We start from the raw sequence: 61,498 nt of genomic DNA on the forward strand, positions 1-61,498 counted from the left end.
ATAAGAGCTGCTGTTTTTGAATTACCCACTGTATTCCGGGCCTTGGGCCCTGCATTTTCCTGTTGTTTCGGTGAATCCTCATACCCCTCCGTAACGATAACCACCACCGCTGTGAGGGCACTAGGCAACATTTGTGTTGAGCTGCGAGGCCCTGGCCCCCTGCTCAGCCTTTTATATGTATTAGCTCACTTTGGATTGTCACACGGTTCTGTGAGGTATGCACTACCACCCCCAACTTGCAGGTGAGGAAACCGAGGCACAGAAAAGTTATAGAACTCGCCAGACGGGGCGGTGCTAGGAGTAAGGAGGCGATGGAGCCTGGCTGCCGATGGATGGGGACCCGGACTGAGATCTCACGCCTGCCTCCCGCAGGTGTGTGCCAGCTTAGGGAGGGACGTCCAGGCTCGGAGCAGGGGCAGTTGGGAGAAGAGGGAGGGTGGGAGTGGGGGGGGTCCTGCATCAGTAGCGTTTCCTGAGGGGGCCACTGTGGGGTGACAGTCCTGCTAGAGCAGCGGCAGGTCCTTGGGGCTGAGTGTGGCTGGGGGTCTCAGGGCCCTGAATGGGGTGGGGGCTGGGTGACTGGAGCTCCATAAAGGGAGGCAGAGTCTGACTCGGTGTCAAGGAAGTGACGAAACTCTGTCCTCCCCGACAGCACCCCGTACCCCACACAGCTTCCTACCTCCTGTGGCCCGACAAAATTCAGTGGCCTCTTTGTGGACCTTTACTTCCAGCCCCTGTTGGCCACTCCCTTCTGGAAGCATTCGCGTGCTCTGGCTGCTGTGGACCTACCTTCTGCCCCTCCGGGAGTCCTGTCCTCTGCTCTTGCCCCCGTGCTACATCCCACCCCCTTGGCCAGCCTGCAGCCTTCGCTAGACTCCATACGTGGAGGATACCCCCCCCACCGTCTTCACCCAGACCTCTGTCCTAAGCCAGGGTGCCCCTGTGGCTCCCCATTGGGTTAAGAATGAAGTTGGAGCTTGGACCCATGGCCCCCACTGTCCCCACAGATCAGGTTCTAGCTCTGGCCTGTCCCTCTGGGTTCATTTTAGGTCACTCTATGCATCCCTCTAGCCAAACCCACCTGCCCTGTGCCTGAATGGGCTTCACTTTCCTAAGTGCCTTTGAACATGATGTTCCCCCGACCTGGAACACGTTCTCTGCTCTCTTAGCATAGCTAGTTCCTGCTCAGCTCCAGCACCCCCTCCTCTAAGAAGCCTCTCCTGACCTCTCAGGCCAGGTCTGCTGCATCCTCTGTGCTAATTGCAGCTCCCTGTAACTAACCGAAGAACAGCAGGTGGGAGGGAAGACGAAGCCTTGACAGTGGCCTTGAGACTGAGGCTGCTCAGGTCTGGAGTTCCTGAGTAAGGTCTGGGCTGGAGACAGACAAAAGCCAAGGATGAGCGGTCAAGGTTGTCACAGAACAGGTAGAAGGCGGCACAACTGGGGACAGACCCCGGGGACCTCCAAAATTATAGGGCTGCGTGGAAGAACAGGGCTCTACGGAGACGAAGTAGGAGCTGGAGAGGGAGGGCGAGAAGCAGGAGTGGGGAGGAAAGATGGCGCCCAGTGAACCACTTCCAGCATTCAGCCCTGGTGCTGTCCTCTCCCCTTGAATCTGGGCTGGCCCTGTGACTTTTTTTTTTTTTTTAAGATTTTATTTATTTATTTGACAGAGAGAAAGAGAGCACAAGCAGGGGGAACGGCAGAGGGAGAGGGAGAAGCAGACTCCCCGCTGAGCAGGACCCCAGGATCATGACCTGAGCCGAAGGCAGATGCTTAACTGAGCCACCCAGGTGTCCCCCTGTGACTTGTCTTTGGCTAATGTGATAGAATGTGGTAGACGTGATACCACAACACCTCCAAGCCTCAGTCATAAGTTTGTAGATTGCTCCTGGGTCTCTTGAAACTCTCTCTTAGGGAAGACAACTACCATGTAAGTCAGACTACAGACTGCCCTGAGGCCGCCATGTTGTGGGGAAGCCCAAGCTAGGCACATGAGGTGGCCATGTGGAGAAAGGGAGACGGCTGTCCAGTGCCCCCCTCCCCCCACCAGCTGTCACAGCCACCCAGCTGTGGCCGCAGACCTATGAGTGAAGAGGCCATCTTGGATGTCCAACCCAACGGAGCCTTCAGATGACTCCGGTGCAGCCACCACTTGACAGCAACTGCAAAAAAGACACCATGAGAACTGCCCAGTTGAGCCCAGGCCATCCACAGGACCATGAGTGATCATAAAAAAGCTTGTTCTAAGCCATGAGGTTTGTGGTAATTGGTTAAACCCCAACAGATCATTGAAACAGTTGGTAATCTAGTACCTGAACAGCCCTCTGGGATAGACATTATTGTCCCCATTTAACAGATGGGGAAATAAAGCCCGGAGAGGGATGTGACTCAGTGAGGTTCATGTAGCCAGCTGGAGGCAGCAGCTGGGGTTCGAACCAGGGCAGGTTTTTCTGGTACCTCAGCCTCTGCTCTTTCCACAGCACATGCCTGGCTTCCTGAGAGCACACCTTGCGGCCCCAGCACATGGTTTGGCCCAAATGCCCTGTGTGACAGGTCACTGGGTTTTCCCCAGGGCAGCCCACCTGGGCACCCGCTGGAACCCCAGCTTTTCCAGCACAGACATGATTCACACACAGCCAAATGCACAGATTGTACAGTGTACAGCAGGGGACATTTTACATGCGTGTACACCCCTGTGACCACTACCCAGCACCCCAGAAACTTCCCCTGTGCTCACTGCTAGCCCGTGTCTGCCCCTGCCCTGGCCCAGAGGTCCCCACTGTTCTGATGCCCACCACCACAGTGACAGATTGGCCTGTTCTTGAACTACACATAAATGCAATCGTATAGCGTGCTCTTGTGTGTCTGACTTCTTTTACTCAACATTATCTGGAGGATTTATCCGTGTTTTTTGTGTGGAGCTGTTGTTCTTTCCTATTACCGTGTAGTATGCTGAGGTGTGACTATCCCACAATCTACTCATTCATTCGGACATTTGCAGCCCCCCACCCCCACTCAAGACGTCCCCCCCGCATCTGACTGGAACTGCCTCCCAGGCCCATTCCTAAACCCATCACTGGCCAGGGAAGGGGTACATTTTCCCCACAAGCCTACAAAGTTGCTCCCCTGCGGGCCTTTCCCTGAACACACTGGGGATGTTTATAGGGCATTTGCTCATGTTACTCCCTCACTTGAAATGCCCTTCCTGATTTTTCTATCTGGAAAAGACCTATTTCAAAGTCACCTCCAAAGGCCCTCTTCTACCCGCAGGCTGGATGGGGTCTCCTCTGGGTGCCTCCGGCCTCTGGGACCCCACAGCATCCGGGACCCCACCTGTTTTCGTGGCCTCGGTGGGGGCAGGGCCAGTCAGTCCCTGATCAGCTCCCCCAGTACCCAGGCTGGACTGATGGGAAAGGCTGTGGGGGGCGAGGCTGGCTCACTCTGTCACCCCATCTTGGACACAGCCCTGCAGATTGGACCGCCCGCGCTGGGCTTGCAGTCGCTCATGGCCAGGACCAGGGTTCAGCAGCAGCACAACCGGCCAATTGGGGGATGAAGCCTCCAGCCTGGTGGGCCTGGGGTAGCCACGTCCACCAGGGCTGGACGTGACCTGTGAGCACAGCCTCAATGTAGGACTGGGGCCGAAAGGCACCCATTTGACGGGGAAGCAAATGAAGGCTTAGAAAGGGGTCGTGGCTTGCCCAAGGTCATCAGGGGCAGAGCCTCAGCTCCTGTCCTTTCTCCAAGGCCTGGGCCTAGGGCCCACTCCAGGCCTTCTCAGACTTGGAGAAGACATGAATCACTGGGGGGGTCTGGACTTGTATTTCTAACCAGCTCCCTGGTGACCCTGCTGGGGCTGCTGGTCGGCAAACCCCACGTGGTGCTGCAAAGCTGTCGCCGGCCGGACTAGATTCTCGCCTCCCTTTCCCTTCAGGAAGGGTGCAGTGCTGGGGGGGGGCGTGGGTGATGAGGCCCCAACCTCCATAACCCGCCCTGCTCCAGCCATCCTGGACACCAGAGCTGCGGGAACATTTTATTAAGTTAAGAAGGCTCATGGAGCAGGAGAGAAGCCTTCATGGGGCGGCTCCAGCGTTTCCATGTCCAGCACCCCCTCGGAGGAGGAGGAGGCGAGGCCTTAGGGACAGCTGCTGGCTCCCTCTGCCCGTCTGTCCCTCTGTCCAGAGTCCCAAGGTGTGGGTCGCCTCAGGGCAGGAAGTAGGTAGTGGGAGGTACGGAAGGAAGAGAGTGGCTGGCTCCCCGCCTCTCCCACCGGAGTCTGCTCTGCGCCGGCTGCTGCTGGGCCTCGGCTAGACCCCTGGGGCAGGGCCACGGGCCCAGAAGCCCGAGCAGGGGGCTAGAGCCAGAGGAGGAGCCCGTGATGGAGGCACATGGCCACCAGGAATTGCTTTCTTCAAAGTATAAAGTGTTTTTGGGGGGAAAAAAAAAGGGAAAAAAATCTATATAAAAATCTCTTCACATATAAAATCCTGAAGAAGGTGCAAGGTAAGACCCAGTGCGAAGGGCGCGCTCAGATACGCAGAGTGTGTGTGTGTGTGTGTGTGTGTGTGTGCGCGCGCGCACGCGCGTGTGTGCGTGTGTCTGTGTGTGGTGGGTATGAGTGCACGTGCGGCCCACAGAGGGTGGGGAGAAAGCTTGGCTTCTGACTTCCATCCAGCAGGAAGGAGGGCGACTGACTGGCCCCCTCAGGCCGGGGGACGGTCTGCCGCGGGGCTGGGCCACCAGGACCTGGAAGACAAGAGTCGGGGAGCTGCGCGCTTAGGCCAGGCAAGGGTGGCCTGGAAGGCTGGGCCAGACCTGTGCCTGCTCCTCTGGGCTTCTCCTCACATAGCCTGGCCCCCAGGGTGGCCTCTCCCGACTGCCTCAGGCAGTCCCCAAGGATCGGTCTGAATGAAGCAGCCCCCAGCAGATGGGGCATTAGGAGAGGCAGCATCGGAACGCTCTGAAGCCTGGGAAATCAAAGACGGCCGTGAGACTAAGTCAGGGGGCAAGCTCCATCCGGGATGCTGGAGGCGTGGAACTCGGGGGAAGGAATGCTGTCACTGATCAGTGACCTGCGCCATGCCTCCAGCTCGAAGGTGGGGCAGGCACGCCAGACTTGCAGGGGCACTGGGGGTCCTGACGAGGGGTGTGGGTTCATCAGGCTGCGGGTGGGGTGCGGCGTTAAGTGCCTGCTGTCACGGGGGGGCACATGGCAATAATTGGGCCCTGAACTGCACCTCCCCACCTCTGAAGACACACGCTCAGGTTTACAAAGCAGCCTCTGGCTGAGCCTGACCCACTGACAGCCCCCCACCCCCCATGTGGCTAGAATCACTGTCCCCGTTTACAGAAAGGGAAACAGAAGCCATGAGAAGGGAGCGTCCCAGGTGAGGTGGCACCATGGGTCGGGTGTGGGCGAGCCTTGAGCTCACCTCTCCAGGCCCAGTGCCCCACCAGGCCTCACCCCTGCACGGCCCTGCCCACCCCTTGGCACTCACCTCTACTCGGCCAGGCTGTTGCGCATGGATTCCTTCTCCTGCAGGGCAGCCATGGCGAGGCGCAGGTGCTCCTTCAGCTGCTCGATCTCCCGCTCCGACCGGGTCTTGATGTGGTTCAGCTCCACATACACATCCTGGTACTTCCCCGAGGTGAAGCGCTTGTCCTGGGAGGGCGCAGAAGAGCCGTGAGGGCATGGAGCCCCCCCTTCCTGGCCTTGCCTACCCGGCCCATGCCCACCATGCTCCCTGCCGGCCAGCACAAAGCCGCCAAGCCCCTCCATTGCCTGGTGGCCTGTCCTTCCTGGTGGCCCCTCGGCACCCCCGGGCCTGGGTGCACCCTCCCAGCATGGCCCAGTGACGGCTTCCAGCATCGTTTTCGTCCCTCGAGACGGGAGCTGAGGCTCCGGGAGGGGAAGCCTTTGTCTAAGACCACTTGGCAGTGAGGGGCCAGGGCACGGACCAGGTCAGCCTGGCCCGGGGCTGGGGCTCCTTCTGTGAGTCTGACTCACATCTTCACGGAGCCACCAACACATGCGGGTGCCAAACACATGGGGACATGGCACGGGGCAGGCCACAGACGCACAACCCTGGGCCCAAATCTTGGCCCATCCCGCTGCCGGCCACACGGCTCACTCCTCACTGGAACGCGGGCGCCCCTTCACGGGGCCTCGGGCCTTTGTCGTTCACAGCTGTCTCCCCCGCACCAAGCACAGGGCCTGGCACACAGCAGGTGCTCAATAAGTATTTACTGACTAAATAAAGCAAGTGTAGCTGTGGGCAAGTCACTCACCCTCTCTCAGCCTCAGTGTCTTTGTCTGTAAATAGGGACAAGGACACCTACGAGGGAGAGATGCGAGGAGAGCCGTGAATGAGGGGGTGAGGAGGGTGGCTGGCACAGCGTGGGTGCTCATGGGATGGGGCACGGAGGCGCGTCCAGAGGCTCCCTGCCCACAAGCTCCGAGTCGGGCCCTACCTTCTGTAGCATCTGCAGCTCATCCCGGAGACACTGCACCTCCTTCTTCAGGTACTGGAGCTCATTCTCCTTCACTCGAAGCAACACCTAGGGTCACGGTGCCGGGCTGACCCAGGGCCACAGCACCCTGCAGGCTGGCTTCTCTCTGCTTCAGGCCCCTAGACTGGAACTCCCAACCTGCACCAAGACCCACCACAGCCCAGGGCCAGGCTCCTCCAGGAAACCCTGATTTCTTCTTGCTCTCTCACCTCTGTCCACACAGTGAGTGCGTGTCTCATGATCACCTCTGCTGTTGTCCCAACACAGTACCCGGCCCTCAACTTGAGGGCAAGGAGGATGACCTCCAGGGAGCTGGAGAGGGCGGGCCTCCCTACAAAATACCTCATTAACCCGTCCCCAGTCTGAGCAGCACGGCTTGCTATTGCTATTCTGACTTGACCAAATCAGAGACAGGTTCGGCCAGGACTGGAGAGGCTTAAAAGCTTCAACTCTGGAGCCAGACTGCCAGGTTTAAACCCCAACACCTGCGCTGACCAGCCGTGAGACCTCGGGCAAGGTACCTGACCTCCCTGCATCTGTGTTCTCATCTGTAAACAGGGACAGTAAACAGTATCTACCTCGTAGGATTGTCACGAAGATTCAATGAGTTAACTTACGGACATTCCAGACACAGAGTAAAGCCACATACAAATTTTCATAAATTAAAATCAAGTAAAATAAAATAAAATAAAATAAATAAAATATAAAATAAAATAAAACACTAGGGGATCTGGGGATCACACATATTTTCTCATTCCAACTTTCCCCAGTAAGGGGGATGCTAGCCTCCTTTTACAGAGGAGCTCCTGGGGCTCAGAATGGTGGGGTGACTTGCCCTGGTCACCCAGCAGCTAGGTGGTAGGCCCCTGATGGGAGGGCTGGACTCTGGCGGTAGGGCTTTGTCCCAGGAGCCCATCCCAGCTGCGCTGGCTTCTTCCCCCCTGGGGCCCGGCCCTGCGGAGCCATACCATTCCCTGCGCAGGGCACACCCAGCCCATGGGGGTGCGGAGAAGCTGCCAGGCTGCCTGGCACCGGGGAGTGGGGGGGGGCGGGGGGCGCTCACCTCCAGCTCACAGGAGCTCCGCTCGCTGCCGCGCCCACAGCCATCTCCCGTGCCCTGTGAGGCAATGAAGCCACGCAGCCGGTCGATCTCCTCTGACAGGCGGGCGTGCAGCTCCTGGGAGGCCCGGGACGGTCAGCGCGGGGACGACGGACCACTGCGCCCGGGGCCCCCGCCCCCACCCGGGGCCGGGCTCACCTGGTTGTGGCGCAGCAGCTCCTGGCCCTCCTGCTGGCAGCGCCGCAGCGTGTGTTCCCGCTCCTCGGCCTGCCGCGTCAGGGCCCCGATCTCCAGGCACTTTTGCGAGTACTGCTCCGACAGCACCTGCAGCTCCCGCTTCAGCGCCGCCACGTCTGACCTGTCCGGGGCAGGGGCGGGCGGGGATGGCGGGGGGGGGGGGGGGGGGGGGGGCGGGGGGGGTGCTCAGCTCGGGGGAGGCTCAAAGCAGCTCAGGGACTCCAGGTTCCTGCTCTGGTTCTGCCTTCAGCCCACTGGGGAGCTGTGAACTGGTGACAGCCTCTTTGGCCTGCGGGTGCCGCCTCGATGAGGTGGGGGTTAAGCCTTGGAAGGCCTCTAGGGCCCAACAATCCGGAACTGTCCTCTGCGGTGGGGAGGGACACCTACTGGCCAAGGGTGGTAATGCAGCCCAGCTCTAGGGGACACGAACCAGGGGAGGCCACGGAGGCTGAGACCAGCTGGACAAGAAGGGGCCTAAAGGACTATCTATGTGGACTGGCATGGGGGTCTGGCCGAGGGCCCCCTGCCTCTGTCCCCTGTGCCCGGTGACTGGGTCGGGAGTCTCAGCCGGTGGCAAAGTGTTGCATCCTCTGCCAAGGGACCTCAGCACAGGTTCCTGCCTCACGAACACCAGGGTGGGCAGCCGCTCGCTCAGAACGAGGCCCAGCCAACAGACCCCAGGGTCCGGGTGCAATCTTACTGGTGCTGCTTGCGAAGGCCATCGGGGCCCTGTGGGAGACTCCGTGTCTTGCTCAGTTCCCGGCTCAGCTCCTCCTGGTAGGCCTTCTTCATGGCTTCAATGGCTAGAAGCAGGGCAGAGGCATGAGGGGAGCTGGGGGAGGGGTCAGCAGCAGTAGGCTCCACCTCCCCCAAGACCCCACATGTACCACTCAGACAGAAGCTAAGAGCACCGGACCTGGCTGTCTCAGGAACTGAGTGGCTTTAGGGAAGTTGCTCGACCTCTCTGAGCCTATTAAGGGAGGATACCAATCCCTGTCTGCTGGGGTGGGACAGTGCTGGGCAGACACTTCAGTATCTGACCTGTCAGTGACGTCCAGGTGGGACCCCACTCAGTCCACCACCCCTGCAGAGCCTGGAGGGTTCTTTCACAAGGCCAAGTTCCCTGGCCCAGCCCGCTGATCGTACCCAGTGCAGGGACTGCAGCTGGTACAAATCTGTGACTTTTCACAGGGGACTTAACCCCCTGTGCCTCGGGTCCCTTGTTGGAAAGCGGGGAAAACAACAGCACCTTCTCTTGTGCGTTATTGGAAGACGTGCATAGAGCATTTAGAGCAATGCCTGGCCCAGAGTAGATGTGCAGAGAGCTCCCGCTGGCTTATTTTCCAGACTGTAAGCAACCAAGGACCAAGTGTTTTCACACTCACACAGGGTGGTTGGGAGGATTAAACAAGCCGTCGTCCACAATCTTATCCATAATTCTAAAATCCAAAGGCTCAGAACACTGGAAGTTTTTCCTAACTCTTTCAGTGGCAATCCCTGACCTGAACAGATGCAAGGCTATCTGTGGTCAGTTGTAGCCCACTTGGGCGTAACTCTGAGAAGTTTCACCGTGAAAATCTTAGCGCTAGATTTCAGGGAAGAGCCCAGACTCTGCTGGGAAGGATATCTAATAGGTGTACTAGGTTACCTTCCTAAAATGCAGAACACACCGGCTCCAGGGTTCGGGATGAGGGGCCGTAGGCTTGCGTGCATGAAGCATGTGACACAGCACTGGCAGGTGGTAAGTTCTAGATCAAGTGACTTCTCTCATCATTACTATGATTCTGCAAACCCCACGGGAGTGCCTAGGATGTGCCAGGCCCACACGGGGGGTGTGCAGGGAACACAGGAAGGGAGGGAGATGTCGAACATCTCGGGCGTTCCTGTTTCTGGCTTGGGAGAGCAGAGGGTGGGGTTCAGGGACCAGCTCTGCAGTCAGGATGCTCTGAGCTCCAACTCCGGCTCTGCCATCTCCAAGCTGTGCCATATGGGACAAGTTACTAACCTCTCTGAGCCCCAGTTCCTCATCTGTGAAATGGGGTATCGGGCACTGCAAAGAGCTAAGGGTGCTTGCGTGGGGAACGGGGCTTAGCAATAGCTCACAAATTTGCTCCGGCCCTCCCCAGGGTCTGGCCCTTCCCTCCCCCAACCCCCGGTCCGCAGCTGAGCAGTCTCTACCCCGGCAAACAGCGCACACGTGGGCATGGAGTTGGAGCTCAGTGCGTGCGTGCGCGTGCCTTGGGGTGAGATCCCCAGAGGCTGCAGGCCTCTGAGGGAGAGTCACAACCCAGGAGGACATGGGGGTGGGTGGGGCTTTTATTGCCTCGGTTTCCCCTTATCATGTAGGAACAGAGGCCAGTTCTGGGGGCTCCACCCCTTCCTAGACCCCTTTCCCAAGTCTGGCACAGAGACCCCCCCTTATTTAAAGTCCTCCCCGATTTCAGCGAGGAGCTGCAGCCTGGGGTCCTCACCTGAGGCCGTGGCCGCCGTCTCCTCGGCGAGGAGCCACTCCTTCTCCTGCTGCAGCCGCTGCAGCTCACGCTCGTGGTGCCTCTGCAGCCCCTCCATCACCTGCTGGTGTGAGGACTCCATCTCGGCCAGGCTGCGCTCGCACGCTTCCTGCGGGTGGGAAGCCAGCTTCGTCCCAGGGCCGCCCCCGCTGCCCAGACGGTGGCCCTTCTCCAGCCCCAGGTGGTGAGCCTCAGGGGCAGGCCCATCCTGGGCCGGCCATCTCCACCTCTCCTCCCTGGGGCCCCATACCACCGACCACACCTGCCCCTGCTCCCCCAGTCCACAGACCTCACCCTGTCACTCTCCTGCTCCCAACCCTTCAGAGGCTCCTATCCAGTGGGGTCAAGTCCCTGCTCCTGTGTCTGACCCTCGTGGCCTCGGGCTGAGCCTTTCCCCACCAGGGAACTCCAGTTAGAAGAAATAATTCATAGCATGGTCACAGCTCTGAGCTGTAACTAAGGCTAAGCCCTCTGCCTGGAACGTTCTTCTGCAACTTTCTCTTCCAGGGTAACGGACTTGGCCTGCAGTCCAGCTTAATGTCCTCCCCGCTCTATCTCTGGACAGCCTCTCCCCTGCCTCCAAAGGCTCTGGCTCTGCCAGACTGTAAGTTCTCCAAAGACAGGGAAGACCTGATCCAGCTCAGAGCCCCCCAGGGTCCAGACCAGAGCCTAACACGCGTCAGGTGCTGAGAAAGTGAGCTGAAATTGCGGAGATCACAAAATAGGGCCTGTAGGCAAGACTGGCAAGTGTTTCAAAGACTGATAATACTCGTGCTTGGGAGAGTCAGCTGCGACAGATGCATGGGGGGGGGCACCTGAGTATTGTCATCACATTTTTAGTAACTCCCCGTTGACCCCACAGAAAGTCACATGTGTACAAAGACTCTGGGACAGGGGTATTCCCTACAGTAAGGTTGGTAAGACATGAAAACCAGAAACAACACCTAACAGGGGAGCCCTTAAATGATGGGATCAAGCCTTACAAGGGCTCCCAGGCAGCTGGTGAAGAACAGAGCTGCGCACGTGGACTGCCTTGGAAAGGTGTCCTGAAAAGTCAGGTGACGCAAGCTGGTCTCTGACAACACGTACGGTGCGATCCCACTCGCGGAAACAACACAGAGCCACGCATCCGAGTCCACGCATGTCAAACACAGCGAAGGGCATGGGAAGATGCCGTAGGGGCACCCAGAGATGCCCACATCGTACTCCCTAGAACCTCTGAATATGTTACCTTATGTGGCAGCAGGGCATTGACGTTGCTAATCAGCTGACCCTAAAATAGGGAGACTATCCTGAATTATTCCCTGGGCCCAATGGAGTCACAGGGTCCTCAGATGCGGAAGCAGAGGCAGGAGGGCAGACAGGGAGAAGTGGCCACAGAAGGTCAGTGATAGGGGCGCCTGGGTGGCTCAGTCGTTAAGCGTCTGCCTTCGGCTCGGGTCATGATCGCAGGGTCCTGGGATCGAGCCCCGCATCGGGCTCCCTGCTCCGCAGGAAGCCTGCTTCTCCCTCTCCCGCTCCCCCTACTGTGTTACCTCTCTCGTTGTGTCTCTCTCTGTCAAATAAATAAATAAAATCTTAAAAAAAAAAAAAAGGGTCAGTGATAATTCACTGTGGGAAGCGAAGGGGCCAGACTTTCCACTGCAGGCTTTGCAGACGAAGGATGGGGCCAGGAGCCCAGGAATGCAGGTGGCCACAAGCCGCTGGAGAAGGTGAGGAGACAGGTCCCACCCGGAGCCCATGGAAAGGATTTGAGCCCAGCGAGACCGCAGTTAAGCTGCTCCCCTTCAAATCCAGGGGCTGATACACCCATGTTATCTAAGGTTGTGGTGACTTGTTCCAACAGCAACAGGAAACTCTAGGGATGTGCTCCGAGGGTGATCAAGGTGATGCCTGGGGTGGGGAGAGCAGGCAGGGGAAGGAGCGCTCACGTGTTTATTTCGAAACTTTTGATTAGGCTGAATTATTTTTGAAAATGTAAACATATTTTTTATGTAATGAAATTTAAGATCATGAAAAAGGAAAAGGGAAGAGCCCTGGAGGAAATCGAAGCTGAGGGCCCAGATAAGAGTATATCCCCCATGCCACTGGGCACCTCACGGTGTGTGGGGGGGCTGACCCCCACCTCTCCAGCAGCTGCACCAGGGGGCTACAAGGACCAGTCTGGGGGAAGGGCCAGGTGTTCTGAGTGGGGGGCAGGTAATGTCTGTCCCTCTGCATCTGTCCTGTGTCCCTCCAGTCAGAACAGTAGAACATGGCTTTGGAATTCCACACACTGGGTTCTAATCCTCGCTGTACCAGAGTGAACTTGAACAAGCCTCTTCCCACTCCGAGCCTCAGTGCTCTCTTCTATAAAGCGGGCCCTTAAGACCAACTCATGAGGGTCTCTAAGATAAGCCCACCTACAGAGATGGGAGCAACATAGGGGGTGGGGACTGCTGTCCTTACAAGGCCAGATGAGGTAGGCAGACCTGGCGGCTAATAGGGGGTCCAGAGGCAGGAACCAGCCCGTGAGGAAGGAGGGGCTCCTAAAGGGCCAAGTGCTGCTTTCTCTATCTTCAGGAGGGCCCAAGGTGTCCAGTAGCCACCTCTGACATGGATCAAAGCAAATCAAGAAATGCCTGTTACTCCCTCTGCAATAAGCTGGGGGGAGGCCAGAAGAGGCAATGGTGGCCCCCGGCAGGTGAAGCCCCAGACCCCCCAGCTGCTGTCCTATGTGGCAAGCCCCACAAGCTGAAAGAGGGGCTCCCTGCCGGACTAAGATACCAGGAATCCCTCCCCAGCTGTCACCTCTCTAGGGTCCGCTGACTCCCCAGCCACGTCCTCCTGGGCCAGAGGGGGACACAGATGGCTCAGCTCCTCTTCTCTGGCTCCCACCACCTCTGCAGCCCCTCCTCCACCCCGGTCTTCGGCTCTGTTTCCTTATCATTCCCTTCTCACCTCCACACCCGCCAATTCCATTTGCACCCCAGCCCATCCCGACCTAACAGGATGAAACGCCAACAGCCCTTCGTGTGCCCAGTGGCCTCATGGGGACCAGGAAACCTGGACTGCAGACACAGGTCTGCCTCTAGATCGAAGGTCTCACCTCCTCTCTATGCCTCAGTTTCCCCACCTGTAAGCTGAGCAATCAGAGCAGTGCTTTCAAACTTCATTTTAGTGAAATCTAATGTAGGTTCTAACAGTAAAACAGACAGATGAGGCTGCTCCGATACCAGATACCGATGGCTGCGAATGGAACCACCCACCCAGAAAGGCAGCCCCGGGGGCATCCAAGGGCTGAGTACACTTTGAAGCCCTCTGGTGGGGGTCTCTGAAGGGTGTCCCAGCTGCCTCAGGCCCTGCTGTGGGGCCTCACCCAGCCTGAAGATGCCCCCACCCACTCCTTCCTCTGGCCTCAAGGGAGCCTTTGACAACACTGGTCCCTCCCGGCTCCCCTCTCCATGTCAGGTGACCCCAAAGCTAGCCCCCCTCCCCCACCCAGGTCCCAACTCCTCCTGGCCCTGGTCTCCCTTCAGCTGACTGCTCCACCCACCACTCAGCCCCATGGGGCTCCCTGGCCTTGCACAGCGGACCAGCCTCAGGGCCCCTGGGGGCCCCCCCTGTCCTCCTTGGGCCCTGTCACCCAGTCCTCATCTCTCCTCTCTGTGCACCCCCCCTGCAGCCCTCGCTCCTCCAGCCCATCCTAGGTCCTGACACTGCCCTTGCCCCCTCCCAAGCCCCCCTGCATCCCAACACCACTTTCCGGATGTCACTGTCAGACCCCAAATCCCCTCAGGTCTGGGGAATGAGACCCCAACTCCTTGGCTTGCTGGAGGTCTCCACTGTAGACACCTACTGGCCCTCCACCTCCTGCCCCAGCCCGTGCCGCCACCCCAAAACTGGTGCCTTCCTGGGCGCCCCACACAGCCACCTCCAACCCTGGAGCTTCTTCTAGAAGGCCCCCGTGCCCAGAGCCTAGGACCCCAGCAGAGTCTCTTCTACTTCAGGCAATGGCGTGCTGACTGGAGGCAGCTGATGGTCATATTCTTCACAATTTCGTGAGGTGGTTGTTAAGCGCAGCCATTTAAAAAGTTAAATTATATAAACTTACAATTAACTACAGTGAAAACAAAGGTGATACTCAAAATTTTCATCACTTCCTAGTTATTTCACTGCATTTTATTATTGTCTATGCTTGAGGGTTTTCTTGTGTTTTTTTTTTTTTTTAAGATTTTAAGTATTCTCTACCCCCAGTGTGGGGCTGGAACTCACGACCCCGAGATCAGAAGTCGTGCGCTCCACCAACTGAGCCAGCCGGGCGCCCCTATGCTCTTGAGTTTGTTTACGTCTTCTGTACCTTGTCTGGTGGGAACGCTCTATAATTCTGTGCAGCACATACATCTTCCCGATTCGGTGTTCAGGGACATCAGCCACAGTGGGAGTGTTTACACCATGGAAATTGGTAAACATTATAGATCAGGGCTTGATTTATTGTTTTGTTGATTGTCTGGACTTAAGCAAGGGATAAGAAAATGCTAATAATGCAGATTAAACTTCCAAGTCTGCCAAATTTATGACCATCACACTGTAACTAGAACACGGACCTGAAGAAACTCTTCTAAATAGAATATTCTCAAAAGAAAACTATTATCCAGTTCGGCCAAGAAGTTACTCGTGACGTTGACCAAGTAAAGTTCTGACGTATATCTTCTCGTTTTACTCATTAACATGAACAAAACAGTCAACCAACATTCATGTTAGAACAATCCTCGTCTGCCAGTTAGCTGAGGACACAAGCATTCGAAAAACCCAGTGAAAGTATTCTGAGAAAATTCAATTAGCTATATATGGAATTCACAAGAAAAGTGATAATTTCGTATTTGTACACTGTGTCCTAAACCTCCTTTATATCAGCAAAATTGATCAGTAATTATCAGTAAAATTAATCAGTAACATATGTCAGCCTGTATATGTGCTTAAAATACACACGTATTTTTCTGTCAAACTGTTTCCAGACATGGCCAAATGTCCCCAGAGGAACAAAATCAGCCCTAGCTGAGAACCACTGTCCCGGGCAGGCCCAGCGTCCCACATCCTGCAGGCCACCTGCTGCAGGGCCTTGGCCTGGCAGGCATGCGTGGGATTTCTCTGTGCTGAGGCAGTGACCCTGGGGGCCTGCCCGTTGGGGGCCCCACTCCCCACTGGCTCTCCTTCCCCGGGTGGTGTGGGAGAAGGGGTCCAGGTACAGAGTGTCCCAGGGGGGCTCACACACAGTCTCTGCAGTCAGCCGGAACCGAACTCAAATCCCACCTCTGACATCTGCAGCTCAGTTGACCTTGGGCAAGTCCTATCACCTCTCAGAGCTCAGTGGCTTGTCTGTAAAATGGGCACAGTGACCATGGCTACCTGCGGGGCACATTCGATGAGACGATGCAGGTCAAATGCCTCACACGGGTTCTGCGACACTCCCAGAACGTCAGTGGTTCTCTGAAACCTCGGCAACCAGAAGCCTGCCCGCAGCCCCCACCAAACAGCCCCTTGGCCTCACCTGCGAGATGTAGCCCGGGGGGACGTGGCTGTCCTCCTGGGACCTGGGTGCACCCTGAGGAGCCTCTCCCTGAAGACGCCATGCCTCCAGCTGAGCACGAAGAGACTGGACCTACAAGGGGATGGGGGGGGGGGGTCAGTGGGAACCTGGAAGCCGGGAAGGGGGTGCTGGGAGGCAGTGAGGAGCTTTGGGTTTGAGCAGGGGACGCAGCCTGTGGTGGAAATGCAGGCAAAGGGGACATTCCAGCTATTTCCTGGATGGCCAGGTCAGTGACCCAGGAGAACTTTGTCCCAGGGAAGACTAAACAGGTTTGGGAGCAGGACACTGTGGTCACAGACACTGATTACATTACGTAGTAGGTGGTCTCTGAGCCTCCGTTTCCTGTCAGTACAACTGTGACGAGGTCTACCCTCTGGACCATGAGACTGCTCAGAGGATTACGTGAGCCAATACAGGGAAACAAGGCCAAGGATGAGGTACACAGAAGACGCTGAGTAAGTGGTCTCTCCCGGGGCGCCCGGGTGGCTCAGTTGTTAAGTATCTGCCTTCGGCTCAGGTCATGGTCCCAGGGTCCTGGGATCGAGCCCCGCATCGGGCTCCCTGCTCGACGGGAAGCCTGCTTCTCCCTCTCCCACTCCCCCTGCTTGTGTTCCCTCTCTCGCTGTGTCTCTCTCTGTCAAATAAATAAATTAAAAAAAAAAAAAAGTGGTCTCTCCCTTCTCCTCCCTTCTATGTGGTTGCTGAGGACAAAACTGAGAAGGAAAAAAAATGCCCCAAAACAAGAAACACCAAGGTCCAGGAAAGAAGATTCCAGTTCCTAAGAGTCTGAGGTACCAGACAGTGAATCAGGGGTGAGCTCCCCGTCCCTGTAGGTATGCCAGATGAATGCCACAGTGACTGCAGGCACAGGAGGGCCCCTAGCGGCGGGGGGGGGGGGGGTGTTCCCGGAGGCCAGCGGTGATGCCTACCTCCTTCTCCAGGGCCTCGTGGCTATCACCCGGAGGCCCCCGGCGCTCCCCGCGGCTTTGGTTGAGCAGGGCGGTGAGAGGCACCCGCTTGTTCTCCCGCAGGGGCAGCTTCTCCAGCTCCTGCCACTTCTTCTCAATCTCCTCACTGAGCCGGCTCTGCTGGTCCTCCGTCAGCGGGGCACCCAGGCCCCGGCGCGGCCCCTCACCAGCTGCGGTCTCCGGGGGCCGGCTGTCTGTGGCCTCAAACCACCTGCGTCGCTCCTCGGAGCGCTGGGCCAGGTCCCGCTCGAGCTCCTCCTGCTTGGCCGGGCGGTCGAGGGTGCGGGCCGGGCCGCGGACCCGCTGCGGGGAGCCCTGCGTCAGCGGGGAGAGCTCCACGTAGTCCAGGGACGGCCGCTGCCCATCCGCCTTCCTCGGGCTGCCCCGACCGATGACCTCAGAGCCCCCCCGCTGCTCCCCGGCCTTCAGGGAGCCCTTCTGGGTGCTGCAGCCGTGCAGCGTGTTCTCCTTGTTGCAGTCCGAGAGCCTAGGGTGCCAGCAGAGCCTCGTCAGGCGGGAGGGAGTGAAGGGTCAAGCACTGCTGGAGCGCCACCCCTGGGCCGGGGCCCGGGGACAGACCCCCATCCCGAGGTTAGGACTAGAGCTTCATCATTAACAGACCCTGAGAAGCATCCCAGGGTCCACGCTCAGCAGCAGAGGCACCAGGAGAGCTGGGGTCCTGCTCTGGCCCCCAGGGACCTCATCTGTGACATGGGCCAACAATGCCTCTCACAGGATGGATGCGAGGACCAGGTGAGTGAAAGTGTGCAAAGCAAACAGAGCCCCTGGCCAATGGTGATCAAAGCGTTCCTCCCAGCAGTGTGGTTTAAGATAAGGTCCAGGGCTCAAGGGGCTCACGGTGGGCGGGGGAAGATGAGGTGACCGGTGACCTCTGGGTGCACAGAGTGCCAACTATGGCAGTCCTCCCCTTCCTCCATTAGTAATAGCGGGGTACATCGTTGGCTGGCCAAAAATGACACCCCCCCCCCGCCCCAGCATCCCTTGCAGCTGTGTGGCCATGTGACTGCATTCCCCCACCCAGGGGTGTGAGAGGTGGTTCCCTTTAAAGGACCGGGCATGCCCTGGCCTGGCTGCTGGCAGGAACTCCACGAGAACGGAGCCAGACACAAAGGTGTGAGTTGTGGGCCGCAGAGCTGCCCCGCCAGGCCTGGATCACACACCTCTGGATTGTTCTGGAGAGGGAAAGCAAGCGCTCCCTTATTTATGCCACTGTGTCTGGGGCTTCTTTGTTAGAGCAGCTGAGCCTATAGACTACCTGGAGGCCCTGCTGCAGAGTGCTCTGGAGTCCACAGAGCCCTTCCACGCACACCCCTCCCACAAGGCAGACGCCACGCTCGGCATGACAGATGAAGAATCTGACCCTCAGACAAGAAAGTCACGGGCCTGAGGTTGAACAGCCGAGGTATGGCCAAGTAGGGGGGTCTTATGCTTGGGCCCCCCAGTACCACACGCCATTCCTGCTGTTCAGCAGCTGCGATTCCCAGCCCCGCCGTGGGCGGTGAGGGTTTAGACTGTGGGGGGGGGCTCTGCCAGCAACTCATTCAGTCCTCCACTCCTCCGCGCATGGCGACGTCCGGCGGGGTGAGCTCCTCGTCCGCACTGCCTAACCACACCCTCTCCCCAGCTCAGGCTCAGACACAGCTCCCACGGCTCGGAGACAATCAGCCACTAGCGGGGGGCCTCTGACTCACTGGCATCTTCTCCGAAGAGTCAAGATCCCTCCCCGCCTTTCAGATGTGGGGGACTATAAAGGAATGGCAGTCAAACCACAGATCCTCAAAGTATTTTCGGGTGAGTGCCAAGAATGCTCCTTGCCCTCTCTCTATTTTGTTGATGGAGAAACCGAGGCCCCAGAGGTACAGCCACCGGGCCCTCAGCTGGGTGCCAGAACCCCACTCAGGGATGCAGGGGTAGGTGCCTCCCTCAAGGTCCCAGTCCAGCTTGGCACATACTTGGTGACATCCGGGGCAGAGGTGGGTCGCACGGTCTTCCTCAGAGCCTCGATCCAGTTTCGCCGGATACCCGAGGTCATGGCCGACAAGGTATAGATAGCATCCTTGGTCTGCAAGTCCACCCCACGGGCAGGTTGCCACATGGCCAGCTCTGCCCCCACCCCGCTCCCTCGCCACTGTGCACCCCAGGGAGGGTGGCCCTCTCCCCCCAAGTAGGGAACCTAAGGTCCTGCACCTAGGGATGAGCGGAGGGTGCCAAAGCTCCCTTCCACCCGCGGGCTCTGCGGTCTCCCCAACACTCCACCCGTCCTCCCCCACCAATGATCTCTGAGGCCTCCCCAGAGACGCCAGGTGTTGGCAGCAGAGCTTCTGACGGCTCTCAGGACAGGGTCTCCAGGTCAATGAGTGACAGGAGCCAGTCACGAAGCCCATCGCCGGCCCCCCCACCCGGCCCTGATGCCACCCCAGCTGCATGGCGGCTCACATGGATCTGGAAGCCATAGTTTCGCTGCACCGCATACTCAGTGACGTCTGTACAGGAGCGCAGGTCAATCTCGCCATCCAGCTCGTCGGCCTGCCGCAGGAAAGCCCACGATGGTCCACGCCTTCCACTTCCCCGCTGGGCGCCCCCGGTCCCCTTCCAGGGCCCCCAGCACCTGATGGGGACAGGGAGTCTTCCCACTTGGTCTCACCTCCTCAGCGGTGGAGTCCCTGTAGTACTTAAGGCTTGAATCTGTCAGCACAAACCAATGCTTCTTCCACTGTGAAGAAGAGGTGGCAGTGAGCGAGGGGAGGGGGCCTGTGGGGAGGGCGGAGCGGAAGGGGGCTTGTGGGCACCGTTCTGCAGCCATCCTGGGTGCTGCCAGGTCAACAGTAGGGCCCCAGCACCCTCTTCTGCCCTGTTGATGGCCCGTGGGGACAGGGGACAGAGCAGAGGCAGAAACTCCAGATCTGAAGCCTGGCCCCTCCAGGGGCAGCACCTGTGAAATGGGTTGGCCTTTCCTCAGTGCCGACACCTTCCCTTTCCTTCTGGGAGCCCTTCTTTGATGTGTTGACAGTCCCGCAGCCCTCTTGACCCTCTCCAATGAGATCACCAAGGCTCCTACGAGTAACCCCCTCCAGTGCAGACCAGGAAGGGGTTGTGACCTGTGTAACGTCATTTGCCCAGCAAGTCAGGGAGCAGAACTTTGCACGTCTTTTCCCCCAGGCCCCTCTGGATCACCTCAGTAGCCAAGGACAAGGGACCCAGAGTGGACTGGAAGGTGTCCTGGGGGAGGTGTCTGAGCACTGGTCCTATTGCTCCTTGAGCTAGGTGCTGGTTACACGTGTGTTCAGCTTGTGAGGACGTTCTCTGCACATTTATGATTTGGGCCCCTTTCTGCAGTGCATCTCTGCTCCAGCTGGGGTTAGGTCGGCAGGCCACAGAGGGGAGGGCAGGGGTGCCAGAACAGCTTGATATTAAATATGCCAAGCTCAGCCCACCTCTGGGCTTCTGGCCATTCACTGGAATGCCAGTTGAGGTCCACCCACTCCCAGGGTCAGCACATGCCACCCAGTCCTCAGCCCTCCTGGGGCTCCCCCAGATCACCAAACTCTATTCACTTTTTTCTAAATACTTAGTTTTCTTCCCTCAAGAAGATGGCAAGTTTTCAAGGATGTGGCAGAATGACACTTGCGACTTCTTTCCACACGGCCTCCCCTAAGAAATAGGGCTTAGCATCCAAGAGACCTAGGTTATAATTATTTTATCCCTTGCTAGCTGTGTGGTCTTCGATCGGGTATCTCGACCTCTCTGAGCTTCATTCTTCTGACTTGTCAAGCGGCGCTGATAAGAAGTCCCTAAGCCTTCTTGGGAGGTCGGAAGTATCTATCCCTCCCTTGTATGTTTCTCGTAGCACTTAGCATAGGGTCAAGCACTAGGTTACTGGGGATTGTCCTAAGAGTCGCCCGGGTTGCCACTCAGAACCTCAACTATCCCTCTACAAAGCAGGGCAGGGCTTCTGTGCCAAATGGTCTCTTTGGTCCTTGCAGCCTAATCTATGATGGCTGAGACAGGAGCCAGATAGAGTTCCGTGGCCTTAGGCGGCCCAAGTTCTAGGCCTGGGTCTACCGAAGGGGCTACTAGGCCCGGAAGAGATGGAAGCTCTGTGGGCCTGTCCCCTGTCTGTGTGTACCAAGGGGCTGGGCTGGCTGAACTCCCAGGGTGGACATTCCAAAACCCTGCGAAAGAAGATGAGTAGCGGCCAGTTCTGGGTGGGGCCCATCATCTCTGCCCTCCGGAGACCCTGGGTGGGGAGGCTGGGAAGGGTCACTGGCAGGGTTCCAGGCCTTGTGTGAGCCTGGAGCACAGCCACCAGAGGACCAGTGAGCAGGCAGCAGGAATGGAAGGCTGTGGGCTGGACGGAATAAAACATGTCGGTAGGAAACACAATGAGATTCCCTTTGGCTCTGAGCCCTCCCCGGCATGTGGGCTGCACGCAGACCCGAGCCAAGGACACATGCAGGACAGGGGCAGGGAGCTGTCCCCTCCCAGGCTGAGCGGGCAGGAAGCCAGCTCCAGCTCCAGCTCCCAGACTCCAGCCAGCCTGGCAGCTGAATGGGCAGAGCCAGCGAGAGGCCACTGTCCCTCCTGGTTCTAAGGATGGACACATTAGAGAAAGGGAAAGGTTCTTAGCTGAGCTCTGGCAGGGACCCTACACGCCTCAGCCTCTCCGACCCTGTTGTCCGCCCTGGAAAGATTCATCATGATCCATCATGCCCATTCCATAGATGTGGTTCCTGAGGCCAGAGGAAGCTGTGGCTCGACCGGTGGAGCCCCAGGCTGGTGAGACTTCAAAGTCGGTGCTCTGAGGCCCACTTCAGGGGGGCGGGAGAGGTTCCTGCACGCCTGAGTCTTTGGGAATCTGTAATGTCTCAGGCCAGATGATCTCTCTGAGCCCTTCCACCCCAGACCCTCAGACCCAGCCAGCATCATCTAGAGACAAGAAGGCCGAGGGGCTCTCAGTGACACGAGGGGATGGGGTGTAGGGCGTGAGGGGCTAGGAGGCCTCTACTCCTGCTGCCCTGTATGCCGGCAGACTGTTCCGGCAGCCTGAGATGACTGTAGCCTCTGCATTCCCACCCCCACAGCCCAAGGCCCACTGCGACTGCCCAAGAAACACCCGCACTCAGGGTGCCCGCTCTGGGCCCACCCGGGTCTCCTCCACTCAGAGGCCGGGCTCTCCAGAAGCCTAGACAAGCCGTGTTAGCAGCTCAGCCTGCTGGGCTGCCCCCAGGGACCTGCTGGGGTGCTGAAGCTGCCCAGACCAACCCGTCCCCTCTTGTTAGAGCCCTCCTACCTCTCCAGGCTCATCCAAGATTGACATCCATCCCTTCTTGAAGTTGAGCAGATCGGGCTGTGGGAAGATGAGGAGGCAGGTGATTTAGGCCTGGCGGAGAGCCAACCAGGACTGCACCCATCCTGCCCCCGAGTCCTGTGAGACTGGGTTTCTGGGGAGCCAGGAGAGGGGGGCTGAGGGCCCAGGTAACCCCCAAATCAAGGCAGGCTCCCCAGCCACTGAGGCAGCCTTGGCCCCTTTCCCTCCGAGAGCCAAGAAGGTAGGCAGGGTGACTGGCACATCTACCTTAGATGCCCAGGCTCCCCTCCCACCAGCCTACCTCCTCACCGAAGAGTAGGAGAGAGGGGCCAGAAGGGCTCTGCCTATAGAGATCCCAGAGAGCGCTGAGAACAGCCTGAACCAGCAGGCCTGAGGAAACTGTCCCGTTCCTCTCACTGACGAGGCCAGGAGGCCCACCAGGAAAACGCCCTAATGACCCCGCTCATCCCCCACTCACTGATCCTCCTGTGTTCCAACCAGCCCTGCCCTTTCCATGATTCCTGGAGACCCTGAAAGATGGAGCCAGGCCGAGGCTGGGGTCAGAGATCCTCTGGTGCCCTCCAGATCTCTGGAAGGGCCAGGAAGATGGGACCTCAGTCCTGGCAAGCCCTACCTGCCGGGTGCTGCCCAGGGGGGCGCGGGCCCGGGGTCTGGGGGCTCCCAGCTGCAGCATGTTCCACAGAGACCTGTGAGCTACGTTCCACAGAGACCTGTGAGCTACGTGCCACACACACCCCCTCCCCGGGCCTAGACGAAGCAGCTACTCATCCGGGCATTTTCTCTGGCCATGCCCTTCTGGTGGGCTCCAGCCCACAGACCCTCCCAGCCCACGGCAGACTTCTCTCTCATCTAAGTCCTGGTCCCCTCAGCAGAGTGTCAGCTTCTGCCCACTGGCAGGGAGGAAAGCGGGGCGGGCCAGGCTGTGGGCAGGGAGGAGGCAGCCACCTGTTGCCGTGGCCCTGAGCCCACCTATCAGCGCCAGCATCACAGCCTCACCAGGCCAAGGTGTCTGGTTGCGTGGAAGGAGCCTGCGGCATGGCTCAGTGGGGTGGGCAGCAGAGACAGGAGCTGGAGACCGGAGCCACCTGACCTGGCCACCTCCCCTGACCCGCCTTCCTCCCCATTCTCCTCTTCCACAGGTGGAGGAAGTGGCCCAAGAGGGGCTTGGGCCAGCAGCCTGGACATCCAGAGCCATCCAGGGCCCAGGCTGTGGGGCCAGAGCCCCTGGATCTCAGCAGGCCAGCAGCCCCACCCCTGCATGGAGGCCCCTCCCTGCATACCTGTCTGAGGGAGGGGACCCAGGCTCTGCTCAGAGCTGGGAAACCCTGGGGCTGTTTCCCGCTCTCTCTCTCCATTCATCCTTAACCTGCTCCCCACAAGTGCCAGAGGCTGCTTAGGGTGGTCCCCAGCTAAGACTGAAGACCGGCAGCTACGCCCGGGGCCACCAAATCACCTGGGTGACCTCCATTCAGAGAGGGACCTCCAGGGACCCCAAGTCCAGGCATGCTGTGACTAGGCCTCAGCAAAAACCTGCTGAATAAATATTACCCTCCTTTACCTTCCCGGTCTAAATTCCTGTGCTTTGGGGGCCGTCTCTGCCCCCACCCCTTGGCCCCGAGAAGCCAGGCTATCCAGGATGGCCCACAGAGCTGGCACTGCTGTGCTGGTCCGGGGAAAGCTCCTGGGAAAGCTCCTGGGAAGGTACGAGCGGACAACCCAGCCCATCAGACTGGGCCAGGACTGGGAGATCAGCCATAGGCTTCCAGGGGTGAGCAAGGGCTCCCCAACTAGAATGAAAGGCTGGGACCCCAAGGGCTGCCTGGAAAGCAGAGGGTGGGGTGGAGGTAGGGTGGCGGGGGAGGACATCACATCCCCTCCCTGAGCCCTGGCTGCCTAATGTGGCAAATGATGGGGGGAGGGGTTCTGCCTTCCCCCAAGCTTTGTGAGAGGGCTGAATGAGCTATACATGGAGAAGCTCAGTGACCCTCTGGAAGCTGGTACAAACATGCTGCACGCCATGTCGGGTGCTAGATGGCACACTGACCTTAGGGGCAGGAAGCTGCCAATGTGAGATTTTAAATCCGCTGACAGGGAAGGTCCTGCAGTAACCTGGGAACCCCTGTTCAGGGTCAAAAGGTCTGCTAGCTTAAACCTCTCATGCTGTACCTTCCCTCGTGGCCTCTAGGGCCCAGCCACCCTTCCTCGACCTGAGGAAGCTCACCTGCCCTTTGTCCCTCCAGGAGTACCAACCAGCTCTCTCCTCCTTTTGGTCACGGCCACAGGTCAGCACTGCCTCCCACCTGCCTAGACCACTGACACAGCCCCCTCTAAGCACATGCTTGGCAGGCGGACCCCCTCTAAAAGGCCTAGTGTCACAAGTCTGCTTCAAACCTCCAGGGATGGCTCCAGGGGGCTTCAAAACAAAGTCCAGCTGCCTGATGGCACAAAAGCCTCAGCTCAGCCTTCCAGCCTGGCCTCCCCCTTGCATAGGGAACCCCATTTTTATATCATCATCACATATGCTCTCTGATCCTCAACACATCAGGACTCCAGGCCCTCCACACCAGCCCATGTCCTCTGCTTAAGTATCAGGCTTCCTCCTCCACCGGGGACCAGGCAAACCCCTAACTCATGCCTTAAGACCCAGCTTAATTGCCACCTCCGAGGTCCCTTTCCCAGTACACACCACACCCCAGCCAGCCGCCTTCCCACAGCCTCTGCTGCATCTGTGATGATCTTGAAGCCATTCACTTATCCCTCACAGGCTAGAGTAAAAGCAACTCACTGTTAGGGACGGGTGCTGTTCACCCTCTAGGACCAAGGGGCTAAGGGAGTGTTTGTTGAAAAACATTTTTTTTTTTTTTTTTTTTAAAGCACCAGGCACTGTTTTAGGCCAGGAAATCAGCTGCGAAGGGGAGATGTGGCCCCTGCCCTGGTGGAACTCAGGAAACAGACAGACAATAAACAAGTGGACAGGTATATAATTTGATGCCAGGCAGTGGCTAGGCCAGGAGGCTCCAAGGGCAGGGCTACACCGGGCTAAGGCTAAAGGAGGTAGAGCAGATCTGGACTCCAGGCCCAGCTTCCTGAAGCCTTTAAGCATTTACCCATTCACGGCAGCTTTACCACTCGCTCCCTCCAGATATCTGAGCTCAGGGCTGGGGTCAGGAGAGAGGAAAAGGGTGTGACGAAGACACAGGAGGGACACCAGGCTGGGGCAGGCTCAGGCATGAAGGCAGGCACAGTGAAGCCAGCAAACACTGTCAGTGGTGATCATGAGCCTCCTCTCTGCTCCAAAACCTTTCTTGGCTCCCCAGTGCCCCCGACCAAAGCCCAAACTGCTCCTCCTGGCCTTTGAGGCCCTCCCTTCCAGGCCCTCTTTCTATCTTCTCACCTTTCCCCAAACCCGACCAAGGTGTGTGTTATCTACACTGTTCCCTCCCACTAGTCCATTTCCACCTGACCAAGTCCTCCAATAAGAGGAGGGTGTCTTCCTTTGGAAGCCCCCACCCACCACAGGGTCCCTCCTCCAAATGCCCCCACAGGGGGCTTGGAGCTGCCTCACCCTTGTTCACCATGCGCTTCCTCAAGAGAGGCAACAGTGTACCTTTCTTATCTAGCCCCAGAGAGAAAGCTGGGGCAGATCTCGCTACAAATGCTGGCTCAGCCAGGGCCCAGCTATGTCACCTGGGGCATGTTACTTCCCCTCTCTACACCTCAGTGTTCTCATCTGTTAGATGGGAAGTTATAATCAACTTTAAAGGATCAACTCTGGTAATGTGAAAGCGCCCAGTTCAGGATCTGGCAGGCACCCAGTAGGCAATGCAAGTACCCTCCCCAGGGCCTGGGGGCCTGGGAGCCTGGGGGTGGGTGGCCAGGACACTGACTCAGCTCCTCCCCCCACATCCCTCTCCGCTCACTGACCAAAGGGAGGCTGCTGACGACAGGAAGAGCCAGCAGGGAGGTGGCAGGATGTGCGGAGGCCGAGGAAGTCCAAGCAGCGGCCAGGTCATCACACTCACAGGGGCAGGGACCCTTAGGGCCAACCTCCAGCAGCCCAGCCCACTTCTTGTCAGGGTCTCCACGGATTTGCGCATGCGCAAACACACCCTGCTCAACTCCATCACCCCACCCTCCTAGGCTGTCAGAGCCTCCCTAAGGCGCCAGCCAGAAACCAAAAGCAGCCCCGCCCCTCCCTCCCAGAACATCATGGTCAAGGGGCCAGACTGACCTGGAAAGAGGCTACTCCTTCCTTTACACTCAGGATAACCTAGGGCAACTCACCACCACTCCCTCCCCATGCCTCAGTTTATCCAACTGTGAAATGGGAATAATGGTGAACTCGGCTGTGGAGCCCAATATGATCATTAAGGCACAAGTACTGATGTGACCTGGGCAGTGTTCATCCCCAAGAGAAAGACAAATCTCTGCCATCGTGTCCCCCACCTCACTCGTGGGCTTGCCCCACCCAAAGCCTCAGCGCCTCTGCGAAGCGGCAAGCCCGACAGAACATGGCATTGCTCCGCTTCAGAAATCCCAGGACGGGCTCCCGGACAGGGTGCGACGGGATGGCCCCTTCTCACCCACCCAACCTCGGGCCAGCGCCCACGCGGGTAGGCAGCCCTCCCAGGCCTGGCTCTGCGCGACCCATTCGAGCCGGGGAGCGCCTCTCCAGCCCCGGGCGAGACCCCAGACCGGGCCCATCCCCGTTCCTCCCACTGCCCGGAGCCCTGGGAGTCCCTACGGGTCCAGTAGTTTGGGAATCAGGTCAGGTCTTCACCAAGGCGGCTGGAGGAGAGGTGGGAAAGGGCCATCCGAAATCGTCCGTGACTGGTCCCGCAAAAGTTGCGGGGGGGGGTAAGGGTCTCCCCAGGACAGGGAGTTCCCATCTCCTGGGGGTCGCTCTGGCTCCTGGCCCGGAAAGGTGAAGAGGAGGCTGGGGGAAGTTGAGGCAGGACGGCCGGCCTGTGCCGCTGAGGTCGCCCTGTCTTCTGGCCGAGACCTCCTCTCGCCGCTGGGAAGTGAAGGGGGTGCCCAGGAGGGGAGCGGCTCGGCTCTGGCTCGGGCCGTCGGCTCTCCTCCCGGCCTGGGGCGCAGAGGGGCTGCCCCGCGGGGGACACTCACCGTCATGGCGGCGCCCCGGGGCGGCGGGAGCAGGAGGCAGGAAGGTTGAAAGGACTCTCGGGCCGGGCTCAGCAGCGCGGGAATCCCGCCGCCGCCGCCGCCCCTCTCGGCCGCCCGCCGCCGCTCCTCCGGCCCTTCCCTTCCCCGGCGCTGCCCCGGCCCCTTCCATCCGCCCATAAAACTTTTTTTTTTTTTTCAAACTTCCTGGGAGGACCCGGGAGGGCCAATGGGCGGCGGGGAAGCCGGGACAAACAGCGGCGGGGGCCGCGGGCGAACCAATGGGAGCGCGGGTCGGGCCGGGGGCGGAGCCTGCCGCGACGGGACGGGTGCGCGAGGGCGGTCGGGGCCGGCGGATGGGGGCGGAGGGAATCGAGGGCCGGGCTCTCGCCGCCGGCGCGCTGGGAGGAAGGAAGGACCTAGTGTGCAGGTGACTCGGTCGGGCCCCGGCTCGGGAGTGCAGGGCGGGGGCAGCCGGGTGTGGCACCCAGTCGCCCTGCTATGGCTCCCGCGAGCCGCCGGACGGAGCGATGGGTCCACTAAGGGCTCGGCGCGTCGGTTTGACGGAGACGTGGGCAGTGCACCCGGTACTAACAATTCAGGGGGTCCCACTCGCCGAGCCCCGCTCGTTACCTGTGTGAACCTAATTTCGGCCTCTCCACAGACCTGACGGGGAGGTGTCCCTGTCCCCATTTTACTAATGAGAAAACAGGCTCAGAGAGGTGAGTCGACTTGCCCAGAGTCACAGTAGGAAGGGACGGGATTCCGAGCATGTAATCTAAGCCCAAAGCGAGTTCTGGAGTGGTAGGGCATTCACCAAATGGCTCCTCCTCACAAGCGGGTCTTTCTCGGCTTAAGAACCCCATTTTGGGATCTTGGGTGTGGGCGTACGCCCGTTTCTCACATTCCCAGCACTTGGCAGGTTGTAAGAGGCCTTTTGCCTGCAGAAGCTCATCTGAGCCTTGCAGCAGAGGAGGGACTTTGGTGGAGTGTGTTGAAAATGCAGCGATAGCTTGTGTGGCATTGTGATTCAAACCCTGTGTTACCTTAAGCACCGTACTCAACCCCTCTGGGCCTCAACTTCACCCTCTGTAAAAGGGGATAACGCTCTTATCTCCTGATGTTCCTGTAAGGATTAAGTGTTAATTTAAGTAAAGCACCCAGAACCCCTTTATCCCTAGTTAGCTAGCGTTGGGGGGGGGGGTGCAGGGGAGCTTGGAATAATTGCCATTTCAATTTTCTGACAGCTCAGTTTTGGAGTTCAAAAATTATTGCTGTCATAACTATAATTACTCTCCCCATTTCACAGATAAAGAAACAGAGGGCCAGGGAGCTGAACTTCCTTCCCACATTTCCCACTGGGTGCCTCTCCTCTACCCTAAGGAATGAGTCCAAGAACCAGCCTGTCTTCCTTTAGACACTGGCCTTCCTGTTTTCACGTGCTGTTTTCCCACTCTACCCCTGTACCTCACTCAGGCATTTGACCCTTGGTAGAGTGAGTGAATAAACAGAAGACCTCACCAGCCACCAGTGCTCTGGCCCAGTGGCCCCTGGCAGCACCAACCTCCTTGCTGCTTTCCTGGCCTCTGGGACTCCTCTTGTAGTACCCTCAACCCAGCGATCAGATCACTCCCTTGCTCAAAGTTCAACACCTCCCCAGTGCTAGTAGATCAGCTCTGCATTCTTGTGCCAGGCAGTCAGCGTCCATCATAATCAGACCCCTGCCTGTTGTCTTCCATCATTATACACACACATTTTACATGCTCAGGATACAGAACATGGAGCCACCGGGAATTCTCAGAATAAGCCAGGTCCTTTGTACCTCGGATGGGACTGCACATTGCATTCCCTGCCGGGTCTGGAACACTTCTCAGCCTGTCCTCTGTGCCGCAACACACACATACACTCTCCCTCCCTCTCTCCCTCCCCTCCCTCCCCTCTCTCCAAACCCTCCTTGTTTGCCTGGAAAATGCCTCCTCACCCTCCAGCTCTCAGTCCAAAGGAAGCCAAAGTGCTACCAGCACAGATTTAGAATCTCCTGGTCCAGTGCTCCCTGCATCCGTATATTTGGCCACTAAAGGGATGACCACAGTGTTCTTACCAGTTACAAGTCAGTGCCCTCACCAAACTGAGCTTCCTGTGGGCAGAGACAGAGTGTTTTTGTCTATATCCTGGAGGCCAGCCCAGGGCCCCAGCCCACAGTAGGTCCTCAGTAAACACAGTTCCGATGAATGCATGCACAAACGAAGGAATGACTCCCTTACCACAAATTGTCCTGGTTCGGACAGAGATGGCACAGACCCAGGGACCCAGGGCTACCAAACTCCAGGGTTATCCATCTCAAACCATTACTCTACTGAGGATAAGACCATGAGGCTCAGAGAGGGTGATGATGGCCCAAAGCCATACACGTTAGTGACAGAGACAGAACTCAAGTTTCCTGGCTCTTGACCTTGGACCGATTTCACTCTCCAACCCACGAGGTGTTTGAAGCTGCTCTAAGTAACTGTCTGGGATGCCCCGCTGGCAGTTCCATCCTGTAGCTCCTGATTTTTCTCCCTCCCAGATGAGAAGACATCTGCCAACTCAGAGCCTCCATGGCCACATCTGTGTAATGGGGAAAATCTGTGGAGATTCTTGGGGCTGCAAGCAGGGCTTGGAGATCGGGATGCTCAGAGGCGGGAGGGCTCTGCAGTTGGCCCAAGCAGGGTTCAAATCTCAGCTCTGCCCCTGTGTGACCTAGAACAAGTGGTTTCTCTCCTCACCGAGCTTCATTTCCTGATCTGTAACATGGACAATATCCACCGTACTTAGTATGCCTCGTGGTGAGGATTAAATGCGATCAGGCATGTCATGCACCGAACACAGAACTGAGCACAAAGGAGATGCCCGATACACTCTGGTTATCAGCAGCAGCAGCACCACTCCGGAATCCTTCTCCCCATTTCTCTGCCCTTCTGTCCGCCAGGGACTTACCTGCTCCCTCCTACCAGGCCTGCTCCATGTTAGTGACCTTTAGTTAGTGTGATAAGGTAAATCCCGCCCAGGGCTTGAAGGTACCACTCTGCCCAGATAACCATGTTTGTCCGATCACCCTAGTGCCTTAACCCCCAAAAGCAGCAGAGAGGAAATCATGAAGTGGCTGGGAAAGTTAGTGTTTGGATGCCGCCCACCCCCTACCATCACACCTCTGTGCATCCTGATCTCCCCAAGCTCTCTCTGCAACCCTGAGAGTCGCTATAGACTTTTCCCCATTATACAGATGTAGCCACTGAGGCTTCGGGTGATTAGCTGCAGCCATTCTCTCATCTAGGAATGAGGAAAATCAGCAAGAGGCTGGCTCCTCTAAACCCTAGCTGCGCCACTCGAGCAAGTCAGCTCACCTCCATGAGCCTCCATCCCCTCATTTGCAAAATGGGTGCACTGTCCCTAACATGTCCAGCCTAGTGCTGGACCCAGAGCCAGTGACAGTACAAGAGTCAGCCTGTCATTAAGAGAAGAGAGCCCTTGAGCCAGCCAGTGGCCCCTGCAGAGGCCAGGCCCCTTGTCTCTGCTGTGAAGGGGGCAGGAGGGAGCCAGTCACAGCTGCCTCCCCTCCCTGCCCTTGAGGAAACCCTGAACCAGAGGCTTGAGTGTTTACAGCCCTCTCAGGGCAGGGGGTAGGTTACGTAATGCCAGATGTTTGTGAAACTGGCTCAGGCCCAGGTCTGAGACACACTTTGCAATCCCAGAGCCCCCCACAGGCCATCCCGCTCTCCCTTCCCCCCCCAAAAAAACTTGGTTCCCCTTGGCCCAGTTGCTGATTGGGAGCTTTCAGCCGTGTAGATTATTCAATCCCACCTCACCCCGAAAACTGAAAACGGCCCCAGTCCTGTCCTGGAGGTGGGAAATCCCACTCGTTTGCAGAGACCACGGGGCCCTTAGGACCGTGTTTCCATCCTTCCTTTCTCTTGTGGGAGCCCCAAGTCCCCCCGCCTCAGCCCCCACTCTCCCTCCTTTGACTAACGCCAGCGTCCTTCCTCCCCTCCCCGTCTCTCCCACCCTCATCCCTCCCACCCCGCTGGAGCCAGCCTACCCTTTGCCACCTGAGGACCCCCAGAGACAGCAGGAACGGATTGAACAGCGTGGGACGGTCCCCGGGCATCCGCCATGAGGTCACCAGTCGGCCCTTGAGTGGGCTCCCAGACTTGCCCTCCGCTGGCCTCTTGTCTGCCTGTCAAATAGGGTCCAGTGTTGGCCCCCAGGTCCCTTTGGTGGGACGGGGGGGTCCCTGACTAGTCTCCCCTGGCTATTCTGCCATGCCCACCTCAAAGGCCCAGGGTTCCCATCTTTCTTGTCTCACAGAACTGCCAAGAAAAGAGCTTGTTGGGGCGCCTGGGTGGCTCAGATGGTTAAGCGTCTGCCTTTGGCTCAGGTCATGATCCCAGGGTCCTAGGATCAAGCCCCGCATCGGGCTCCTGGCTCAGCGGGGAGCCTGCTTCTCCCTCTCCCTCTGCCTCTCCCCCTGCTCATGCTCTCTCTCTCTCTCTCTCTGTGTCTCGAATGAATAAATAAAAAAATCTAAAAAAAAAAAAGCTTGTTAATTCATTCACACTACAGGGTGTTTGATAGGGCTCTTGGGGCTCAGCACCTTTGGAGACGTGCACTTCACCACCCTAAAGTCAAACCACAGGTGGCCAGTAGGAGGGGCGTGCAGAACCCCGTGTGTTCAGCCTGCATAAGGTTTTCAGATTATTTTGCATTAGGTTCCAATGTTAAAAAATCAAGAGATTAACATATAACCGCAGATTTCCAGTTTCTCTTGAAATACCTAAAGATGTGGAAACTCTGGGTCCATCTCCCCCATGGCAACAACCCGTCTGGCACCAAGAGGTCACACAAGTGCTTCCATCTGCCTTCCCCTCCCCCCTTTATGAAAGGAATGAATCAGAGACTTCTGCAGCCACCCCTGGCAGAACCCCCAAATGTGCCCCCTTTGCCGTCATCCTTGTTGGGGAGACAAGCCCCAGCAAAGCGGAGGCATTTGCCCAAAGTCCCCCAGCAGCTTACTGGCAGAGAGGTAGGACAGAGTCCAGGTGTCCCCACTCTTCAGAATCCAGAGATCATCTGGCAGTGGGACATAAAGCATCAAATCACAGGCCCAGGAAGGCTTTGGGGCAAGGACTGCTCCCCACCTTCCCACCACATTCCCCCAGCACAGCCCCGGCCACTGGACCAGGAGCTGCATGCACTCCAATTTACTTCTGGCCTACACCCAGGCATGCAGAAGGTGCTGGCTAAGTGTACGTGAATAAATGAATGGATGGATGAACGAACGAGCGAGCGAACGAGACAGTCATCAGCTCTGTCCAATCCAGGTTGCCTGGGGCTGCATTGAGAGGCTTCCATGTTGGTGGAGATTAGAGGGAGACCCCTATATTGCTATTTCTTCTTTGTTCACAAAACTCTGGCCCCAGGAAATATGAAGAAATAACCCAGAAAGAGGAAGAGCAAAGTTGCCAGAGCAACTTTGTGAGAGCAAGAAGCGCCTTCAGTGACCAGTCCTCTGTCCCCTCCCATGTCACAGACGGGAAGACGGGCCACCAAGCAATGAGAATCCTGCTGCCACTGTAGGAGGCCATGTGGGGAATCAGGACAGAGCCAGGAAGCAACGTGCAGGCAGCAGAGGGACTGTGGGATGGGGGTCCCAAGCCCCAGGTTCTAGTTGGAGGTCAACAGCTGCCTGGCTGTGTGACCTGGGATGACTCGTTTCCTCATCTGCACAGTGAGGGGCAGAATCCGCCGCCCCCCCCCCAGCTCTGATTAGCGGCAGGGCCAGACCGGGGGTTCCAGGCTGCCAGACAGATGCATCCCCCCCCCACCACCACCACCAATCGGCTTCTCAGGCGGAGCACAGAAACAGTGGAACAAGAGCAGGATGAAGAAAGCACAGCCGCAAGCAGCCTGTCTCCTTCTCCCTGCCTCCTGCTGCCCCAGGCTGTCAGCGCTGACCTCACCTCTCTGGAGGCCGAGCGTGATGAGAACAGTCTGTTTGGCAGGTTGTGGGGAGGGGTGGGGCGCAGCAATGTGCTCCAGCTGCAGCCAGGCCTCCCAGCAGCCTCACTGGATCCCACCCCCTGCACACATCTCTCCCGCCCCGGACCCTGGAGACCATCCAGGCTCAGCTGACGGCAGCACCTCCTCGGCCCTCTTCAGTGGTTCTCTGGCTCCAGCTCTTGGAATCTCTACCCCTTCTCCCTGCCTGGCCAGCGCTCCAGAACCAGATGGGCCTTACCTTCAGACACCATCAGAGTCAAACTGCCATTTGCCCAGAAAAGGGGAGTGACTTTTCCAGGACATTCTAGCAAGTTAAAAGCAGAGCCCTGGGCTTCTGACTCCAGGATCGTTTACCTGCCCAGGTCCCCAGGCCCAAAGGTAGCGCTGCTGCCCAGCTCCTCTGGAGCCCCTCCTCTTGAGGCCCTACCATGCACACAGATGACCCCTCGGAAGAGCCATCCCTGGTCTGGATGACCCTAGAGCTCATCACAGGACCTCAGCCCAGCTCCAATCTGATTTCCCTTCCCTTCACCTCCCTATGTTCCCACACCCACGACCCAACTACCGAGTCGGCCTGCTTCTGGTCGGTCAGTGAGTCTTGGCCTTTGCTTGGTTCTGAATCCTCAGGCTCCTCTGATTGGAACTGGAGATAAGAAAGAACACAGCTTAGCTCAGGTTATTCCCCAGGTTCCATCCATGTATCTACCTTCTTATCCATCCATTGATCATTCATCCATCCAACATCCATCTAGCATCCAATATCAATAGATCCATGTATTATCCATCCAACCAACCAGTGTCTACCCTACATTATCCACTCACTAACCTATTCAACATCCATTATCCCACTCATACATCCATTCCTCTATCCATCCATCCTACATCCATGTAGCCTTTCTCAACCCATCCAACATCCATCCATCCAACCACCCATCCGTCCATCATTCTACTCATCCTTCCAACATTCATTTACCCATCATCCATGTGGTGTTGGATGGGTGTCACCACCCATCATCCATACTCCACATTTACCCTTCCCCACACCATCCATCCATATTCTACTCATCCATCCATCAGTTCATCATCCCGTCTTTCATCTAAGCAACATCATCTATCCAACACCCATTATCTATTCCACCATCACCCACCTCACTTTCCACCCAACATCTTTTTATCATTTATATTTACCTATTTATCTGTCCGTCACCCATTTACACATCTATTGTCCATCATTCATCCATCATCTACCCACTGAGCCACCCATCCTCCGTTTGTTTCTTGCATGCATTTAAGCATTCATGGATTCACTGATCCATCATCCATTGAGCTGAGCTCCTCTGTTGTGTCACATTCTGGGCCAGGAGCCAGAAGTGCAGAGATAAAGTAGGTGCAGCTCCCACCCCCAGAGGGCTCCTCTTTCCTATGGAGGAAATGACAACTTTCTTATGGGGGAAATGACAGAATTTCTGAGCCTAGAAGGGAAACATTTCCAACGTAGGGGTGGGGTGAGTATTCAGGGAAGATATCTCAGAACAGGGCACCTGGTCTAAGACTTGAACGATGAACCAAGTGTCCGGTGAGTGAAGAGGGAAGGGAAAGCATCCTAAGCAATGGGAAAGGCACGTGCAAAGGTAGGGAGATGTGCCCGCAGAGCTCTGCATTCATCTCCGTGGAGTAGAGAGCAAATCTGGGGTGGAAGGAAGGGCAAGGGGAAGCCATGCCAAGGATTTGCATAGAGGGTGACCAACTGGCGCCCCAGCAACCTGGTAAATGCCTCTGCGGTGTCATTCGTGAAATGCCCTTAAGCACCTGGTGCTCCCTCCCGCCCCTCCCTAGTGGCCATGGCTAACTTGCCAGGGACTCCGGCGCCTCACCAGGGAGCAAGTGCTGGGAAAGACTCTTTCCGGTAGACCAGGCCAGGCAGCAGTGTCCCAGCATCCACTGGGCCATAGCACCCCTCCTCCCTGAGCTGCCTGTGGTCCGTATGCCTCCCTGACAAATATGACAGCTTCTTGGGCGGGGGCTCCAAATTCCCCAGTCCCCCTCTGGCCAGGAGGGCAGGACCTAGTTGGTTCATCCCTGCATCTCTCTGGTGTCTGTGCATTGAGTCAGTTGGAAAGTAAGTAGATAAAAGCCTCAGGGAAATACAGAGGAAGGGGCTCCCCAGTCAGACCCTGTGCTCAGAGGCTTCACAACATGGCAGTTAAAAGCTGGGGCTTTGGAATTGAAGCTTTGATCTAATTTCTCACAACTTATGCATGTGTGACCCCCGGCAAATGCCAGACATGTCTGAGCCTTCTATCAGGCTGAGGCATACGTGGCAAAGGATGTAAGGCACCAGGCTCAGAACCCAGTATAGTGTCGTCCAGGAGGGAGGTGGCATTGGGCTGGACATCAAGGAAGTGAGGGCATTTGGATGAACGAGCAGGAGCCTCCAAATCACCCCAGCGGAGCCTATGAGGGAAGCAGCTGGTCCCATTTTACAGGGCAAAAGAGGCTGGGTGCCCCAAAATGCATGCTGCATTCCCAGTGAGCTGAGGCTAGCTTGCCCTGCTCTGGCCTCCCCAGCCGCCAGCTGCAGGTAGATGCTCTGGGCAGCACCAGCGTACCACTGACTCCGTGACCCCGCCCCTGGGGCGAAGGAGGCAGGGAAGGGACCTGGTGAGCTCCTACTCCGTGTCAGGACTGGGCCTGCCTTGCACATGGGCCCTCATTTAAATAGCCTGGCTTAGCAGCCCGCTCAACCCAACAAGCATTTGTGCAACCTCTTCTCTGTGCCTAAGAGGAGCTGGTAGGGGCCAGAAAGGGCTAAGTGAAGCTGTCCAGACTTTGAGGAACTTCGAATAGGGCAGGGTGGAGGGACTTGGACTTGACCACACTGGTTGCGGTCCAAGCCAGGGTCAGGTAGGAACCACCAGAGGCCGCAGGAAGAGGGCCTGCACAGCCGGGAAGGGGGAGCGCCCTGGGCAGAGCACCTTGCTTGAAGCCCCGGGGTGGTCTGCGCTGAGCCGTCCCATGGGATCCGCTACCCCAGCCCCAGCCCTCACTAGCTGTGAGATCTCGGGTAGTTTAACTTCTCTGTGCCTCCAGTTCCTGATCTGTGAATACACGGTGCCTTCAGGTTGCTGTGGAGATTAAAGGAGGAAAATACCCAGAAATACCCAAACCAGGGCTTAGCAGCTAGTAAATGCTGGTCATCAAAAAGTGTGGGTCGTTATCACTGCTGCCCAGTTGGGTGGTTGGGAAAGTGTTGGTCAGGAGGGAGGATTAGGGCTGAGCCTTGGAGGGTGTGCAGGAGCCAAAGAGAGGCCTTTCTAAGGATCCTTGTCTGGGCGGGGCGGCTTTCTTTTCAGGCTGCCCCTTGCCTGTGAGACAGACTTACCTCCCAGTCTGGCAAGCTGGGACCCTCTGCAGGGCTCCTGTTTCCCAGAGGGCCCAACTCCTCCAGACCAGCCTTAGCCGAGGTCTCTGGTCCACTCGTCACTTTGGTCTTTGGCCACTGGGTGGCGGTGCAGGCAGGGCTGGGTGGCTGGGCAGAGCTCTGGGGCCACTGCCCAGCGCTCTGTCCATTGACCAGTGTGGACTCCTCCCAGCCGTCAGGCTGGCCCTGTTGCTCTAGCTCTGGGGCACCGTTTGTGCCTGGGGAACCCACCTCTGGCCCTGAAGCCGGGGCCGGGGTACCCCAGTGTCCAGCTGGGTCCTTGCAGGGCAGCTGGGCCTGCAGGAGCTCCAGGAGGCCTTCCCAGTCCAACCTGGGAAGGTGGGAGGTGAGCATCAACTCCTCCGTGCGGGCCGAGGCCCCTTCTCTGGGCGCCCCGAGAAGGCCCACGAGGTCCCTCCCATCGAGCTCGCGTCGCCTCTCAGGGCTGTGCAGGTGTGGGCACATTCCCTCAGCCCCCCAGCCCATGGTGGTGGGTGTCTCAGGCCTTTGGGATTTCAAGAACTCTGCTGGGCCTATCCTGGAGTTCTCTGGGGGGCTCTTAGGCTGGTGAGCACTGGGCAGCTCCTGCAGGCCGCCCCAGCCTCTCTGAGCTGACCTGTCGGGGGACTCCCGCAACCCATTACTAGGGGGCTCCTCCCAGGCCTCTGCCTGCCCCCTGTGGCCGGTGGGGCCACCCAGCTGCCCCCAGCTCTCCTCAGACTCCCTGAGAGGGCCCCTCCAAGTTCCCTCTGGGGCTCTGGCAACCCCCCGGCAGGGCCCCCCAAGTCCTTGCCAGCCCCCCAGGCCTGGGCCCTCCTGCAGGCTGTCGCACCCTCTCTCCAGATGTCTGTGAGGGCCCTGAGTTCCTGGAGGCTCCTCCAGACTCTGCCACCCCCCCAGAGGCTGTCTTGGGCCCGCCTGGCCACTTTCCAGAGGTCTCTCTGTCCGCCGCTCCCTCTCAGGGGCCCTGGCTGATGTCCTTGGGGGCAGCGAGGACCCCTGGAGCTGCCGGTCCCCTTCAGGCCGCCTCTCGGGGCTCCTGGGATGAGGGGGCTCTGCTTGGCTCCTCCGGGCCGGTTCTGCCTGCTTCGCAAGGGACTTGGTTACCTGAGGATGAGGTGAGCGGGTGGGTGAGGCTCCAGGACCCTGACTGGGTGGTCTCTCTCTAGGACAGAGACTGGCCTTTGCCAGGCCTGGGGAGAGGCAGGCTGTCTTCACAGCAGCCTGGATGACAGCAAGCCACAAAGTACCTAGGGTCCCTGATTTCCCTCCCTGGGCAGGGGAGGGGGGGGTCAGCTCTTTCCTTTCACCCAGTCTCCTCACTTTCAGAAAGAGATCTTTAAAACGCTGCTTACTTTCCTACCCACCCCCGCCCCCTGCCAAGATATTGATTCCAACCTGTGCTATCAGGTGCTGGAACTTCCACCACCAATACCCCACCCCACTGGGTCGGGCCTTGCTCTCTAAGAGTTTCTTTAAAAATACGAATGGCCACCCTGGAAGACATAGCCCTTAAAGCCGGAATGATGCATCTGGGGCTCTCCCTGAAAGCTTTTCAAGATAGCAGGTGCCTAATGAAGGAGGGTGACGACAAGGAAGGGCCATCTACAAAGGACTAATGTGGGGTCCTTCTCAATTTTGCCAAGAGCTGCTGGCTCTTTGGGAGAGGGGGAAGCTGGAGGCCCATGATTGGGACTTGGACCCTTTCATAAAGGACCTCCTTCCCAAGACCCAAGCCTGGCACCTGGGGGAGGGGAGAAGCAGTGGCCCACCTCTCGGGGCTGCAGGGGCCCGGGGCGGACTGGCAGTGCTCACCTCCCTGCTGAGGGCAGGGCTGGGCTGTCTTCGGAGAAGGTGGTTCTGACCTTGGCTGGGCCGCTGCGACTGCCCCTCGTCCCGGGCCTGGAAAGCCCCTGGTGCCTCGGACTTCCTATGAGCAAAAGCAGCCGCCCCTCTGAGGGCCCTTGGGGCTGTCCCACTTCCAGCATCCTGGGTCCTCTACTCCCGCCCCCAATCGGAGGAGATGTGGGAGACTGGGGGGCCCGCCATGAGCTTGTTGAAGGGCTCTAAGTAAGGGATCATCCTCTCAGGTTCTCAGTTTCCCCTTCTGAAAAATGAGGATGGTTGACCACTCTAATCTGTCTACCTCAGGGGGCAATAAAGTGGGGAAAAAGGGTAAGCACAGGATGGGGGGCTTAGCCTTGGCCTTGACTGCCTCCTGTCTCACTCAGTACTTCCTGTTTCTGACCACCACCCCACGAGCAGCCCACCACTCACCCCTAGACATGAGCACCTACTGTGTACCAGGCACTGGGCACACATGATCGTAACAGCACACATTGAGCACTTCCTATGTTCCAGGTGCCAAGCACTTGACCATCCCACTTTCTCTCACGTACCCCATGAGGTGCGGAGGGGAGATGCAGAGAGTTATGTACCCCCATATCCCATTCTTTCTGCCCTTTTCCTGTCCACATGGTGAGTTTGGGATTTCCCAGGCCTGTCTTTCCGCCCCCTCGGTAACTAAGAGGGTTCCAGCACTTAGCCTTGAACACTCCAGACCATCCTAGCTGTCAGTAAAAGAGCTCTGAGCAAGATCAGAAGGAAGAAACATCCTCTACATTTCCAGAAAGTCCAACATAAACTGTTCACGCAAATGTCACTTCTAAGACACCTGGACTCCAGGCATTGTTGCCACATCCAACAGAGATAACCTCTAAGCTGTAAAAAGTCCCTAGTTCCAGTTCATTGTCTTGCTTAACAATGAGTAGCTGTGGTTGTTAATATTTAACATGACATCTCTGTTGAAAGGTAGCAACCAGACAGAATCTGGGCACACCTCTCCCGTCCCGTATGTAAGGGCATCAAAACCCAAGACTCAACAGCTCCACTGGATGTTTATTTCAACAGGTCTGACTTCATCTAAATGGACAAAGGGAGCTGGGTCTCTAATGGCTGGACTGACCTGAGGGAAGCCTGAAAGAGATGACCCGGTGCCGAGCCCCAACTGAGCCAGCCAAAAGGGAAGGAAGAGGGATCTCTGCTCACCAGACCTGTGCTCTGCCTTCAGCCTGTCTCTCCCTTGGGAACTACACTGAAACTCCACAGAGGCTTTGGAGAGTAAAAGAATTATGAGTTTGGGCTTTGTTGCTGTTGTCTATGGCTTTTGCCAATGTCATTAGAATAAGACCCATAAGGTGCCTGGGTGGCTCAGTTGGTTAAGCATCTGACTTTGGCTCAGGTCATGATCTTGGGGTCCAGGGATCAAGCCCCGCATCAGGCTCTGCGTTCAGTGGGGAGTCTGCTTCTCCCTCTCCGTCTGCCTCTCCCCCTGCTCATACTCGCTCTCTATCTCAAATAAATAAATAAATAAAATCTTAAAAAAAACAAAAAACAAAAACAGACCCATAAAGTAAGTCAAGTTTTTGTAGACTCACAGGAAGCCAAAGTCCTCCACCCCGGAGTTAGTGTTTCTGAGTTTAAGTGCTGCTTGATCAGCTTCTATTTTTAATCTATCTGAGACCAGGAGGGTTCCTTGCTCTGTTAGATCTGAGGCCTCAGAGGGAGTTTTCCCCAGAACCAGGTGTTGGGGGCTCCACATAGCAAAAGCTCCAAATGACTAGGCTGGGGAGGGTAACAGAGAAGACTACTCGGTGCAGGGCGTACAGGAGAATGGGTACCCCTCGAGTGGATGCACTTTCTGTATAAACTCCAGCTTGCCCAACGATCATCCCTTCTGAGAAGTTTCCCCCATGTGGAATTGAGAGATAGGAAGAAAGGACTCAAGAAGATTCTGAGAAGCCAACGGAGAACCCAGTCCCCTCGGGCTGCCTGTTCCTCAGTGTTGGTGTGGCTGCAACAAGGGAGACGAAGCATATTTCCTTTGGAAGCTTGGATGGGCTCTACTCTACTTCCAGAAGGTATTAAAGGACAAAAGCCATCAAGTCTAGCAAATTCCATGAAGGCTCTGTTTTACATTCAAGAGATTCCAAAATGTTTATATGATGCTAAGATAAGGGATTCCAAAGGCATCTAGAGGGGGAAGAATGAAGCTATCAAGCCGAAACATCTAATGCTTTAATGGGATAGCCCTTTAAAAGAAATTTTCCAGGCTCAGTTAGACAATGCTTGGACAGAGTAGATGCTCAATAAATACATGTTGAATGAATATATGGAAGAAAATAAAAGCATGGCTCTCTAGCCACCCACTCATAACTTTCAGTCTGTCCCTTACAGATATTTAAATAGGTTTTAAAATTTCATCTTCAGACGACAAATGTTTTTCTATTTGGAAAAAGTGCCATACAAGAGAAAATAACTTACGTACTCAGTAGAGTTATAAAATCTTGATTAATAGTAGTCTACTTCAAAATGTAGACATTAAATATATACAATTTTTTGTCTATCAGTTATACTGCAATAAAGCTTTTAAAAGGTAAACAACTTCAAAGAGAGTAAAATAAAATGAATAGAAGTATCTATGGAAAAATAATTAAACGGTTAACAAGAGTATAAACATATTCCTGACTTCTATTATAAAACTTTTCTCTCTCTCAAAGTTATTGCCATAAGGAAAAAAAGAAAAAGAAGAAAATATAACTCTGGTATAAAGACCTTTAGTGTCCCTGCTGAATTATCAGATAAAATCAAAAGTATGCACATTGATACTGGACCAAAAATAGTAATCATAAAAAAGGCCAAAGACAAGGGGGTTTTTAGGGCAGTTAAATACTCTGCGTGATAGCATAATGGTGGATATGTGCCATTATATGTTTGTCCAAACCCACAGAACGTACACCATCAGAAGGGAGTCCTATTGTAAACTATGGACGGTGGGTAATAATGCCATGTCAATGTAGGTTCACGGTTTGTAACAAATGCTCCACTCTGGTGAAGGCTGTTGTAGTGGGGGGAGACTGTGTGTATAGGGCGGCTGAATGGGAAATCTCTGTACTTCCCATTCAATTTTGCTATGAACCTAAAACTGCCCTAGAAAAATTAAAATGTGTGTTTTTTGTTTGTTTAAAGACCAAAGACAGAATTACAATAATGATGGAGACCCCAGAGGTTGTCACCTGGGTAGTAAATGGATAAAACTTACCGGAGAAGGAAATCTGAAAAGTAAGAGATAAGGTTTCTCAAGTAGATTCAAACCTAAGAGAAAATACTGCCCCAAGGAAAACAAAGAAGAATTCTGGAATGCAAAATACTACCCGCTCCCGGGGTGATGGAAAGTTTCTCAAATTAGGTTGTGGGTGGCTATACAACTCTATCTCAGTAAATACACTGTAATGTACTGAATTATACACTGTAAGTTTTGAGACTTCCAGACCTACTTTTTTGGGTTCTTTTAACCTTAACTAATGGTATTCCAGCCCCGGTCCTTGAAAACTCTGGGGCTGGAACTGCGGGAGAAGGAAATCTCAGCCAGATCGGGAGGAAATGTTTTCCCTCCCCGAGCTGTGCCAAAGCAGACGCTTTGGGTCATAAACCACCTGTGCGGCCCTGCTGACCAAAGAGACTTGCGGGATACTTAGACTGGACTTCTGGCATTGTCGCCATGTCCCAGGAAAGTGACATTTAACTTCTACAAAATTTGTAATTCTATGAGTTCTCTTATTTAAACTATGTGGCTTTTGGGACGCCTGGGTGGCTCAGTCGTTAAGCGCCTGCCTTCGGCTCAGGTCATGATCCCAGGGTCCTGGGATCGAGTCCCGCATCGGGCTCCCCGCTTCGCGGGAAGCCTGCTTCTCCCTCTCCCACTCCCCCTGCTTGTGTTCCTCTCTCTCACTGTGTCAAATAAATAAATCTTTTCTTTTTTTTTTAAGATTTTATTTATTTATTTGAGAGAGAGAGAATGAGAGATAGAGAGCACGAGAGGGAAGAGGGTCAGAGGGAGAAGCAGACTCCCTGCTTAGCAGGGAGCCCGATGCGGGACTCGATCCCAGGACTCCAGGATCATGACCTGAGCCAAAGGCAGTCGCTTAACCGACTGAGCCACCCAGGCACCCTCAAATAAATAAATTCTTAATAAAATATGTGGCTTTGGCCATTCATTTTAAACTGACATCTCGGGGCGCCTGGGTGGCTCAGTTGGTTAAGCGACTGCCTTCGGCTCAGGTCATGATCCTGGAACTCCAGGAACTCGAGTCCTGCATCCGGCTCCCTGCTCAGCAGGGAGTCTGCTTCTCTCTCTGACCCTCCCCCCTCTCATGTGCTCTCTCTCTCATTCTCTCTCTCAAATAAATAAATAAAATCTTTAAAAAAAAATAAACTGACATCTCTGTTTTCTGAAATTGAAGGGGACCCATGAGTTTTCTTGGTTAAAGTAGAAGAGAAAAAAAAAAGAAAGAAAAGAATTAAAAAAAATTTTTTTAAAAGCAGAAAAGAATCATAGGTACTTTCTTTTCCTTCATGTAAGAAGGAAAAAATAAATAAATAAACCTGTGATTCTGGATCAAAGAAAGGGTTTGTGAGTTTAACCTTATTTAAGGTACTAACATTCTCCCCATTTTACAGATGAGGAAACTGAGGCTCAGGTAGGTTAAATCACTTTACCAGGTCACATAGTCTGGGGAGTGGGTTTGACCCGGGATTTGAACCCAGCCCGCCTGACCCTGGTCTTTGCTCTTAACCACTAGGCTATACACAGTATCACTTGGTTTCCAAAAAAACCTCCTAAAATGTGGAAACAGAGATGAAGTGACTCGCCCAAGGTCACACAGCCAGTCAGTGGCAGGATGGGGGTCTGCACCCTTTCCATCTGCCAACCTAAGCCTGTGAAACTTCCACCTGTCCTGCCGCCGAGACTCCTCCCCAGCCCACCTAGCTGGCCCCGCCCTGAGCTCACCTGCGCTCTTGCCCGAAGAGGCGCTCCACCTCTGCTCGGCCAGGGCTGCGGGTGCGGCCCCCGTTGCTGCACTGGGGCCCTGGCTCCCTCTGCGCCAGCCTCCTGGGTGGGGGCAGGTCAGCCAGCACGGTGTACTCTTCCCTCTCCAAGTTGTGCCTGGTCTCCCCAGGGGCTGCTGAGCCCCGGGAGCCCCCCGAGCTGCCTGGCGGAGGTGAGGGTTCCAGGAGTGCTAGGTCACTGGGGGGGTGGCGGGGTGGGGAGGAGGCTCTAGGTGCATCCCGGTGCCCGATGCACACTTGGGGGGGCAGCATTGGGGAGCCATGCCGAGAGTCAGTGGAGGGGGCCAGGCTCTCCATACTAGTCCCTGGGAGATCCTGAAAGAAGAGGGAGGGCTCAGGGGCCTGGCGTGGTGGGGACGAGAAGGAGGGTGCATCCCGGTGCCCAATACACACGGGGGTGGGCATGTGGGGCTGCTCGTGCAGAGAGAGTGTGGAGGGGACAAGGCTCTCAGTGCTAGCCCTGGGAAGATCCTGGAATAACAGGGAGGGCTCTGGGGGCTGGCGCGGCGGGGAGGAGGCCCTGGGTGCATCACGGTACCCAATACACACAGGTGGGGGGAACTGAGGAGGGTCATGCTGGGGGGACTGAGTCTCAGCATCTGATGTGTCTGGGAGGAAGGGGAAGGGGTCAAACTGGGTGTGGCGGGGGGGTGAAGAAGCCCGGGGGGCATCCCGGTGTCCAATGCACACGGGTGGAGGTATATAGGGGGGATTATGGTGGGGCGATTCACTCTCAGGTGCGTGGGGGTCTGGGAAGAAGGGGAAGGGGTCATGTTGCAAATAGCGAGGAGGTGAAGAAGCTCGAGGGGCATCCCGATGCCCAATACACACAGAACATGGAGGCTGGGAGGGCTCAGAAGAGGTCTGGGGTGCCCCGCGGGTAGCAGGGTACAGAGGTGAAGAAGTCCGAGAGGCACTGTGAGGGCCCGGGTTACGGGAGGAGGAAGCGGCTGGAGATGGTGAGTTGTGTCGAGGAGATCCGGAGGAGAGAGGTGGGTCGCGCTGAGTTGGCCTAGTAGGAGATGAGGTCTGAGGAGGCCTGTCCCCTTGGGTTGGCCGAAGGGCAATGGAGGCCCAGGGAACTTCACTTTGCTTGGAGCGAGATGGGGAAGAGGTTCGGGGGCCTTCAGTCTGGGTCGGGCGGAGAGGAAAGGAGGCCCAGGGAATATCTTTGTTAGTACGATGGGGAGAATTCCTGGGATGGTCCCGTTGTGTGCAGCATCGAGGGGAGGGAGTTCTAGGGTTGTCCCGCCGAGAGGAAGACTGTGGATTGTCTCGTTGAGTATAAGAGGTTCTAAGGTTATTCCATTGCATGTAACAGGTTTTAGGGTTGTCCCGTTGGGTAGAAGAGGTTCTGGGGATGTTCTGTTGAATACAAGAAGCTCTGGGGTTGTCCCGCTGGGTGGTTCTGTTGGGAGAGGGGGCTCTGGGATTGTCCCGCTGGGCACAGGATGTTCTGGAGTTGTCCCGCTGGGTGGCTCTGTTGGGAGATGGGGCTCTGAGATTGTCCCGCTGGATGGTTCTGTTGGGAGAGGGGGCTCTGGGATTGTCCCGTTGGATGGTTCTGTTAGGAGAGGGGGCTCTGGGATTGTCCCGCTGGATGGTTCTGTTGGGAGAGGGGGCTCTGGGACTGTCCCGTTGGGCACAGGATGTTCTGGAGTTGTCCCGCTGGGTGGTTCTGTTGGGAGAGGGGGCCCTGGGATTGTCCCGTTGGGCACAGGATGTTCTGGAGCTGTCCCGCTGGGTGGTTCTGTTGGGAGAGGGGGCCCTGGGATTGTCCCGTTGGGCACAGGATGTTCTGGAGCTGTCCCGCTGGGTGGTTCTGTTGGGAGAGGGGACCCTGGGATTGTCCCGTTGGGCACAGGATGTTCTGGAGTTGTCCCGTTGGGTGGTTCTGTTGGGAGAGGGGGCTCTGAGATTGTCCCGTTGGGCACAGGATGTTCTGGAGTTGTCCCGTTGGGTGTTTCTGTTGGGAGAGAGGACTCTAGGATTGTCCCGTTGGGCACAGGAGGTTCTGGAGTTGTCCCGCTGGGTGGCTCTGTTGGGAGAGGGGGCTCTGGGATTGTCCAGTTGGGCACAGGATGTTCTAGGGTTGCTCCGTTGGATGGTTCTATTGGGAGAGGAGGCTCTGGGGTTGTCCCTCTGGGGAATACATGTGGGAAAAGAAGTCTGAGGGTTGTCCTGTTGAATAGAAGAGGTTCTAGAGTTGTCTTGTCGGGTGGCTCTGGTGGGAGAGGAAACTCGAGGACTGTTTCGTTGGACGAAGGAGGTTCTGGGGTTATCCCGTTGGGCGATTCTTGAGGGAGAGGATGCTCTGAGGGTGTTGTGCTGTGTGAGAGAGGTCCTGGGCATGTCCTGTTGGGTGGATGAGGTTTTGGGTTTGTCCCGCTGGGCAATTTGTGTGGGAGAGGAGGCTTGGGGGGTATCGAACTGTGTGGAAGCAGTGTGAGCAACATCCCTCTGGGCAGAACAATGAAGAGAGGAAGCCTGGGGGGTGGCACTGCGAGGTCCGCCCTGCGGTGTCTCACAGGAAGCCGGGGTTAGTGCCGACCGGTGCCGCTCCAAGAAGTACCCACTCTCTCCCCGGAGCTTCGCCCAGTGCTGTCCAGCGCTTCGGCTCCCACTGCAGGTGTCTGGAGAGAGGGGAGAGGCAGGTTCAAGATAAGGGGAGGAGTCTCACACACAACCTCTCTTTGTCCCCTGGGACAGATGATTAAGGCAGAGCCCACAGCCCCTTCTTAGAGGACCCACTGTCCAGACCAAGTGAGTCCACCCCTCGGAGTGAGTTAGATCGGACGAGGCTTAAAGGTCTCTCTCAAGCTGAGGCTGGGAACTTGACACTGAAACCCCAGCTGACTCAGTCACTGGGAGGTAGGCTCCAGAGCTGAAAGGACATGTCGACTGGGGATCCCTGCACAAATTTGTAGAGAGCTCTTTTGACAATAGCCCACGGGACCCAAGAGAGGGAGAGGTGGGTCTGGGGGCAGCTACCTAGCAACTTCCCTTTCCCTGTTCTACCTCCTGCGAGTGAGTTCTGAGAACTTCCCCCATCTCTTCTAAGGAGGCTCTTTCACGTGTGATAGCTCTAGAAAGCTCCCATTCCTTATACCCAGAGAGGCTCCTGTCCTGGATGCTCTCAGGGCTGCCCTGAGCCCAGTATGGACTTTTGTGAACCTGCAGCATGGACCTCACCTGGGAGTTTGCTAGAAATGCAGACTCTCAGGGCCCCCGCCCTGGGTGCACTGCGAGGAATCTACATTTTAATAAGATTCCCAGGTGATTTGTATGCACATTACAGTCTGAGCAGCCCTGGTCCGAGAGATTAATGTAACTGCCCTAAACAGGGACCACTTCACAACACCCATTCCCAGGGAGGGACCACCATGACCTCAGTGTCACCCTCCAGCCCCCTCAGCCCTTGGTCACCCAGCATGTGGTGGCCCCCAGCTGTGTGTGTGTCCCTGGGCCGGAGCTTCAGGAGAGGAATGAAGGGTATGGTGGCTTCTGGAACGAGCCACCACTGCTTTCATTAAAGGCCATGCTTAAGGGGCTCCTGGGTGGCTCAGTCAGTTAAGCGTCTGCCTTTGGCTCAGGTCATGATCTCAGGGTCCTGGGATCGAGCCCCACATCCAGCTCCCTGCTCAGTGGGGAGTCTGCCTCTACCACCCCCCCACCAGCTTGTGCTAGCTCTCTCGCATGCTCACTCTCTCTCAAATAAATAAATAAAATCTTAAAAAAGAAAAGAAAGGCCATGCTTAAGATGCCCTCCCCTCCTGCTTGGAAAGCTCTGTCTCCTCCAAACTTTCTGACCTGCTGGCCCCAAAGTCTGAATTTCCAGCACCTAGCAAGGGACCAGAACCAAGCACATAGCAGCACTTAATTTTTCATTGTTGTTGCCCAATGCCTGACGCCCCATGGCGTTCCAAATGGGCCGGCTTCTCTTATCCGCCTCCTCCCACCTCCCCCTCAGCCACCCACATCCCTCGCCTGGATGGTTGCAATAGCCCCCAGCATCTGCACTGGGGGCCCCAGGTCATCATCCATTCAGGGAGATCCTTTCCAAAAGCAAACCTGGCTAGATCACCCCTGCTTACAAGGAGGGACCAGAAAGCTATCAGACTGGAGGAGACTAGGAGACATGGTGTCTCCATGCAGTGTGGGTCCTGGATGGGAGCGCAGGACCACAGAGGGACATTAGTGGGGAAAACGGATGAACCCAAATAAAGTCTATAGTTTAGACAGTGGTGCTATACCAATGTTAATTTCTTAATTTTGATAGCCGTACTTTGGTTTTGTAAAATGTCAACATTAGGCGAACCAGGCAAAGGGTTGTAATGGAAACTCTCTGGACTCTTTGCAACTCTGCTATAAATCTAAAATTATTTCAAAATAAAAGATGGCAAAAACATCAGGGGCTCCCAACTGCATTTGGAAGAAAATCCAGGGACTTCACATGGCTGGCGAGGCTCTGGCCACCCCCACCAGACTCCCTGCTCCATTTGGGAAGGGGCCCCACCTTCTAGTTTTCCACTGTGTCTCCCCGGCTAAGGAAAGTGCTGAGCACACAGGAAGGGCTCAATCATACTGTGCTGCCCGCCTCCAGCTCTGAGCTCTGCCTCACCCTTTGAGCACGGGTGCTGGCTGAGATGGCGTTCGCCACCACTCCCGGTGCCTCACAGTAGGGTCAGTGCCCCCAGCCCAGGCTTCTTCCTTGCCCGCCCACCTCGAGCATCCCTTTCGGCCTGGCCCCCCCAGGATCTGACCTCTCTCCCACAGCCCCCTAAACGCGCACACAGGGCAGGCTCTACATAAGTCCTAGGGCACCGTGTCCTGTCCCTCGGCCGGCGGGGCTCTGTGCAGCCTGCCCCTTGGAGTGTGCTTTGCAAACTAGGAGGAGCCCAGAGCGGGATGTCAAGGGGTTCCTAATGTCTCATCCTGGAGTTGGTTAACTCCTCCGGGGCCTTGGCTCCCTGTCTGCAGTGTGGGAGCCTGCCACCAAGTGGACAGTAGTGACTGCCTTCGATCAAGAAGGGCACAGAGTGAGGGTTCCCCCCACTCCACTGCCCTGTGTGAGAAGCAAGAAAGCAGGTATTTAGTACAAAATCCCACCTGCCTATTAGGCCACTCTCACTCCGGGGAGGCATTTGGCTCCCTGCGTCTTCTGTGATATTACTTCTTCCCATGCACCCTCTCCCCAGGGCCTGAGAGGGCAAGGCAGTGGGGATGGGGCGGTGATAAGATCTGATTCATGTTTTTGTTTGTTTTTTTTGGGGGGGGGAGCACATGTGCCTGCGAGCAGGGGAAGGGGCAGAGGGAGAGAGAATCTCAAACAGGCTCCACGCTCAGCGTGGAGCCCAATGCAGGGCTCGATCTCACGACCCTGAGACCATGACCTGCGCTGAAATCAAAAAGTCAAATGCAGGGTGCCTGGGTGGCTCAGTTGGTTTAAGCGACTGCCTTCGGCTCAGGTCATGATCCCGGAGTCCCGGGATCGAGTCCCACATCGGGCTCCCTGCTCAGCAGGGAGTCTGCTTCTCCCTCTGACCCTCTTCCCTCTCGTGCTCTCTATCTCTCATTCTCTCTCTCAAATAAATATATAAAAAAAAAAATCTTTAAAAAAAAAAAAGTCAAATGCATAACCGACTGAGCCACCCGGGTGCCCCTTGTGTTTTGAAAGGCGGCTCCAGCTGCTGTGGGGAACGGACTGAGAGGGCCGGACAGAATCCGGAGGCTTGAAGGGGACTCTGGCGACAATCCCAGCGGGGGGGCAGCAGTGGTTTGGCCAGGGAGTACTTGTACAGATGGCAAGAAGGGGACAGATTTGAGGTGTGTTTTGCAGGTGGCCCTAACCACAACTGCTGACTGAATACAAAGGTGAAGAAACAGAGAAATCGGGAAAACACAAGATTGGGGGCCTGAGCCGTCAGAATGGTGGTGACATGGAACAGACTGCAGGAAAAACAGGCTTGGAGGGAGGGTCAGGGTGTGAGCGGGCCCCTACATCAGCCTCCTCTCTCCCCCCGACTCCCGTGCTCCACATGCTCCCATCACCCCCACCCGGCTCACATGCCAGTGAGGTGCTAACCAGGGTCGTGGGCATCTGGGGGCGTGGCCTGCCCAGCGGCCTTTTCCCTTTCTCTTCAAACGATGCCCCTGATTTCCTGTGAGCAATCTCCTCCCCCACTCTCATGCCATGAGGTGGGCACAGGCGCCTGACCCCATCCCTGATCACCAGGTTGGGCACGTGACCCACGTTGGGTCCCAGGGGAAACCCTAAGGACAAGATTGTACCCTCTTTCTTGGGAGCTGATATGCAGGTGGGATAGAGCCTGGGCCTGCTGCTGCTCATCATGCCACGACTGAGGGACGGTCAGGCTGAGAACAAAGCCAGTGCAGAAGAAAACACAGTAGAAACCAGATTTCTGATACTGTTTGAACATCTGGATCCAGCCATACCTGAAGTCACAGCCACCTAAACTTTTTACTTATGTGAGTCATTTCATTTACATTCAGTCGGTTTCTGTCAATTGCAACCTAATCCTAACCAACCAGCTGTGAGATGATGTATTTAAAGTAGGTCGCATGGCACACCGTGGCCGCTCCATAATTATATGGGAACTGTACTGTTATCACTCAGGCCACCAAAGTAAGATGTGCTGGGGGACCCAGATGGCTAGTGAGATCTGGCCAGGCCCCGGGCCATCATGTGGTCACAGCGACCAAGCTGGCCTAGCAGGACTCACCTTCCTTTCTCTGGCCTGCGGTATCCCCTCCCACAGGGGACCGGGTGAGGAGAGATGGAGCCCTTCGGGCACTGTCAGCTCTTGGCCCTTCCTGGGGCTTCCTCGGGATCATCACGGTGAGCTCGTCCCCACTGCAGGCCTCCTCCGGCCTTTCAACAGTGTCCCAGTCCTGTCAGGGAAGGGAGGAGAAAGCATGGAGCCTCTAGGGCCCGTGCTCCCAGCATGAGATAGGTAGACAAAGGGAAAGGCCCTGACATTGAATAGCACCTGCTGTATACTCAGCACTGCACCGGGCCCTTTGCAGACGTTAACTTAGCTAATCTTCAACCAACCCTTGAGGCAGGCATGTACGTCAGAGCTAAAAACTTGCCCTAAGTCACGCAGCTGGGAAATGGTTTAGGTGGGAGGGGACTTGAACCCAGCGCACTTGGACTCCCTGTGGTCGAAAGGCCCTGGCATGGCAGCCCCCAGTCGGCAGAGACACCCCCAGGGTCCAGAGAGAAGTGGGTTCAAAGCCTTGCCCCTCCACTTCCCAGATACATGGCCTCAAGTAAGTTGTTTCCCTTCTCCGAGCCTCAGTTTTCTTGCCCTAGAATGGGGCCATAAAAGTCTCTCCCTCAGAGGGGGTGGTGAGCCTTCTTGAGCCCACACCTGCCGTCCCATCACTTTCCCTCAGAGGTCTCACAGATAACCTGCCTCTCCTGCCCTGTGACAGCCCTTTGAGGGGTGAATACCCCAGGAAGTACCCGCGTCTTCTCTTCTCCCAGCCAAATGGCCCCCAGCCCTTGCCTGGGCTCCCCAGCCTGCTCCCTCTCCTCTGTCCTTCAGAGATCTATGCCAGGGCTGGTCATGGAGCTCAGAGGTGTGTGACCAGGACAGGGCCCAGAACCAGTCCCATCCTTGCTCCGGAGAGCATGCCCAGCATCCCGGTCCTCTGTGACCTGAGAGTATTTGGCAGCCTGACCCCATTGGTGATTCACCTGGAACTTCCTGTCAATTGAAACTCCTTCCGTCTTTTCACGGAAGAGACACCTGCCCCTCCCAGGCGGTTGGTCCGGGCGGCCCAAGGTGCTGGCTAAGTCTCCAGAGGGCCCTGGCCCAGTTCCCTGGTGTAAGAGGCTCAACCCTTGTCTGGAGGTTTGGGGGCTACCCCAGGGCTGGCACAGAGGGGCGATCTTGCCCCGGCCTTCCCTCCCCAGCTCACCACGGAGGACGAGTCGCTGGTATCATCAGGGGTGTCGCAGTCAGGGCTGGAGCTGGTGCCAGACTCAGGGCCTTCGTCGAAGCTGCCTCCGAGGGAGGAGGCCAGAACCCCCAGATAGGGCACTGTCTCCGGCTCCTGGCTCCTGTGTCCAGGGGCGGCTGTGGGGGCCTCTGCGGGGGCCTCTGCGGAGGACCCTGCTGACTGGCCCCTGGGAGAAGAAACAGACCTATGACTTCTTCCCCCAAAAGTCATGGGAACTAGGGAGTAGTACCCCACCCAGGTACACACACACCTCACACTAGAGCAAAGGAGGGAGTGAACACCCAGGCCTCCCTGTGCTGGGCTCTTCACATGGACTGCCTCATTCAGCTACAACAGTCTCCCTTTGAAATGTGTGTCATGATTCCCATTTTACAGATGAAGACACTGAGGCTCAGAGAGCTCAAGGGACTGGCGAAGGTCACAGAGCCAGGAAGGGGGACAGCTGCATCGTGAACCATGCCTGTGACCCCAGCACCAATCCTGTCACTGGAGCAGGAGTGGGACCCTCAAGCTCAGTAAAACTGACATGACAGGTGTACTGGGCTGAAGGGGGGGGCCTCAAGAGGTAGCAGGGCTCCAGGGATAGTGACAGGGTCACCAGTCTGGATGCCGAGGGAGGAAGTAGCAGAGAAAGCCCTGCTTTAGACAAGCCAGTCCAGATAGCCAGAGGCCCAAGTAGGCTTATAGATGGCAGTGTCCCCAAAGAGTGACCCACAGATGGACCTACAAGATGGAAAGGGATGATGGGCCCTGAAAAAGGTCTGTGGTCACATGAGTTTGGGACATACCACATACTTCTACCACCCTACCCAAAAGCAGAAGGCCTGCTAGCAAACTGAATTTTCTGACAAGTCTTGCAAGACAGATATTCAAATCTGTTTACCCTGGACTTTCTGAAACATACTTGATGGCAGGGCTGGTTTTGGTTTTTTTAAGTACTACCTATCTGTGAGGCATACATGTTCCCAAAGCAAAGCTGATTTGATTCAATTCCTCTTATTTTTTAAACAGGGAAACTGAGGCATAAAGGAGGGAATGACTTGTTTCCTTAGCCCATCGGGGATGGAACAGAGGCTGGAACCCAGGTTTCTGGGCCCTCGGCCATGCCCTCCCAAGGCACCATGGCCTCAAAGAGGGACTTCAGTTCAGCTCAGGCCTGGGGGTGGAGGGAATCCCAGAGCCTGGAGCAGCACATGGTCAGGTAGGTGGGTGGTCACAGGTACCTACCTGTTTAATCTTTTAAAGCTGTGCCAAGGGAACCAGGAAATGTGAGCAGGCTGGGGGCCATGCCCCCTGCAGGGTGGGTGCATGGCTGCTCCTCACCCTGGAGCAAACTGAGCTAGGGCCCAAGGAACATGCCCACTGCTGGCCTATGCCCAGGCCGTGTGACCTGCCCATGTGACCCATGCCCACAGCCAGCACAGACAGATCCTGCCATCGTGAAGGGGTGTAGGGTGGGGTGGGTGAGGGCATCCTCCCCTAGGGAGCCCCTCCCCAAGCCCTGGGGCTCTACCCACCTCTCAGGCCCTGGCCCAAGGCCCGGGCCCACCACGGACTGGCAGCCGGAGGCCGAGGAATGGGGAGGGTCCTCAGAGGCAGGCAGGCGGCGTGGCAGGTCGCAGTAAGGCACCCCAGCACTTGGAGGGCTCCCCGGCTCCTGGGGCAGAGTTGGAAAGAGGAAGCAGCTCCTGGCCCACGTGGGGGTTCCCTCCCCCTGCGCAGCCCCTCCCCCCACCAGGCAGTGTAGCTGAGTGTCCAGGCATCTCCTCCTGGGATCTCAGGCTTCTCAAGGAGAGCTGTCCATCAGGCGGGCAGCGTCTCTGGGGACCCAAGCCGGGGGCTGGCGGAGGTTCAGGGTGCGTGCAAGCACACGTGTATGTACAGGTATGTGTGTGTATAAAGGCCTGTGTGTGCAAGTGTGCCCCGGCGCGCCGGGGAGGGGGACACTAATGCATATGTTTGCATCAGTGCATGTGAGTTTAGCTCTACATGTGTGTCGGCGCATGTGCATGTGTGTGCTGGAAGGCTGTGAAGGAAACAAAAGGGCCCAAACGGGTCATCTGTAGCTGGAGAACAAGGTCGAGAGCGGAAGGTGAGGAGGAGGGACCAAGCCCACCTGGAGAGTGAAGGAAATGGGTCTTCGGGAGAAAGAGGAAGTCTGAGGGGACAGAAAGCGAGCCCTGGGTGGAAGGAGCAAGGGGAGATTTGCCCTGCTGCAGGGGGGTTGCAGGGGGCTCAGGGGCAGGAGGGTCCAGGCCCCGGGGTGGGGGTGGGGCCCTGAGCCGGCAGCCTTCTCTCCCCCGCCCGCTTGGCCAGGCCACACCTGCGAAGGCTGGAGCCGGGCTCACCCGGGGGGAACGGCGGTGACTCACCTCTGGGAAGGCCCCCCCATTCCTCCCCTCCTCGCCGGGGCGGCGGGCCCTCCCTGGTGGTGGGAGCCGGCGGCCGAGGCACCCTGCACCCCGCCTCCTCTCAGGTTACCTGGCCGGCGGGCTCTGGCGGTGGCGGCTGTGGGCTGTCAGCACCCTCGTCCCCGGGGGGCTCCGGCTCAGGCCCCCACGCTGCCGCCCTCCCAGGCCGCGACTCTGGGCCGAGGCGGCCGCGGCCGAGGCGGCGGAAACCTTAGAGGGGCCGGCTGCGAGCAGGGGCCCCTCATTACTCTTTCATAAGCCGGGACCCAGCCAAGAACAATGCGGGACATGAAACCGCAGGAACCTGATCCCCGCCGCCGTTCACCTGAGAGCCCGGCAGGGAGGGGGGAGGCTGGGCGCGGGCTCCCCGGGGACCCCGGAGCTCAGCGCCCAGGGCTGAGGCCACATCCTGGCCACACTGCAGGGTGGGCACCGGCGTGCAAGAAAGCCAGGGAGAGCGGGCCCTGGGCAGTGCCAAGGAGCGGGGCCAGGGTGTGCGCAGGGCCATCCAAGCCAGAGGAGGCCCATGTGGGTTCAGTTTCGGCCCCTGCCCTGGAGCCAGATTCTGATCAGAACTCGACAGCGGGAGGTGTCAGATCCACAGCCCAGCCTGGCGCCTTGGCCGCCCTGGGAACCTTGCCACACAGGAATGAGGAGGGAGCAGTGGGTTGGGTACCACCAAGGGGTCCAGCCCAGCTGGGCCTGAGCAGGACCCCCAGCCTGTCATGGCACCTCCTCCCTGCTTTCACCCCAAGACCCCATCACTGCCCACTGCCCGCCTGAGCAGGCCCCGAAGCCAGTCCCTGGCTCTGATTTCCCGTCTGGTGGGTCAGCACGGGCTCTGGCCTCAGACAGACATCAGGCCCAATCCTGGCACCTCCACTTCCTAACTGGGTGACCTCAGCCCAGTGGTTTCCCTCTCTGAGCCTGGTTTTCTCATCTACAAAACTGGGATGATAAGAACATGCACCTCCTAGGGATGTTAGGACAATTAAATGGGTCAATATTTGTAACTTGCTTAGAACAGTATATAATAAATAATGTAAAAACATTAAGTAGAATTTTATTAGTGTTAAATCAATAGAATGTTAAATACATTTAAGAATAAATACATTGAAAGGGCACCTGGGTGGTGCACTCCGCTGAGCGTCCAACTTTTGGTTTCAGCTCAGGTCATGATCTCAGGGTCCTGCGATCGAACCCCCAAAAGAACCCCACGACAAGCCCTGCATCAGGCTCCCTGCTCAGCGGGGAGTCTGCTTGGGATTCTCTCTCTCCCTCTGCCCCTCCCCCAGCTCGTGCTCTCTCTCTCTCTCTCTCTCTCTCAAATTAATAAATAAATCTTTTTTCAAATTAATAAATAAATCTTAAAAAAAAAGAATAAATACACTGAAAAGGGATGTGTGGTGCCTGGCAGACAGCAGGACCCTCCCACGTAGCCCGTCCTCCCCCTGCAGATCCTGGCTGTGACCTGATTTCCAGAGATAACCACCTGCCCCCCTGGCCTGTGGGAGGCTCAGCTGAGAAAAGAGCAGGGATGCATCCAGCACCCAAGCTCCTAGGGGAGCTAGAGTAAGCCTCAGAGAGAGGGTTGCCCTGGGACCTGGGGCCACATCTGTACATTCCTGGGAAGCATAATGCCTGGCACATTTTAGGCACCTGTTCCTTAAGTGTGAACACATGAGCTGGCCTAAGGTCTCAGCCCAGACGTGGCTAGACTGACACTAGAACTCAGACCTGTCTGAATCCAAGTTTCTCCTCCTGTTCCACACTTGCCATCTCCCCACCAACTGCGGAAGGCCATGGGCATCAGAGACAGACTCGCAGGGTCTTCAGGTGTGTTTCCCGAACTTGGGGCTGAGGGTAGAGAGCTATTCTTGGAGGTATTAGGACAGGTAGAAAATTTTCTCCCAGGTTTATTTTTTGGCTTGGGAAGGAGGAAGAGAGGAAACTAACATGTATTGAATTAGCCACATGTCCTTGGACTAAACAGTGCCAGATGCCCTGAGTGAGAGGCCCTGTTGTCCCACTTCCCCCATTAGGAGAGTGAAGCCAGAGAGGGTAAGACCCCAGGTCACATGGCTGGTAAATGGCAAACCTAGGATTGGGACCCTGGCTTGCCTGGCTCTGAAACTGAACAGTAACTCCCTTAGGAAGGCCACCTCGTGGAGCCTAACGTCCCGCATGGAGCGGGCTGCCAGGCTCAGGAGGAGCCTCAGGACCCTCTGGGAATGACAGAGCCATGGGGGATGGGGCGGGGGAGGGTCAAGGCTGGAGGGGTCCATGGAGATTCACAGTCCCATGCTTCTCGTAGCTTCTGTACCAGGAGCTCTGGGTTTACACAGAGCAGGGCTTGGCATAAGACCACAAGGATGGCAAAGTGAGAAAACACCTCCCCTTTCTCTCCTTCAATACCTCGAGGGAGAGTTTCCAGTAGGTGTTAGTATGCCTTTAATGCCTCCCTAACACCTGCCAATCTCTCTTTTTAAAGAGAGACAGCAAGGGGCGCCTGGGTGGCTCAGTTGTTAAGCATCTGCCTTCAGCTCAGGTCATGATCCCAGGGTCCTGGGATCGAGCCCCGCATCGGGCTCCCTGCCTGGTGGGAAGCCTGCTTCTCCCTCTCCTACTCCTCCTGCTTGTGTTCCCTCTCTCACTGTGTCTCTCACTCTCTCTGTCAAATAAATAAATAAATAAAAGTCTTTTTAAAAAAAAAAAAAAAAAAAAAAAAAAAAGAGAGACAGCAAGACTCAGGCTCAGAGCCTTCAGCTGACAACACTCTCTAGTGAGAATTTAATGACATTTCTGATTTTCTTCCTTTTCTTTTTTTTTTTTTTTAAAGATTTTATTTATTTGACAGAGAGAGACACAGCGAGAGAGGGAACACAAGCAGGGGGAGTGGGAGAGGGAGAAGCAGGCTTCCCGCTGAGCAGGGAGCCCGATGCGGGGCTCGATCCTAGGACCCTGAGATCATGACCTGAGCCGAAGGCAGACGCTTAATGACTGAGCCACCCAGGCGCCCCATGATTTTCTTCCTTTTCTTTCTTCCCTTTTAACCTTCTATATAAAGGATATGATCCTAGTTTCCCATTTGTGGTGATGCTATAAAGTTTTGTTTTAGTATAAATTTTAAAAAGGGTGTTTATTTAAAGCATAACAAAATAAGTACTAAATAACATGAGGCCATGGCAAAAAAATCATAAAAGCAGGAGAATGACTTGCATTTGGGAAACATAACGTGGTCCCACCAGCTCATTGTACAGATGGCAGAACCTCTGTTCTGCCCAGGAGGAAGGCCAGTGTCTGGGTTTGGCCACAAGTTAGTGGCCCACCAGGCGCAGCCCATCCTGAACCCCCCATCCCAAACCACCACAACCACTCAGGGAAGCTGGCCAACCTGGTGCCTTGGACTGTGGGCCTCCTCAGGGTAGAAGCAATTTTGACAGCTGCTCTGGGCAAGCACGTTGGCCTCAAAGTATTCGCACGGGGCATTCCCAGCCACCTCCTCCATATTGGTTGAGTCAGGCCAAAGTAGCTCCTGCGATCCTATGGTGGGGCCTGGGAAGAATGGGGGGGAGGCAAGGACCAGGTAACTGGCTGGCAGCCCACCAGAACCCAGCCTTAGCTACCCCCAGACAGATAAGGACTAAGGAAATAGGTTGTCCATCCATTCATTTAGCTGTTCATTTATTCACTCGGTAAACACTCTTTAAGCACCTACTAAGCACCAGGCACTCTGCCAAGCATTTGACATGTGATTTCTAGTCATCACTGCAGTGTTGCTCAAAGTGTGTTCCAAGGACGCTGCATTAGACTCAGCTGAGCCTCTCATAAAACGCTTGTTCCTAGAGCACCTGGCAGGCTCAGTCGGTGGAGCATGCGACTCTTGATCTTGGGGTTGTGAGTCTGAGCCCCACGTTGGGCCAAGAGATTACTTTAAAAAACAAAAACAAAAACATATTCCCAGTTCCCTCCCCATATCCACCCAGTGAGAATTTCTTGGAGGTGAGGCCTGGGGTTGCTCATTTTCAACAAATTTCCCGGGTGAGGCAATGCACCCCAAAGTTTGAGTACCCTGGCCTCACAGTTACCCCACATTGTAGATAAAGCAATGTCAATTTCAGACAAGGCAACTAAGGCTCACGTAGGGTCCACACCTTGCTCTAAGTCCCAGGGGCTGAACTGAATTCCAGCCCAGGTCTGTGTCCCTCCCCACCCTCTTGGAGGTGGAAGTGAGGGGCACTGGATCACACTGCCAATTCACACAGGTTCCTTGGGCAACGCTGGGAGTGAAGCAAAAGCCAGCAGGTATTTTCAGAGTTGAGGACAATGTCACACAGCAAGGATGCAGTACAGTTTAGCCAAAAAGAAGCCCCGGCGCTCTGACTTGAGCACAGGGCCCTCCCATCTGGGTGAGGCCACTGAGGGCTCTGGCGCCATGTCCTGGGACGGGGGAGAGAGGGCAGACCCCAACAAAAGAGTGACTTGAAGATGCCTTCCTCGCTCACAGAGAGCCCCAGGAGGAGAGTGGCGCAGAAGATGAACCCATATCCCCAAACCCCATGCACCTTGCGGTGCCCCCAGGTCACCTGCCCATACACCGGTCCTCACCTGGTGAGTTTCCTCCAAAGCATACCAGGACATAAGGCCTTTGTAGCCCAATCTCAGCTGAGACCTGGGGAATTTCACATCCTCCCCTGGGGCAGCCAGGGCGAAGGTTCCTGGCTTCTCCACCATCAGACCTGGGGAGGTGGCAGGAGCCGGCGTGTTGTGTGAGGAGGGTACCCACTGGCCCCTCAGCCTCCCTGGGCTGTCATCTCCCCGCGGCGTCCCCTGCCCCAGTGGAGGGGGCGCGCACTGGTCCCGCCCAGCTTGGGCGGTTCTTTCCTGGTCTGACCACATAAAGGAGCATCGCCTGAGACAAGACAAGGCGGCTCATTTCCCTGGGGGCGGCTGGGGGCTCTATTCCACGTGCCCCTCACTGCTCCCGCTTCCTCCTCTTTCTTAATTCCCAACCAATTGGCAGAATCCCGTAAAATGCACATTAGGTGTGGCTGTAACAATGAAAAACCTTCGGCGGACACTCATGCCCCACCCGGAGAATGGACTCCTGGACCTCTCCGGCGGGTCAGGCCAGTCCCTGTCCGTATGCCTCGCCCCTCTCCCTTACCCCAGTAGCGTCCTCTCCCCGCCCCCGTCCCCCCTTTCCGCTGCGCAGTGCTACTGACCTCGGCTCGGGTTTCCACGCACAGGGAGTGCCGGGGTGGGATGCCGGGGTCACAGCTTCTATTTTAACAATAAATCAGAATGTTGCCCGGGAGGTGAACGAAGACCACTCCCCTGCCGCTCTTGCATAGGCTCGCTCTAGGCGCTTCATTTACATAAAGGCTGTGGGATTGGACAACCCGAGGGCAAGGGGCGGGGCGGAGGCGGGCGGTGCCCCGATGCCTCTGAGCGCGGGACCCGCCGCACGTTTAGCCTGAGCTGCATCTGGGTCTGGGTTTCCAGGAGGCCCTTCAGCGAGCTAGCACTGACGGGCCTGGCTCCCTCTGATCTCTTTCCCGCCGGTGCATTCTCGCTGCACTTCCCTGGACTGGCCTTACTCCAGATGTTGGGCTAGAGACTTAAATTCTCTGTGCCTCAGTTTTCTCATCTGTAAAATGGATAGAGTAGTAGTACCTGTGGGGATCAAATGAAACGCCCGGGGTTTTCAGCCTCCATTTGCTGGCTTCCACTGATGCAGAACTCACTCACAAAATGCACAGCTCTCCTTTTTTTTTCTTTTTTTAATCTGCCCCCTTTTTAAGCTAACATTTATTCTGCACTAGGTACCAGCTCCAATTCCAAAATCTTTACATTCATTAGGATACAGTAACCCAAAGGGTTAACTACCAAGATCCTCATTTCACAGCGACTAAGGACAATTAACTTGCCAGAGTCTCACAGCTAGTAGGAGGCGGAGCCAAGACTAAAACCCTGGTGTGTCTGACTCTACTAGCACCACAGAGCATCTTCATTTACTAATTCACTCAGACATTCACATGTATCTCTGCTGGGCACTGGGGAGATGGTAACATGAATAAATTGTGCCTCCTTCTGAGATGAGAAGCCCACTGACCAGTGGAAGAGATAGCCCGTAAACAGGTCATCCTGGCCCAGGCTGGAATGGGTGAAGACCCAGTTTAGTAACAAGAATAATGAGCTTTCAGCCTGATCCCACTTACTGTGAGCAAAACAGGAAGTAGTGAGACAGAGGTCCGGTATCTGGCTCCAGCACCTCTTGGCTGCATGATCTTGAGAAAGTTACTTGACCTCTCTGAGCCTGGTGTGGGTTAGACATTTGGTTTGAGTTTGAGGGTCAGGACATGGCTGGGGCCCTTTAGCCCCATCCCCCCACCCTCTCACCCCCACCAATCAGTAAAACCTGTAGCTAACTCAGGGTGGTGTTCCTGACAATTCAGTTCATTAAATACTTATGGAGCCCCTATTTAGTTGGGTGTGCTGAGGATACTTAGCTAAAAAAAGATTGAATCTCCTGATTCCTTGGTGTTTACATTCTAGCAGAGACAAACAGACCCCAAACAAGATAAAGATTTATTTATTTATTGATTGATTGATTAGAGAGAGGGAGGAGGAGAGGCTGAGGGAGAGAGAGCATCTCAAGCAGACTCCCCGCTGAGCAGGGAGCCGAATACAATGGGGGGCTCTTCTCAGGGCTCGATCCCACGACCCTGAGATCAGGGCCTGACCCGAGATCAAGAGTCAGACGCTCAACTGACTGAGCCACCCAGGCGCCCTGATGCCAAGCAAGATAAATAAGCAAGATACGGAGTATGTAGGCTGGTGAGAGGTGTTAAGGAGAACAATGAAGCCAGGAAGGGGGGTGGAAGTGGCTGGTGTGGGGAGAGCATTACATTTGAAATAAGAAATAAGGTGGGCATGGAAGGCCTTGCCGAGATGGTGACACCCTAGCAAAGCCCTGGAGGGGAGGGAGTGAGGCTGCAGGCCCCGCAGGCCCCGGGGAGGAACAGTCTGGCGGAGGGGAGAAAGGAGTGAGGCAGGAGGAGAGGGAGGGAGGAGGGAAAGAGCCTGGGGGCAGGACGGGGGTTGTCCTGAGCGCTCTCCCTAGCTCTGGAGCCGCCTGGCGGGGCCCCTGGAGGGCAGGAGAAGGTGGTAGGCAGGTGGGCGTCAGCCAGCATGCTGGAGAGAGGACCAGAAGGAGGCAGGAGGAGGGGGCCAGGGAGCTCCGGGGACTGTTGGGAGAGGCCTCCCTCTTGGGAGGGGGGGGACCATGGCTCTAAGAGCGGTTGAGGCCCAAAGAGGGGCCTTCAGTCATTTAAGTAATGACAGTCCCTCCTTTTCCCGAGTGAGCAAAGCTGGCCTCTCTGCCTGCATATTCATGTTTCT

The 61,498-nt window shown here is 56.5% G+C and overlaps 1 protein-coding gene across 3 annotated transcripts; it reads right to left on the bottom strand.

Moving 5' to 3' along the window:
• Window positions 1-4,023: 4,023 nt before the first annotated feature.
• Window positions 4,024-58,899, bottom strand: LOC113922428 (TRIO and F-actin binding protein). 3 transcript variants are annotated; one of them, XM_035721821.1, is made up of 23 exons: window positions 58,703-58,899; window positions 57,489-57,649; window positions 53,201-53,340; window positions 51,642-51,849; window positions 50,438-50,606; window positions 43,636-46,327; window positions 38,601-38,715; window positions 36,747-37,892; window positions 33,930-34,007; window positions 31,404-31,541; window positions 22,169-22,225; window positions 19,523-19,591; window positions 19,315-19,404; window positions 18,831-18,940; window positions 16,819-17,344; window positions 15,851-15,961; window positions 10,282-10,429; window positions 8,511-8,613; window positions 7,772-7,931; window positions 7,577-7,690; window positions 6,475-6,561; window positions 5,502-5,665; window positions 4,024-4,749 (listed from the first exon to the last, which is right to left on the bottom strand). In XM_035721821.1, the coding sequence occupies exons 2-22, from the start codon at window positions 57,600-57,602 to the stop codon at window positions 5,504-5,506; spliced, it is 6,537 nt and encodes a 2,178-aa protein (XP_035577714.1). In that variant the 5' UTR covers window positions 57,603-57,649; window positions 58,703-58,899; the 3' UTR covers window positions 4,024-4,749; window positions 5,502-5,503. The 3 variants fall into 3 exon arrangements, with proteins under 3 accessions (XP_035577714.1, XP_035577712.1, XP_035577713.1); XM_035721819.1 differs by lacking the exons at window positions 31,404-31,541; window positions 33,930-34,007; window positions 36,747-37,892; ... (5 more) ...; window positions 57,489-57,649; window positions 58,703-58,899 and adding an exon at window positions 27,332-27,508; XM_035721820.1 differs by lacking the exons at window positions 4,024-4,749; window positions 31,404-31,541; window positions 33,930-34,007; ... (6 more) ...; window positions 57,489-57,649; window positions 58,703-58,899 and adding exons at window positions 4,817-4,970; window positions 27,332-27,508.
• Between the last annotated feature and the right edge of the window lie 2,599 nt (window positions 58,900-61,498).

Source organism: Zalophus californianus, chromosome 9 (genome assembly GCF_009762305.2).
Source record: "Zalophus californianus isolate mZalCal1 chromosome 9, mZalCal1.pri.v2, whole genome shotgun sequence".
NCBI classification, from domain to species: Eukaryota; Metazoa; Chordata; class Mammalia; order Carnivora; family Otariidae; genus Zalophus; species Zalophus californianus.

What these genes read in the sequence shown, in the direction of transcription:
- LOC113922428 (XM_035721821.1), bottom strand. Translation starts at nt 57,602, where the DNA reads ATGGAGGAGGTGGCTGGGAATGCCCCGTGCGAATACTTTGAGGCCAAC. An exon ending in ACCAGAAGCAGGCCGACTCG is followed by an intron (nt 31,542 to 33,929) that starts GTAGTTGGGTCG and finishes CCTATTTGACAG; the next exon opens with GCAGACAAGAGGCCAGCGGA. An exon ending in TCTTGGATGAGCCTGGAGAG is followed by an intron (nt 19,592 to 22,168) that starts GTAGGAGGGCTC and finishes TCTTCTTCACAG; the next exon opens with TGGAAGAAGCATTGGTTTGT.